At 37.8% G+C, this 72,089-nt stretch overlaps 2 protein-coding genes and 1 pseudogene across 2 annotated transcripts in view; 2 read left to right on the plus strand and 1 right to left on the minus strand.

Moving 5' to 3' along the window:
- The window catches only part of LOC145014403 (uncharacterized), a 2,093-nt gene extending 1,848 nt beyond the window's left edge, over positions 1-245 (plus strand). The window contains exons 4-5 of the mRNA XM_078972772.1: positions 1-23; positions 72-245. The exon at positions 1-23 is cut by the window's left edge and continues 146 nt beyond it. Of these exons, the coding sequence (XP_078828898.1) occupies positions 1-23; positions 72-245 (197 nt within the window). The remainder of the gene's footprint in view (positions 24-71) is intronic.
- An 18,344-nt stretch (positions 246-18,589) lies between these two features.
- Positions 18,590-21,435, plus strand: LOC145046792 (peroxisomal membrane protein PMP22-like). The gene is made up of 7 exons (XM_078995057.1): positions 18,590-18,932; positions 19,193-19,291; positions 19,792-19,893; positions 19,996-20,071; positions 20,304-20,374; positions 20,709-20,794; positions 21,128-21,435. The coding sequence occupies exons 1-7, from the start codon at positions 18,864-18,866 to the stop codon at positions 21,180-21,182; spliced, it is 558 nt and encodes a 185-aa protein (XP_078851183.1). The 5' UTR covers positions 18,590-18,863; the 3' UTR covers positions 21,183-21,435.
- Positions 21,436-27,035: 5,600 nt separating this feature from the next.
- On the minus strand, positions 27,036-28,981 carry LOC145014412 (S-type anion channel SLAH4 pseudogene; annotated as a pseudogene).
- Between the last annotated feature and the right edge of the window lie 43,108 nt (positions 28,982-72,089).

Below are 72,089 nucleotides of genomic sequence, written 5' to 3' on the forward strand. Positions count from 1 at the left end.
TTGATAATGTTAATGTTCAAGAGGTTGATAAGGTTAATCCTAATGCCTAATTTGATAATGTTAATGTTCAGGAGGTTGCTCCTATTATCCAGGTTCAGCAGGTAAGGGTTAGGCCAATTTTAGAGATTTTGAAGAGGATAAGGAGAAGAAAGCCAGAGAGAATATTGAAGCTGAAATTAGGCAAAACAATTGGTGGTGTTGATGATCCAGGAAATTCGAAGGGAAAAGCTCTTGTAATTGATTAGTGTTTATTGTAATTCGGATTTAAAGTTTATGTAATAGGATGATGGTAATTTGGATTTAAAGTTTATGTAATAGGATGATGGTAATTTATATTTAAAGTTTATGTAATAGGATGAAGGTAATTTGAATTATGGTCAGTAATGGATATTTTGGTCATTTAAGTATGTATGAAAGAAAAGGGTATTTTGGTCATTTAAATATGTATGACAGAAAAGGGTATTTTGGTCATTTATTTATGTATGATAGAAAAGGGTATGTTGGTCAGTTATTTATGTATGACAAAAAAGGGTATGTTGGTTATTTAAGTATGTATCAGATAAAAGGGTAATTTGGTCATTTATTTATGTATGACAGAAAAGGGTATTTGGTCATTTATTTATGTATGACAGAAAAGGGTATGTTGGTCATTTATTTATATATGACAGAAAAGGGTACGTTGGTCATTTATTTATGTATGAAATGAAGTATGAAAGTATGTTGCCTTTTAAGTAAAATCATGACATTTAGCTTTGAATATTTATGCATGGAAAAAATTGGAATAATGTGCATGCATGAGAATGTTTTATATGGTCCCAGATATGGTTTTATAATGGCTTCACAGGTCCCATTTTTTCATTATTAAAACACCCACTGACTACTAAATACAAATGGTCCCTATACACATAGTGTACTTTCACATGGACCACTTCCTCATTTGTTCCCAAATTTAAAACATGCACAACAACTAATCTAATTAAATATATTTGTTGGGAATACAGACCATGCATATGTTTGATTAACATCAACATCTGATTATACAAAATGTCATACAATTGGGACTTTGAATATTTTCTTTACATTACTTATCATATGCCCTTTCATTAGGGACTTACCACCTTACAACATCAACACATCAAGGTTGATAACCCCAACTTATAACTTAAAGCAGCTTCAATACATATAAAATGCCCATCATTACTGACTTTCTAGTCTGCCTTTACAAAAAGTTCAAGGGATCCCAAAAAACAAAAGCTTACACTAACCAACCTAACTAACTACAATCATCCCTTAACTTCAAAACACATATGGCCAAGCAAGCAAACAACAGGGCAACTATCATCCTGTACCTGCCTATTGCGTTCCTTGCATCATGAACTTCTTTCTCACTCTTTACCACCTTATACTGCTCCTTTGACAGCAGAAACTCCACTTCAACAATCCTTCTCCTCAAATTGTTCATCTCAGACAGTTCCTCTTTGGCATCCAGTTTCTGCTTCAGAGAATATAGCAAGTTTTTGTAGTACCCGTCTGCATGTTCTTCATCTTTCCATTCAAAGAAGCTACATTTCCTCAACCTAGTCTATAAAAAGCCAATAAATTAGGGTTTGATTCACAATCACAAACCAACTACCTTTAATGTACCAACGAAATGGGTTTTATTCACAGTGATCGTCAAGAAGCAAATACAATTAGGGTTTTTAACATATGAAACAAAATACAAATACACTATTATCGTCTTTACAGAAAGAAACAACACATAAAACCATAAAATACTAACTTATCAAAATCAGGAGAATCGGGACCTACCATACTGTTTTGACAATTCCAGAATCGCCTCCCAAGGTTTGTTATCTTCCAACACGTTCGTTCGTTGGCTGGAACGACATAATCACAAAGCTTTACCCCTACTTGCAACTGAACATGAGTGACTTGTAGCTGATTCCTTGACGTCGATGATCTCGAAGACATTCTTCTTCACGACGGAAATAGTCGGGGAGGGGGAAGTCTTTGAATTTTCAGAGAAGGGTAAGTAAATATTTAAAGGAGGTCCAAATTAGGGTTTAAATTAATAAGCATATATCGACAACTGGACTTCTTCGACACATTGTAACATCCCAAAATTCAAGCCCGAAAATTTCATTTTTCAAAAATTAATTTTTAAAACATTTTACCATAACATTGTCAATAAATCAACACATTACAAAATCATAATATTGTGTTCCAAACCACGACATCAAAATAATGAAAATCAAAGTGCAATCCCAGAAAATCCGATACGGAATCATGTGTGTGTGTGTGATGCGATGCTACGCCGTCGGCTCCTTCCCCTTAGACGAAGAGGTACCTGAAACCAAAACAGAAACCGTAAGCACAAAGCTTAGTGAGTTCCCCCATCATACCACATACCATACAATATCATCGGTATCTTTCAATCGGTAACTTCCATCGGTATCTGTCAACCGATAATCGTCATCGGTATCTTTCAACCGGTAATCATCATCGGTATATTTCAACCTGTAATCATCATTGGTATCTTCCAACCAATAACTGTCATCGGTATCTTTCAACCGGTATCTGGGGACTATTCCACCCCTTACCACTATCATGCAACATTAAGATATAAACATACAGTCAGGCATATCCGGGTACTGACCTACCCTTCAGTCCTAAGGACCATTGTCAGGGAGACTAATCCCTACTATACACATAACATATCATACAGATAAATATCATAGCCAAGGCACATAACCAGACCAAGATAATTATCACAAATACAATCATCTCCTAATTATTCCTCTTTGGTGGGCCGACATTGTGGCCTTAGACCCACCCCTACTGGAAGGTAACTCACCTCGTACGAGTAGCTACTAATAATCTGCGTGGGAAACCTCTGTTTGATGCTACTCCGGAAATCCTCCGGCTATAATCCCCACAAAACACTCAGTCAGAAACTGATATCTACTCTTAGGGTAAAATACCTATTTTACCCCCAACCAAGTCCAAGTCAAAGTCAACTTCTAGTTGACCCGACTCACTGAGTTGGGTCGTCAACTCGTCGAGTCCCTACCCTTTACTCGTTCTTATCCATGACTCGACTCGTCGAGTTTGGCAACTAATCGATGAGTTCCCCTTCTTTACGAACATCAATGAACCTTCATCCGACTCGCCGAATTGTATGAACAACTCGTCGAGTTCATCTTCATATGATAAACAAGTCCTGACCTTGACTCGCTGAGTTGTATGAACAACTCGTCGAGTTTATCTTCATATATAAGAAGATTTCCTTGGACTTGCCGAGTTTGTTCTAGCACTCGTCGAGTCCCATGAACTCCAGGTCCAAAACTAAGTCTAATGCGTTGGGTCACTCCTTCTGTCCTGCTACAACCCTTCTAACACCCAACTGAGTTCTTTTGACCATCAACAGATATGGGACTCAAAGCCTTGGACTCGTCGAGTCCCAAGAACGGAATCTCCGAGTCGATAACGTCCACACTCTAAATCCTCGATTTCTGATGTACAAAACGTGTCAAAATGATAAATCCAAGCCCCTAAGCTCGATCTAGCATGTAAAGTTACGAACTTTACGTGCATGCATGGGACTTTTGAGCTAAAAAGGCTCTAAAATGGCACTTTTGTTGCATGGGGCCTTTCTTGGGTGCAAAAGCAACCCAAATCTATCTTGTGACTCTTCCCAAGTGCTAGATCCGAAGTATTGACCCCCAACCATGTTTGCAAATCATGGTTGGTCACCTCATATGGATTAAAAGCCCTAAATCTTCCCCAAAAAGGGATCTAACAAATAAACAAGCAAGGTATAGACTTTATACCTTTCAAAGACTGCAAATGATGAACCAAACTCGAATCCTTCAGCCTCTTCTTGATCCTTCTATGCACTTCCTTCTTCCTTGAGGTCAAAACCCACAAAAATCACTCAAAAGCTTTAGATCTTGCACCAAAACACTTAGGGCTTGCTATGGAGTGTCTTTGGGAGCATTAGGGATGAGTGGTGGCTGAAAGAGATGATTAAATAGGGTGTAAACCCTCAAATAAGGGTTTTGTACAGTCAGAGCCTACTCGTCGAGTCTGGCCGCGGACTCGACGAGTCCATCACTTAAGTCCCATGTCCAAACCCACTCCTACTCGACGAGTTGGGCCTTCAACTCGCCGAGTCCCAGGCCAAAAATGAAAATACAACAAAATAAATTACATACCAGGAACCGAGTGCTACCCACGTAAGCTTATTGGATACATCATTGTGCCACATAAGCATTGTAACCGGGAAACCTTCTAAAACTTAATAAAATGGTTTAATTAATAGGTCACTTACGAGTTTACTGGCCTAATGTACCAAAAAAAACTTTAAGTACCAAATTATCCAATTGAAGAAACTTCCGTGTGCTACAGTGACATTATCCCAAAGATTAATTAAAACGATACAATACAATTATTGACACAACACAAAATAACCCAACAATCTACCCCTTTGTGTCAATAAGGAAGGCATATTCTTCATTGTTGTTGTCGCTTTTGAACTTTAAACAGCTTCGGCATAATCCCTAGCAAAGTCTTGCGAACCAGGACATACCAATTGATCATTTCAGAAAAACACTTCTTATCCACAACATTGTTCGCTTTATTCTGACACACAAAATCCACAATATATTATAGACAGGAGGAGTATAGATGTTTTTCTGGTAAATAGAAGCAGACTCTGTGAAAGTTCGCATCTAGTTTTTCTCTTATCTGAAAAGCGACACTCCTATCCTTCTTTCGTATCCTCCCCAACTTCATCGTATCAAGATCCTTCTGAGGCTCCATGGGGAGAACTGTATGTTTCTTATTCGGAATAGAGGCAATCTCTACGTCCATCTTTCCAACCTCTTGGATGTAACATACCAACATTTGTTTCAGATTTACAATAATAGGCTCGAACTTATGTTGATCCTTCAATAGTAGAAGTAACAAAGAAATCCAACTGAATGGGTTGAGGTAGGGCAGATCTGTGAGAGTAAATTTGTGTGTTGAACTCACAGCCCCACGAGCAACCTTGAAACGAGCATTAATTAAGCTCTCAGATTCAATTGGTCCGAACACCTTAACAACTGTGATCTTCTTTGAGCTCTACGTTTCATATTGTGGCTTCATGTGCTTTAGATAAAATGAAAAGAGCAATTGATCAGCACCTTTGTCAGTAGGAGAAACGTTCGGAATCTTGTTAAAACTGCGAAGCAGAAAAGCCTTCAATGTAATAGGTAGATCAAGCTGTAAATCCGAGGAGTTCTACAATTCGAATGATCCAACAAGCTCTAGCTAGTAAATGTCCGGATTGTTGACTGCTTCATTCAGAATTCGTTCCAGTGTCCACAGAGGAAAGATAGAAACTTTTTGCTCAAATTCTAAATATCCCCAATGTTGAACCTTTTTACAAGGTTAACAATGCCCAAATTGTTCACATGTTTAATTAGATGGGTCATCAGCATGCTATGACCAAGATTAGTGATTTCAAGAAATATGGTTTACCATGTATTTGGAACTTTATGTTTGGAATATATCTTCGTTGTTTAACCGGAAAAACAGTTGGGTTAGACAAAGGTCGTTTGGAAGTGTATGCTATGGTGGCTGGAATATATCACATACTCCGCATAACATATAAGACCTTTTGGTCACACATAGTTACCACTTTAGGTAAAGTATAGTGAGAAGACTCACCTCGTATGTTGTCTAGTAACTCACATGCTCGATATCCCTGAACCTCATAACAATGACCTAGCCCCGCCTAAATATATAAGCAATCATCTCAAATCAATAACAGCTCTCCAGGCTAGACTAGTTTGTTCCAATGTTATCTCAGAAGGCTAAAAGACCATTTTACCCTTCTAATGGTCCAAAAGTCCAAGTGTTGACCCAACCCTAAAAGTCAACGAAAGTCAACGGTCAAACTTTGACCAGACTCGTTGAGTGCACATAAGTGACTCGGCGAGTCCAAGCGTATACTATGGATCTTTCTAAACCTCACTCGACTCATCGAGTGAGCCTTCCACTCGACGGGCTACAACCAGTCATGTAGCGCCCCGATTCCAGGTATGGATTTAAATAAAGAATAATTGGCCTTATGTCCTACTCGGCGAGTTGGTTGCCCTACTCGTCGAGTGGCAGCTGGAATAGAACGCGTGTTTAGTGACCTACTCGGTGAGTCCACTAAGGGACTTGACGAGTAGGAGGTGGCAGATGAAACCCTAAATTCTGGGGGTTTTGCACCCTATTTAAAGGATCATTGGCCTCCATCAGCCTCTCCTTACTGCTTCTTGTCCCTCTCAAACCCTAAATCGTGTGTGTGTGTGTGTGTTCTTTGGTGTGTTCAAGCTTGGAGGAGTAACCTTGGAGAATGAAGCACTTGAGGTAGCAAGGAAAAGCAAGGCCAGGAACTCATGGGAAGCTAAGGTATTTCCTCAGTTATCACTCTCTGGAAGGTATTAGGCTGTTCCTTAAGCTATTTTCTCTTTTAACCTCTCTTGGATGGGTGTTATGAAGGGCTCTCCATGTTTAAGCTAAGATCTGAAGTTGTAACTTCAGATCTCGACTTCCCTTGACCTCTAGATTCATAAAATTCCCAACTTGTTCAAGGATGAGACTCTCCCAAGGTGTAAAACTCCATTAAGAGCTTAGGTTGATCATTTAGAGCCTTTAGAGCCTTGCATGTGCGTAAAGTTTGCAACTTTACGTGATAAACATGCCTTAGGAGCTTGGATATGCAATCTAGGACCTTGCCATGGCTTAAAAAGCATCTGCATGGATTAAGAACTGCAATGACTCGGCGAGTTGAATGAGAAACTCGGTGAGTCCGTTGAAGATGGCTATGAACTCGGCGAGTTGGATGAACAACTCGACGAGTTCGTTGAAGATTGCCTTGAACTCGGCGAGTTGTTAGAAGACTCGGCGAGTTGGCTAGGGTTTCTTCCAAATCTTGGCCACGTATGAACTCGACGAGTTAAAAAGGGAAACTCGACGAGCCAATCAAGGATTTCACGACTTCTCGAATTCAGGAAGGACTCGGCGAGTCGGTGATCTACACTTGACGAGTCGAGTCAACATAGACTGTTGACTCTGACTGTGGACTTTGACTTGGACCAAGGGTTGACCATTTGAATTCTGTTGGTTTTTGGTAATTGGGAGATTTATGAAAAAGGTTGTATGGTACATATAGGTGGTGGAGTTCGTGTTGGACCCGGGAGTTAAGCTTTCTTATTTCCAACGACAATTGCGAGGTGAGTTATCCTCACTATACTAAGGAGTCTAAGGCACCAAGGCCGACCCATTGGATATGATATCCTAGTAGTTGTATTATGCTGAGTATGAGTTAGTTATGCATGCTAGAGGGTAGGCCTGTAAGACTACCTGTGATACTGATTAATTGCATGTATGTGCATTATCTGTTACATGTTGATATGTTACGTGGGATGGGTTGAGGTTGTACTGCTTCATGCGGTAGCCAACAAACCCTAGAGTATTCCAGATATGAGCTGGGGGCCTGGTAGGCATTCCAGACTCATACTGAGGACTCGGGAGCATTCCAGATACGAGTTGAGGGCCCGATAGGCATTCCAGACTCATACTGAGGGCTCGGTGGCAATCCATATGTGAGCTGAGGGCCCGGTAGGCATTCCAGACTCACACTGTGGGCCCATGGGTATTCTAGTCTGTAAAGTTGTGGACCCGCTATGTGCTGTTCTGCTCAGTTTGTTATGATGTGATATGGTGTGACATGGTTATATGGAATGTATGTGTTGTTGGGTTTTGAGCAATCTAACACTTCCTAAGTGTGCATGCACCCTTAATAAACCTTGGATATATGTTTGTCTAAATACATGCAAAATAATAATTTTCCAAGGTTTATAACCTATCTAACATGGCATGGGGAACTTTTAAACATAAAAGAGTTAGAAGAGATTACATACCTTTCTGATGAGTTTGATTCTTAAGGAGTTTGAGGGCCAAGCACCAATAGTGTGAATGCCTCAAATGGAATCACAAATCACCACAAACTCTTGGAAAACTTTGAGAGAGTGTATACACACTACAATTTTCGGCCACACACAAGCACACACACTAGTGGCTATTTCATGCAACATAAGCATGCTTATATAGTGTACATGATTAGGGTGAAACCCTAATAACCCATGATCTTTCCTTTTCCAAGGATCCATGGGTTAAAAGCTCCATGGATCATCCATGGACTTCCATACAAGCCTAGCCCATTAACAAATAGGTGTTAGCCCGCACCATATAAAATCAATAGCCCACAATCTAATTAGTCTTCCTTTTAATCTCTAAATTAATTCATAATTAATTTAAGACTAAGACTAATTAAATAACATGACTTCATATTAATATATTATAACTTATAATATATTAATAATAATATGTGTATAACTCTCATAAAATTATCCATAAATAGTTTGGATGAAATACAACCCAAATGGACCATGCCGGGTCGGGTCAAGTATATACCAAATAAGTTATGGACTTAGATACCTTATCCAACAGACTCCCACTTGGATAAGTCTAATAACTGTATTTGCCTATTACTTCAGGAACCAATCGACAATCGTAGCTCTCGAAAACTATGTTGAACTATGAAGCGCCATTTTAAGATAAGTGATCATACAATCCTCTATTCTCATGATATCAGCCGGACAAACACATGGAACTATGTCTTGCTTATTGTCTGGCAGTTGTTTCTCGATTTCCGATTTGTTTGACAAAGAACTCAACTGAACACATCAATTTAGTTCTGACCGGGCCCGGTACATGGGTCAACACAAAATCATCGAGGGGCCCAGATATCGCTTCTATTTCTAGAAGGAACAGATAAACTTCGACTCATATACTTGTTCTACTACTTGTTGAATTGTACACAAAGGCACGTTTTATAACATCAAGTTACTGATGCGTTTACGTGCAATCAATACACAACCAACTCATAGGTAACAACTCATATCTCTAGGTTTAAAGATTTATATGATATTACCGTCTCACGATCACTCGAGATAAATTCCATCAAGTGATACAAGTGAGCGTGGGTTTATTCCAATACTCATAACTTATGAGTACTCATGAACGTTGTAGCAAACATTGCTATGTCTAAACACCTTTAGCCATCTACAAACCCAATTCATGACAATCTTGATTCATACCTACTTCCGACGTATGACCGATTGTGGAGGTTTGAATAAATTAATTATTCTGGAAGTCAAAACATGCAAAGCTGAAACAATTGTAAATAATTGACAATGATAGCAACTCCTTACTCATAAATAAATCACAATTTTATTCATCATCAAATGTCGATTACATTTTACAAGTTTTAGAGAATCTATCTAATCTGTAAAATTAATATCGTCCCTCAGCCCGATGCGCCTCGCATGCTGAAAATACTTAGCCCTCGTCAGTCCCTTTGTAAGGGGATCCGCAGGGTTCTCATCTGACGATATCCTCTTTGCCACGAGGAGTCCTTCTTCTATCTTGTGTCTTATGAAGTGATATTTTCTGTCAATGTGTTGGGATCTCCCATGATCTCTCGGTTCTTTAGCTAAAGCAACCGCACTATTGTTGTCACAGAAAATTTCCATAGGCTCCTTAATAGCTGGCACAACTCCAAGGTCTCCGATGAAGTTCTTCAACCATATCTCCTCCTTCGCTGCTTCACTCGCTGCTATATACTCTGATTCACAAGTCGAATCAGCCACCGTCTCCTATTTGGAGCTCCTCCAAGAGATTGCCCCTCTATTTAAGGTAAAGACCCAGCCTGACTGAGAGCGAAAATTATCCCTATCAGTCTGAAAACTAGCATCACTATACCCTAATACTCTCAAGTCATCACTCCCACCAAGGGTAAGGATCCAATCCTTAGTCCTCCGCAGGTACTTGAGAATGTTCTTTACCGCAGTCCAATGAGCTTTACCAGGGTTCCCCTGATACCTGCTGACCATGCTCAAAGCAAAAGCCACATCAGGGCGGGTACAAGTCATAGCATACATGATCGAGCCAACAACGAAAGCATATGGTAATTGGCTCATCTCACCTATCTATGCCTCTATACTCGGACTCTGAGTCTTACTCAGCTTGGTGTTGCTTTGGATCGGTAAATCTCCTTTCTTGGAATTCTGCATGTTGAACCTTTTCAACACTTTATCCAAGTAGGTACTCTGACTAAGTCCAATTAGTCTTTTACTCCTTTCTCTTAATATCCTTATCCCTAGGATATAGGCAGCTTCCCCTAGGTCCTTCATAGCAAAGCACTTCCCAAGCCAGGACTTAACCTCCTGCAAGGTTGGGATGTCATTTCCTATAAGTAGTATGTCATCCACATACAGTACCAAGAAGCTAACTATACTCCCACTAGCTCTGACATACACGCAAGACTCATCTTCACTTCTCGAGAAGCCAAATTCTTTGACCTTCTCATCGAAACAAGGATTCCAGCTACGAGATGCTTGTTTTAATCCATAAATGGATTTCTCAAGCTTGCATACTCTATTAGGGTATTTTGCACTGACAAAACCCTCTGGCTGATTCATGTACACATCCTCAGCCAACTTTCCATTAAGAAAAGCGGTTTTGATATCTATTTGCCATATTTCATAATCATGAAATGCAGCAATGGCTAGCATAGCCCTAATAGACTTAATCTTTGCTACCGGCGAGAAGGTTTCATCATAATCAATGCCCTGAGTCTGAGTAAAACCCTTCGCAACCAGTCGAGCCTTATAAGTATGCACTTTTCCTTCCATGTCGGTCTTCTTCTTGAAGATCCATTTGCACCCAACTGTTTTACGGCCTGATACATGGTCAACCAAGTTCCAAACTTGATTGTCATACATGGACTATATCTCGCTGTCCATAGCCTCCTTCCATTTAGCAGACTCCGGGCCTGCCATGGCTTCCTTAACACTGCTAGGTTCATCCAAATTTACCAGTGTACTATCACTGATAAATGTATCACCTTCCGTAGTAATATGAAAACCATAATAAAACGCAGGTGTGTTCCTAACCCGTGTGGAACGCCTCGGAGGTACAGACTCGTCAGCTGGATCAACAGGAGTTTCCTCCTCAGGTTGATTGCTAGTGTCTGAGGTTCCTTCACCAATTGATTCTTGAATTTCTTCAAGATCAATTTTCCTCCCACTGTCTCCTTAGCTTATAAATTCTCTCTCACGAAAGACCCCTCTTCGTGCTACAAAGACCACATTCTCACTGGGTCTGTAGAAGAGGTAACCGAAGGATTTCTGTGGGTAGCCGATGAAAATACACCTTTCACTTTGGGGTTCAAGCTTATCATGAGTTTCACGCCTCACAAAAGCTTCGCAACCCCAAATTTTGATGTGATCCAAATTGGGAACCTTCCCAGTCCACATCTCATGAGGTGTTTTGGTAACCTTCTTTGTAGGGACTAGATTAAGGATATGGGCGACAGTCTCTAAGGCATACCCCCAAAAAGAGATTGGTAGCGAAACTCGACTCATCATGGAGCGAACCATGTCTAACAAGGTTCGATTACGCCTCTCAGCTACACCATTTAGCTGTGGTGTCCTGGGAGGAGTCAATTGTGAGACAATCCCACACTCCTTAAGATAGTCAAGGAACTCGGTACTAAGATACTCACCACCTCGATCAGATTGAAGCATCTTAATGTTCCTGCCCAATTGATTTTTTACTTCCTGTTTGAATTCCTTAAACCTTTCAAAGGTTTCTAACTTATGTTTGATTAAGTAGATATATCCATATCTACTAAAATCATCAATAAAAGTCACATAATACCGATTAGTATCCCTTGTGGCGGTTTTGAATGGTCCACATACATCAGTATGTATTAGGTCCAACAAACCCTCACCCCTTTCACAAGTTCCAGTGAAGGGTGATTTTGTCATCTTTCCAAGTAGACAAGATTCACAACTATCATCCGATTTAAGGTCGAATGATTCCAAGACTCCACTCTTTTGGAGTTGGCTTATGCGTTTCTTGTTTACATGTCCAAGACGACAATGCCACAATGATGATTTATCTAGGCTAGTAGAAGAATCAATATACAACACATTATTTTCTAAGTTGTCTACAATCGACACAGTTTCATACACACCATCACAAGGTAATGCTTTAAAATAAAACACATTTTTAAAGAAAGCATTAATACCACCACATTCATTATCAAACGAAAAGGTAAAACCTTGTTTGTACAAAGCATGAAAGGAAATAATATTCCTCGCCATTTCAGATGAGTACACACATTTATTCAAATCTAATTTTAACCCATTATTCAGCAACAAAGTATAAACTCCAATCTTGGAAACAAGTGAAGCCTTCCTATTCCCCATGATCAAGTTTATCTTCCCGTGCTCCACATCCTCACTTCTTCTTAGGCACTGCAAATCAGAACATATGTGAATACCACATCTTGTATCAAGCACCCAAGAGTTAGAATATGGTGAGTTATTAGACAATATTGTGTAAATACCTGCGTGGGTGGGTTTCACTTTTCCATCCTTCAGATCCTGCAAGTATTTTGAGCAGTTTCGCTTCCAGTGCCCCTTGTCCTGGCAATAGTAGCAATCAGCATCCTTGGGAATGGCAGAAGGAGTGGCAGAACCGCTCTTGGTCCTTGATGAGGAGCCTTCAAGAGACTTTCCCTTGGTACCCTTCGAAGGGTGCTTCCTCTTTTTCCCTTTGCCTTTCCCGGTAGCCAAAACAGGGGTAGATGTTGGAGTAGGAGTAGTAGAGGTAACAACCGACTTGCCCTTAAGACCGGTTTCAGCGGTCTTCAAGAGTCCTTGAAGCTTGCTAAGGGTAACTTCCTCCTTGTTCATATGATATGTCATACGAAAATGGTCATAACAAGAAGGTAAGGAGTGCAAAATGATGTCAATTGCCAACTCCTCAGGGAAGTTTACATTCAGCTTCAGCAAACGGTCCATATACCTTTGCATCTTTTGCATGTGGCCCGTGACGGATTCACCGTCCTTCATGCGGGTTGTTATCATGGAGGAGATTATTTCATACCGCTCTTGACGAGCACTCTGATGGTACCTTTCCATCAGGTCTTGGTGCATCTCAAAAGGGTAGAAGTCCTCATAGGACTTTTGGAGCTCGGCTGTCATCGTGACCATCATGATACATGCCACCTTAGTAGCATCTCTCTCATGTGTCTTGAATTCAGCGATCTCCTCAGGAGTAGCAGTAGACTCATCAAGTTCTTTAAACTCCTTATCGAGGACATATTCCTTGTCCTTATAACGAGTCACCATCCTGATGTTCCTTATCTAGTCCATGAAGTTGGAACCATCAAAGATGACTCTCCCACAAAGATTCATGAGAGAGAAAGAACCAGTTGGGTTAGAGCCCGAAGCATTAGTGTTGGAAGACATCTGAAAGAAGAAAGTAAGTTTAGATTAGATATATAGAATCCTTAATAAGACACCCAAATGTAATATTAAAGCTAGGATCCAATCACAATATATTATACTTAGAAGAGGGATGCCATAATCTAAGTAATAATATATTTGAAAGGTAGGTGAATGACGATTCACCAATTTCCACCACGAAAACGAAATGATTTATTAGGTTTTAATTGGATTTGAAATTCCTAGATTCTTTTGAGATTCATTGAACTTTTCAATGGCATGTTTCAATCTCGATTGTGCCCTTCAAGTTTTGTGACTGGGATGCTGAGGATCACAAAACAAGGTGTGAATAACCATGACAATTCACTTGGTACCCTTAATATTATCACCTAATCAATGTGCCGGTTAACCACACACACTCCATTGATCTATAACAAACATTAAGTCAGCCTTCGTGATCCTTACTAGTCCAAGTTAGTGTGCCGGTTAACCACACACGCTCCACCAACAACTTGGTAAGGTACAAAGTGTGAATTCCATGGATTAGCACCATGTTCACATTTTTCCTAAAGTAACTAAGATTGGGAATTAAATAAAAGGTTTAGTTACTTTATAATATTCATCATACTTAATGAGAATTTATAAGTCTTTATCTTACCCGTTCGGCTAACGACCCTCCACCAGTCAAGCAAGCGGTAGGTGAGAGTATACACCCATTAAGTCGCCATTTTATATGCAACAACCTTATACCCACCTTATAGACCAACTTCATGAATGAGGCCTACTAACGGTAAAACGACTTGTTCTTATACATATATATATATATATATATATATATATATATAATTAACCATTAATGTTATAAATAGTATAAGTGTTGAATTTTAACTTTTAAAATTCTAAGTGTTGGAATTAAAGTTTATTAAAGTGTGTGAAACTTTTCCAAATTCCAAAACTTGAGGACAAGTTTTGTAACTCTTCAAAACTTTTCATTTCATAACTTATGAATTAAAGGTTCATAAAAATGAAGACTCTTCATTTTATGTAACTTATGTGTTTTTCATGTGTGTTAAAGAAATGTGACATTTGGATATCCATAACTTGAGGACAAATTATGGACTCCATTAAAACACATAAATGATCAAGAATTAATCCTAAACAATTCAGCAAATAATTCATATCATCTTCTAAATTCATAAGAACATGAACATGATTATCAAAGTTTCAAAATTATATGAACACATACAAAGCATGAAATTTTGATATATGCTATTGTAAATGGATTAGAACAACCATTACACCCACTAAAATAAGTTTTAAAACATCAAAACAATTTGGGGTAAAGTTTCTAGTCCATTTCCAGCAGCAAAAGTCGAAAATCTGCATTCTGAACCTTCTACTCGCCGAGTGCACGAACCTACTCGGCGAGTAGGTTGAACTTTGCCTTGGACTCGTCGAGTCCCCCCATGGACTCGGCGAGTCCATCATGCAGACAGCAAAGATTTCGACTTTTTCACTATTTTGCATCAAGTATCAAACAAGCAAGCCTAGGCTCTGATACCACTGTTGGGTTTTGAGCAATCTAACACTTCCTAAGTCTGCATGCAACCCTAATAAACCTTGGATCTATGTTTGTCTAAATACATGCAAAATAATAATTTTCCAAGGTTCATAACCTATCTAACATGGCATGGGGAACTTTTAAACATAAAAGAGTTAGAAGAGATTACATACCTTTTTGATGAGTTTGATTCTTAAGGAGTTTGAGGGCCAAGCACAATAGTGTGAATGCCTCAAATGGAATCACAAATCACCACAAACTCTTGGAAAACTTTGAGAGAGTGTATACATACTACAATTTTCGGCCACACACAAGCACACACACTAGTGGCTATTTCATGCAACATAAGCATGCTTATATAGTGTACATGATTAGGGTGAAACCCTAATAACCCATGACCTTTCCTTTTCCAAGGATCCATGGGTTAAAAGCTCCATGGATCATCCATGGACTTCCATACAAGCCTAGCCCATTAACAAATGGGTGTTAGCCCGCACCATATAAAATCAATAGCCCACAATCTAATTAGTCTTCCTTTTAATCTCTAAATTAATTCATAATTAATTTAAGACTAAGACTAATTAAATAACATGACTTCATATTAATATATTATAACTTATTATATTAATAATAATATGTGTATAACTCTCATAAAATTATCCATAAATAGTTTGGATGAAATGCAACCCAAATGGACCATGTCGGGTCGGGTCAAGTATATACCAAATAAGTTATGGACTTAGACACCTTATCTAACATGTGTATCGGTATTTTGGGGTAACTCACTAAGCTCTCGGGCTTACAGTTTCAGTTTATTGTTTCAGGTATATCAGGGGATCATGGCAAGCCGAAGGCATGATCGTACAGCTCCTCCTGTTATGTTATGTTTCTGGGAAAACTCTGATATAAGTGTATTTTGAAAACAAAGTTGTAATGTTTTGATGAATTCAACATGTTTTGAAAGTGTAAATTTGGCTTGAATTTTTGGGTGTTACAGGTCACGAGTCGCAGGGCAACCCGACTCGACTAGTCGAGTTCCCTTATGGACTCAACGAGTTCCTTCCATTGCAACACTCAAACGACCTTCTGAGGTCAGATCTTCTTCTCTAACTAGTAGATCTAACGTTCTAGCACTCAAAAGTCACGTAAAGGTTTAAACTTTACGTTCATGCAACATACATAAAGCCATAAATGGAGAAATAACCTTCAAAATGGTAACCTAACCCAACCTTAAAAGTCAACGGTCAAACTTTGACTAGACTCGTCGAGTGTACATAAGTGACTCGGCAAGTCCAAGCGAGTACTCTGGATCTTTCTAAACCTCACTCGACTCGTTGAGTGAACCCTCCACTTGACGGGCTACAACCGGTCACGAGTCGCGGGGCAACCCGACTCGACTCGTCGAGTTCCCTTATGGACTCGATGAGTTCCTTCCATAGCAACACTCAAACAACCTTCTGAGGTCAGATCTGCTTCTCTAAATAGTAGATCTAACCTTCTAGCACTCAAAAGTGACGTAAAGGTTCAAACTTTACGTTCATGCAACACACACAAAGCCATAAATGGAGAAATAACCTTCAAAATGGTAACCTACTCTAAAAAATCTCATGAAACAGCATAAAGCTGGAAGGTTGGGACTTTTTGGACCTCTCATGGTCCAGATCTAACATCTACACCACCTAGGGACATCACATGCTTCATAATCCAACTCAAAATAATGCAAAGAAATCCTAGACTCAAGCAATCTATCAAATACACGAAATGGGAAAGGATTTGTACCTCCAAAAGCGAATCTCAGTATGAATAACACAAATCCAAGCTCCACAATCGATCTAGCTTGGACTTTCCCACTCCTTCTTGCAAGAACACACCAAAAGGATGAAGAATTAGCCTTTTCCTTGCTCTCTAAGCTATCGTCACTCTCTAGGGTTTCTCAGAGGAGTAAGTGGCCGCAAATAAAGGCCATAAGGACCTTTAAATAGGTCCTAAACCCGAGAAATTAGGGTTTTCCTTGTCAGCACCGACTCGTCGAGTCAGATACCCGACTCGGCGAGTCCAGTCGCTAAAACACATCAAAAGTCACGATCCTACTCGACGAGTTGAGGCACCAACTCGTCGAGTCCCTCCAATAACTCCAAAAAATTAAATGATTAAATAATCAAAATAGCATACCTGAAATTCCGAATGTTACAATGACAATTTTATACCTCAAAAATGATGCCTTTGAAGAAGAGTTTATGGATTTAAAGCCCCTCCTTCAAGTTAGATGCTTCCCACCTTCAAGCTCCTTTCAAGAATCACCAAAAACCACTCTTTTAAGCTCACCAAACTAAAGATGCAAGATGGAGTACAATTCTAGGGTTTCTCTGGACAGGGAGGCTGGTAAGGAGGTCAACCAAGAGGGTTTAAGTCCTTTATATAGGATGCGGCACCCTAAAATTGGGGTTTCATCATTGGCCGTCAACTTGTCGAGTTGGGGCTCCCTAACTCGTCGAGTTGGATCCTTAAACTCCGCGACCAAATAGATTTCTACACAACGAGTTGGAGCTCCCCAACTCATCGAGTTGCAGCCCAAATCCTTTAAAAATGTTGAGAAATGAATAATACCTGAACCAAGCGTTACAACTAGTTTATAACCTGTGAGAACCGCAGTTATAAAATTAATTAAACTTTCATATTAAAAAATCAAAATTATTAATCAATTATTTTAAATAAATTATTTTTTAAGATATATTTTTTTAATTATATAAAGTTATAATCATTGATTTAAATAAATACGTAAAGTTATATCACTTTATCATCTGTATTAGTTTTATTTTATTTTATTTTTATGTAATTTTATTAATTTAATATAATTTAAAGTGAAAATTTTTAAAATTTGAAATTTAAAATGGAGAATCAATTATTAATTTAATAAAATTAGAATGAGAAATTTTAAATTTTAAATGGATAATTAATAGGTTAACAAGTAGCATGATAGGTGACATATAATATTAATGGAGAGTTTTAATATTATAACATTTGTCAATAGTAGGATAAACCTATTTATTATTAAAATATATGGAGATATTTAATTAATTTATTTTTATTGTTAGATACTATGTATTTTTAAAATATTTTATATGCTTAAAAACAAAAGAAAAAAAAAATCACAAGATGCTATATAAAATATTTCACAAAACAAAAAACATATCTATTAATTAAAGAAGAAAATTTAAAATTAATTAATATTTAATTAATATATATATATATATATATATATATATATATATATATATATATATATATATATATATATATATATATGATGTTATGGATATTTTAAAAATAACGTTTGAAAAAAATAATACAATATCAAATATGAAAAAGTAAAACCGTGAGAAAAAATATTTATGTTAATTAACTTTTTGTTTTGTTTATATTTAGATAATTTTTTTATATATTTAACGATTTAACTTGTTAAATTTGTTTACCGGTTACGATAATAATATATTATTAATGACAATAAAGAAATTTTAGCTAATTATTAAATATAAACGAAATGAATTACCTTTCTAAATCATTTTGCTTTTGAAAAACGGTTGTTACGAAATTCTTTACATGGATTGACGCTGTTGTAGAAACAAGACTAAAGATTCTTGACCGATTCAAGAAAGGTAGCTACGGCAGCCCCCTTCCCCTAGCCCCTGCACTCTTGTGTGAGTGCCTGTAAAGGTTCGGTAAAAGGGACAAAATGGGAAAAGAATATCCGTGGTAGTTACGATCTAACACCATATTAATTTATTCAGAAATTAGTGAAGCAACTACGAAAATTCGATGATTTATAGGTCCAATACACACACCAGACGACTTTAAAATCAAAGAACACAGCGACTGAGAAGAATCTTAACGATAAATCCCCAAAAATGTCGATTGCGAAGAAAGGGCTTCAACAGTACTTGCTTCAGCTGCAACAGCATCCTTTAAGAACAAAGGTACTGTTTCTTCTCGATTTCCTATTATAGTTTTTCGAATTCACGAATTGGGTTTTGTTCTATTGTTGAATCATGAACTGGGGTTTCTTCCATGAATTTATCTTTGAACTGCTTTTAGTTTGATTATGTGGTTTTTAGTAAAATCAATAACTGGGTTTTGTTCTTTCGGAATTGAGATTAGTTTCCGAACCGGGTTATGTGTTTCTTGATTAGCGATGAATTAGGTATTTTTTTGTTACTGAAAATTTGTCATCTTGAAGGCTTTGACAGCTGGAGTCTTGTCGGCGATCAGCGATATCGTGTCTCAAAAGCTCACAGGCATCCAGAAATTGCAAATCCGTCGACTTCTTCTCAAAGTGGTATGATCTGATTAGTTTTCATCTTAAGTTGAATTGACTTTATATTTGGTGTAATCAATTCAAAAATTTTCTGGTGTTTTTTTTTAAATCGAGTTCTTGAAATCATTCCGTTGACTTTAAAACATTCAAGTTTTTAGTTGTTTATTTGTCAGAATTCTTGGGATATCAAAATGAATTACACAAATCTTATCCTTTACCCACATCGAGTCCATTTTTAACATAGATACTTTGATATCGATGCACGAGGCCATAATTATAACGATGTTTACGAAAGATTTGTGAAAATTATTGTGAAATGGAAGGAAAAGGTAAAACGATGTCATATTTGTAAAAATTTGTAAAAAGTCAGGACTTCACATAACTTATTCTTTCTGCAATAAATGAAAAGGCACCAGTCAAATATATATATATATATATATATATATATATATATATATATATATATATATATATATTTATATAAGAATGAGTATATAATATTAATGTGGGAGAGTTTGCAGCTTTTTGGGTGTGCATATCTTGGACCATTTGGGCATTTCTACCACTTATTGTTGGATAAGTTGTTCAAGGGCAAAAAAGACACGACAACAGTTGCCAAGAAGGTATCCTAAGAACCTTTGATGATAAGGATAATAATGGAAATTTACAATCTTACAACCCAATTATATGACACCTAATTGGTGATTTGATCTATATATTTGTAGGTGTTGCTTGAACAAGTGACATCCTCTCCATGGAACAACTTGATTTTTATGCTCTACTATGGGCTTGTTATCGAGGGTAAGTTCTTTTTGGCTCCTTGTTTAAATAAATATGTTGACTAGAATTATTTTAGTAAATTTGAAAGTTATTATTTTTTTTTTTGAAAAATCAAAATCATGATTAATGATAGAAATAGGTTTTTCTATATAATCAGTAAATAAGTTTTTCTTGCATTTAACCTTTTTAAAGTTCGTATCATTTTTCAAATTTGAAGTCATAATAATTTATGGTCATGTATATATATATTCAGGAAGATCATGGATTCAAGTGAAATCTAAAATCAAGAAGGAATACCCCACAGTACAATACGCAGCATGGACGGTAAATCCATAATTTCAGTTTTTACTCATGTTTTTATAAATTTCTATTGTACAAATCTTTTAAAGAAATAGCAATTTGTTTTATAACATCCTATTTTCATTTCTTTCTATAACAACATTATAACTTCTTATTACGACATTGTGCTTTGAAAACTCTACCCAATTACAGCAGTGAAAATTGCTTTGTATATAATTGGGTAGATTTTTTAAATAGTATAATAATGTAATTGAAAAAATAAAAAGTACGTTGCTATCTATTGCATTATTATTATTATTATTATTTCTTTTGAATGTTTTGTAACAAGTGAATAATATTTATTAACCAATGTGTGCAGTTCTGGCCAGTAATCGGGTGGATAAACCACCGCCACGTGCCGCTGCAATTCCGTGTCATTGTCCAAAGCTTTGTTGCAATGTTATGGTAAGTTTATTCATTTTACAAAAAGTATCAAGAATAAGTCTTTATAATTCAAATTATTTTAAAAGTATCTGAAATTCTCATGTTTACTAAATAAAGTTCTACTCAATTATTTTCATTTATTAATGTGGTTGTACTTTCGATTTTTTTTTCTTATTAGGACATTATACTTTGAAAAATCGGCCCAATTTACATGGATGACATGGCTAAAATTTGGGTAGATTTTTCAAAGTAGGATGTTGTGATGAACAAGTGAATGAATATAAATTGCTATTTTCTAACCTTTTTATCTGAATTTGTTGTTAAGAATTTGGTTTTTCTCTTCCGATTTTGTAGGGGTATATTCTTGAATCTAAGAGCAAGATCAGTATTGACAATTAAAAAAGATTAGGCAATTTGTAAGGAACTTCTCAAATGCTGCTGCAAGAATTGGCTCTTATTTAGTTTAAAATATTATTAAAGGTATGTTTTTAGTGTTTTGGATGTTTTTATTCAGATATGCAAAAACAGCAAGATGGGTTTATGTTCCGTTGCCTTTTATCTTGTTTTTAAAGGTTGGGTTGTAATTGTCTATGTATTATTACGACAGCGACTAATTAGAAATTTAGAATCAATGATATGGTTACATGTTATGTGTTGGATAAGCTGTTAATCTTGTTAGGTGCTCTTTATTTATGACTTAATGTAGATAATACTTAATCCGATAAAAAAACAACTTTATCTCAAGTAGCTGATGTTGTGTTTGCGCCCTAGCTTTTCAGCTAGCTTATCAATAAATTATCAAAAATAGTTTTTATAAAAAAATAGTTTATAAGTTAGTTTTGTGGTTTTACCAAATATTAAATTTAATAAGCTCAAAAATAATCTAGGTTATATGAGCCAAACACAGCCTTGGTCCTTATGGCTAACTAATAACTAGATCAAGACATATCTACGTCAAAATGAGTCGTTACATATATTATAAGCGGGACACGTTGTTATTATTATTATTATTATTATTATAAAACCTTTCCTAGCACAATAATAATATATTGTACAAGGAAGTCAATGATAGAATAAATGTTTCTTACGGATGAGAGTTGGTTGTTAATTAGTTTCAGGTACGTATATCGTACAAGGAAGTCCATTAAAAAATAAATGTATATACATACTCAAACCCATCTTTTTTGCGATCAAAAAAAAAAAAAAAAAAAAACAAATCGATCCATCTATTGTTCATAGAACATTTTATATATATATATATATATATATATATATATATATATATATATATATATATATATATATATATATATATATATATATATATATATATATATATATATATATATATATATATATGTTCATGTGAGACGGCCTAATTTTATGAGACCATTTTTTTATTTTTTTATTTTTTTTAAATTTTTTTTAGTTAATTCAAGTTCCGAAAATAATATTTAAAAAAAACAATTTTTTGATTTTTCCATTTATTTTGCATTTTAAAATTATTTTTAGAATATGTACAGTGTAATATTCTATTTATAATATTTCACGTATTTTTTCAAAAAAAAAGGATTTTTAAAATTTTTTTTTTATATTTTTTTAGTTAATTCAAGTTCCGAAAATAATATTTAAAAAAAGAATTTTTAGATTTTTCCATTTATTTTGCATTTTAAAATTATTTTTTAGAATATGTCAGTGTAATATTCTATTTAGAATATTTCACGTATTTTTCAAAAAAAAAAAAAAGGATTTTTTTATTTTTATTTTTTTTAGTTAATTCAAGTTCCGAAAATAATATTTAAAAAAAGAATTTTTGGATTTTTCCATTTATTTGGCATTTTAAAATTATTTTTAGATTTGGTCTCACGGTCTCACAAAATTAGAATGGTCTCAAATGAACCTGAACATATATATATATATATATATATATATATATATATATATATATATATATATATATATATATATATATATATATATATATATAATCGGTTGAGAACTTATATTTCCCGAGAACGCAAGAACTAAAAGTGGACCGTTAGATCAAAACTAATTCATTAGAGCGTGATCATAAACTTATCGATTTCATTTAATGTTTAATTTTTTTGTGTTAATCTACATATTAATAGAAATGTCTAAAAATTACATAATAAATCAAAATTTCGGATTCTTTTAAAAATAATATTTTTTTCAGTTTTTTTTAAAGTGCAAAATTTTTAATTTTTTTAAAGAAAACATGAATATTTGAAATTTTTTTTTTTCTGTTTTTGCAGATTTTAAAAAAAATAGTATTTTTCAGTTTTTTAAAAAAAAATTGTAGATTTTTTAGTTTTTTTTTATAGCAAACATGAACTTTCGAAAAAAAAAATTGATTTTTTTAAAAAAAACTGCATTATTTTAAAAACATTTAAAAATCAATAAAAACTAGAATATTTAAAAAATACTATAATTTTTTAACCAAAAAAATCAACATTTTTGATACTTTTATGCATATTTTTACAAATGCATATATGCATATTTCATATACTATAATATTTGTAAGAAAATAATAAGAAAACTTATTTTATTTATTAATCTATAAACACAATACAATAAGTATTTTATTCGATATAATATAAAATATAAAAAACAAAAAAATGCTACAAAATTTCAAAGCATTTTCACGTCTTCGTATCAATATTTCCATATTTTCTTCAGTTTATCAGTTTTCACCTCTTCAATATTCACCACAATTTCTTCCAAATCTACAAGAAAATTAAAAAGAATCTGATTGATGCAAAAACACTCACAAAAATACATATGTGATTTACATGTGAATCGCATGTAAATTCATATGTGATTTACATGTGAATCATATGTAATTCATATGTGAATTACATGTGATTTACATATGAATCACATGTAATTCATATGTGAATCACATATAATTCATATGTGATTTACATGTGAATCGCATGTAATTCATATGTGAATTACATGTGAATCACATGTAATTCATATGTGATTTACATGTGATTCATATGTGATTTAATTGTATGTGAATCACATGTGATTCACATGTAATTTATATGTGATTTACATGTGAATCACATGTGATTCACATGTAATTCATATGTGAATCACAAGTGAATTACTAAGTTAGTATGTGAAAAAATATGTACATGTATATATACCAAGTTAGTAAACAACCATGTGAAAAAAATATGTACATGTATAGATACCAAGTTGGTACCTATATACCTGCACATTTTGATATCTGGTCACTGAATGGATCAATATCATTATCTGAAGTATCCTTTATGTTTGATTCTTCATACAAGGAGGATTCTTCTGTTTGATTTTCTAGCTCCATAATGTTGTTCAAATGAAAAATGGTTTGATATTAAATTACAATCAGAACATGACAGTTGATGCAATGAAGATGAGAATTCAAATCCCAGATAAAAAGTTTTATGGCAGCCAACAAACTAACCTTATATCTGCATTTTTCTTTTAACATACTTTAACATCTTTCGATGATTTTGGGAAAGACAACTCTTCCAACTATATAAAAAGTAGAAAAAAATTCAATTACAATATAAAAAACTCTAAAACTAACAAATTGTGATAGAAATATGTGTGTAAAACAATTCAAAGATACTTAAATTTATGAAAATAATATAGTATCTTATGTTATTGAACTCAATCATTCTACTAAATCAACAGAATGGTGGTGATTGTAACTGGATTCAACTGATCATGGTATTACATTCCACCGGTAACATGAATTTCTAAACAAGTTGAAACTTGATTCAAAAGATGATACTATTTGAAACATTAATCGAATGTAAAGAGTCAATCAACATGCAAAAAACCTAGATCTACTATGATTTGGATGTGAATTTTCAAGTTGAGCATTGCAAATTGAAGAACCAACATCAGATAGTTCGATAATCAGTTAATTTAGATGAGGTTACGTATCTGAATAATCAGTTTTCATAATCTTCATAACAAACATTCAAATTAAAACAACTATTTCTTAAATTATTCTCCACATATGTTAATCCGACCATAATTGTAAGATATCTTTTAAGCGTGATTTTGAGGATTAATCACATCACGATAACAAAACATAATCCTCTTTCAATTTCACTGTAGATCGGAGTTAGTGAATTGTTTTAGTAATCGAATACCTTTTGTGAAGAACGTGTTCCAGTATACACTCAATATTTGAAATTGATGCACCATCGCTGCCCTGAAACTCATCAACAAGTCGTGTAGTTGATCGGTAGTCATATGGATCCAATCATTGGAGTATTTTCCAAGTGATTCTTTTACATCAGAGGGTGAATCGGTTCAGTCGAGATAAATTGAGGTGAACCTAAAATGTGATCGAAAGGTCGTTTCCATATCTATCAGATCGATAGAGCAACCACGATGAAATTTGATTCAATCACAGGGAGGGCCGACTATTAGAGGGAGGAGGGAGGCGGACGATAGGGAGAGTCAGTGAAGAATACGAGAGAATTCGATTTGACGGAATCGAAGGTGGCAACGACGACATTTGACAGAACGATATCATGGAGGCGGAGGCGACGACGATGCATCTGGCAGAGGTGAAGGTCACATCGTCCGCTCTCTTGGTTCATGGAAGAAGGATCTGATTGGTTTATTCCTGAGTCATTTTCTATTATCCGTAAAATAGCCTCAGTGACATTTTATTAATATACCCCACCCTTTTACCATTTTATTTATTTACAAAAATGCCATAATACATCTTGACAATCATTTTTTATCTAACGCTCCTCTTTTAGTTCTCGGGAAACTATAGGTTCTCAAATGATCTTTCCTCTCTCTCTCTCTCTCTCTCTATATATATATATATATATATATATATATATATATATATATATATATATATATATATATATATATATAGGCTTAGGGAATATGTGGCTGTCATGTACCTAAACTTGTATATAGAACCATCCAAACAATGTAGTTTTGATCCATTTATATCCAAACTAATCATGATATATCTTTTACTATTGTTCCTTACTCATATGACTTACTAAATTCATCAAATTTATGTTCTTTTTCTTAATTGTTTCTAAGAACTTAAAACATTAAAAGTCATGACTATTTAATCAACCCTATTAAATTCTAAATGAAAACTAATAAAATAAAAGATAAAAGATCATGTCATAATTCAATGAAGGTTTTCACAAAATCATTGGATATAGTTTTTCAATTGAAAGACAAAACGCTTTGGTTATATTAAAAAAATATTAGTTTTTTTATTTTCTCTATAAATTTCAATAATTATTTGCAATAAAAATATAGATAATTGATCTTTTTCATTCCATAATTGAACTTAATTCACTGATATTATATTAAAACAAAAGTACTAGAAAATGAAAATGGATTTGTTTTGTTTAAAACTACGTTGTTTAAAAAGTTCTATACCTAAGCATAGATACATAACAGACACATATTCACTTTTCTATATATATATATATATATATATATATATATATATATATATATATATATATATATATATATATATATATATATATATATATATATCTTAAAGGACATGTGAAGTTTTAAGATGAAACTTTCTCCCCCTTTATAATTTTACCACTTTATTTTATTTCTTTATAATTTTGTCACTTTATTTTTATTTTTTTTTATCTTTTTCTACTAAACTTTCACTTTTACTTCTTTACAACCATTTTTCTTTATTCTTTATCATTTTCGTTAACCGTATTCTTTTATCTTTTTTATTTTATTTTATTTTATTTTTTTATCTAAAAAGATTCAATTGTAACTTTTCTCACATGTTATTTACATTTTCTCAAAAATGCTCTGTTTTTTTAATCCATTTACAACTTTGTTTCCTATTTTTCAAAATTATTTTATTTTGATATTTTGATTTCTTCTATTATCAATCCGAACTTTTTAACATTCAGACTCTCATCACATGTTTTCTAAAAAGTTGATGAATTCAATCAATTTTCTTTATTCTTTGGAAATTTTAGTCTAACATATAGCTTGATGGTTAACATATGAGCGTGGTGCCCACGATGAGGCCACTTTACGTTGCCCCACACTGCTGACTGCTGAGATTCCACCTCTTGGCAATTCAATTTTATAAGGATACAACTTTTGAACCAATTGTTTTATATGATTGTGGTGATTAAAAGAAATTAAATACATACCACATTATTCAAGATTTAGTTAGCACACAGATAAGATATATTACAAGGATTATACAACATTAGACATTTGTAGGCCCTAAACCAGTGGAGAAAATAAGGGTTGGTTTGTGAACAAGCAAATGAATCTTGAAAATGGAACAAACAAACAAAGAAATGAACACAAGAACCGAAATACCCGATAAAAGGATCGCCAATCCGACTGCTGCCTTACCCTTTACCTGTTGAGCATATGATATGGAGGTAAGAGCAAGGAAAGTGAGTGGGAATGAGAATGCCCACCATGCCACACTGAACCTTCTCACCGATTTCTTAAAAAGCAATGGTCGACTTGTCTGCAAAACACCAAATTTAATTAGTCTCAAATTATCCATTCATAGTTAGATGTGATAGAATTTACAAGTTGGTTAATTAACAAGTCAAAATATTCCAACATTTTTTTTAATAAAACGATTTAGGAAGGTAACCATTTGAATCTTCTTAAGGCAGTTTTTGATCAATTTGAGTGGTTAGAGGTAAAATAGAGGATAAAATGAGAGAAATAGTAATTACTTTCATTAAGTATAACAACAAACTTTTTATTTCTTCTAATTATTGCATTGCATTTCAAAAAATACCAATATTATGCCAATGTCATATGTATACAAAACAATTTTTGCTGTTATAGTTGGTTAATAAAAATATTAAAACTATAATGCTGTAACTGGATAGATTTTTCAAAATGCAATGTTTTAATAAGAAAAAAAAAATAAAAAATCAAAAGTAGAATATTGTAATTGAAAAAATGAACGTAGGATATTATAAAGCATAAACAAATGAAAACATGTTATGTCTTGCATTTAGCCAAATGAAAGCATGTTATGTCTTGCATTTAGCCAAAGTATAACTCAAATCAACATATTTAGATAAATGGGTCTAAGTTGTAACACAAAATGGGAGGGAAAGGAAGTGAAACAAGCGTTTTGTAGGGCTAATTTCAATGATTAGATGAGATTGATATTTATGTCTTTTGCACAAACAAGAGATTGATGACAAATCCAATGCACACCAAATATAATATAATGCATGTCATGTTTTGTCATGTCTATAATAAATTGGGCCTATATAATTAAGAAGGAAATGAGCATACCAAAGATACAAAAAGAAAGAGTGATAGAAAAAAGAGCATCTTGCAAATGATATCAAAGCTTCCACTAATGGATTCCCAAGCTAAAGTAGCCATGCTCGGGGTGGCTACAAAGAGGAAGAAAACAGGTCTGAGATTAGACGGAATATGATTACTCCCAGATAACCTCTGGTAAAGCGTGATGAACACCACTACATAATGTGTCATCCCAAATGTAAACAGACAAATCCGAATTTCCTTCCATCTTGTCTCATCTGCTACATGGGATGATAACGATGCTACCAAGTTCCCTATTACAGATATTTGGATCGTAGGGTTAGCCATGATAGAGAGAAATCGCTTCTCAGCTGTGAACCACTGCCCATAGACCTTAACATCAAGAGCCAACAATGGAACGATTAGCAACCACCATATGTATCCATATGCGTGCTTATCTGGGAAAATGAACAAAGGGGTGGACTCGAGTAACAGAAGCCATGAAATCGAAGGTGCAAACAAATAATTCATGCCTACATGGTGACGACATTCAGCTTTCACGAGGTTAATGTGGAAAATGCATCTCATTATGTAGAGAAGAGAGAGAGATACGAGGGTGAATAGCGTTAGGCACCAGAAGACGGTGGAGGTGTTGGCGATAATGGTGTGGAGGTTTGAGGTCCGGTGGTGTTGGTTTATACTTTTCCAAAGTAAAGCTTGGGCACCAGCAGATATGCATATCCTGAAGTAGCCAGCATTGATCTTGGTTATTATGGATGAATGCGATCCGTTTGAACCTTCCGTTGAGGGCTGTTCTTTGTTATTCTCCATTATGACTGGCTGTTGATGGTGGCTTACGGTGGTGTGGCAGTCGATTATAGATTCTAGTTTCCTCTGATCTACCATTGTTATATGTTGTATGAGGATGCGATGTGCATTTAATGAGGGGAGATGATTTCTCATTAAGATCATCATCTGGTGGCTTCCATGCATGCAGACATGTGTCTCAAGAATGTGCTCAAAGCACAACGTGATTAGAAGTTTAAAAACTCTTATGGAATTCAGTTTCAGATTGTGATTATAGAATTGGAAGATGTTTCCCATGAATCAAACTTGTTAATGAGAATCGTGTCTTAATCATGTTACCTGGATGTTGGGATGTGTATCCATGCAAAACTAGAATTGAAATTTGATAAAGAAAACCATAGATGTTAGTTAATTATAACAAATCAATTTTTACATATTATTCTGGATATTGTTAGCTAATGTTTGGGTACTAGCATCTACTTTGTGGTTACTTTATATTAATTACGGTAGATTCTATATTTAGTCTTAATTAGTTAGGTTAAATATTTCAGTTAAATTGTAATCAATTTGTAAGCTTTTCTTTTTCAACAATCAATTTGTAAGCTTTTCTTTTTCAACAGATAACAGTCGATGTTCTCTGAATCGAATGCCATACATAATTTCTAATTAAGATGTTATCCGAGTTGTAGGTATATTATATTGGATTTATGCTGAAGATGATGATATACTTTGATTTTTTTCAATTCTCGTAATTAATAGTGTCTCAATGATAATACGATGGATCGATTTTTACAAATATGATATATCATAGTATTTATATGGGGAGATTGAAATATAAAGGGGAAAGAGATCGTTCTATGTCTCATCATCATACGTGTGTTTTATATGTGTTAACTTATGATAAACTAGATAAATGCCCGCGCGTTGTGCAGAAACACTTATATAGTTGATGTCTTTATAAATATATATTTTTTTAAATATAACAATAACGTTGTTGTTAAATTTGATACAATAATTTGTATATACTAAATTGATATAACATATTGATTATATTTGAATTATATGATAATATATACATTTATTGTAACTTCATAATCTTAATCGTATAAATGATTTCTACTTGCGAGTTACACATAAATAAAATTAAATATAATATATGATTTTATCTTATTTATAGTTGTTTTCATTGTTAATTAATTTTTTAAAAATTTATTTGCTTAATGTTTTAATTTCTATCATTATAATTATTTAAAACATCAAATATTGTTTTTTATTTTAAAGGTAACAATATAATCATTTATATAAAGTTGTTTTTAACTGTTGTTATTGTAAGTTATTTTAAGCTACTTATTTGTAAACTTTTAACGATTATAAAAACATATTTAACAAATATTTTAGTTAAATTGAGATTACAATTTAGTTTTTGTTTTTATCACTACAATTTATCACTTTTAACTATTTACAAAATATTCTTTAGTTTTTTAAATTGAACTGAAATTTATATTTGAGTTGATATTATAATGCACTGAAACACCTATATAGTTGAAGTCTTTACAAATTTATATTTTTTTAAGTATAACACTAACGTTGTTGTTAAATTTGATATAATAATTTATATATTAATTTGATATAATATATTGATTATTTTGAATTATATGATAATATATACATCTATTATAACGTCATAATCTTAATCGTTTGAATGACTTCTACTCGCGAGTGACACATCAATAAAATTAAATATTATATATGGTTTAATATTATTTATAGTTGTTGTTATTGTTAACAAATATTTTAAAATTTATTTGCTACTTAATGTTTTAATTTTTATCATTATAATTATTTAAAACATCAAACATTATTTTTTGATTTTAAAGGTAACAAAGTAATCATTTATATAGAGTTATTTTTAACTATTGTTATTATAAGTTATTTTAAACTACTTATTTGAAAATTTTTAACGATTATAAAAATATATTTAGAAAATATTTTAGTTAAACTGATATTACAGTTTAGTTTTTGCATTTATCACTATAATTTATCACTTTTAACTATTTATAAAATATTATTTGGTTTTATTAGTGGAACTGAAATTTATATTTAAGTTGACACTGTAATGTTATATTTAAATTAACAATTTAAGTATTTTGTCCAAATTGTTCAAAAGTTGTAGCTTTAAACTAATAATGATTAAATGCAACAACATTTTAAATCTAATAAATTAAGTATAGTATGTTAAAATTTAAAGACATAACTTTATAAATAGAAGTAAATATATTATTTTAAAATTGAAATTTAGTCTATTGATGATTATACTTTAGGTTTGATATTTATTTAACCTTATCAACCAACTTACAATCATTATTAGAAAGACACTACAATTTATCACTTTTAACTATTTGTAAAATAATTTTTGGGTTGTTTAAGTTAAATAAAATTTATATTTAATTTGAGGCTATAGTGTTATATTTTAATTAATAATTTAAGTATTTTATACAAATTGTTCAAAAATTATACATTTAAAATGATAATAGTTTACATCCAACAATATATTAAACCTAATAAATTAAGTATAATATGTTAAAAGTTAAAAAAACATAATTATATAAGTAGATGTAAAGATATTATTTTAATATTGAAATTTAGTTTATATATGATTACACTTTAGATTTGATATTTATTTAACCTAATTACCAAATTATAATTATTATTATAAAGAAATTGAAAAGTCATGGGAGTTTCAAATGAATGTAGTGAAAGGAAAAAAGAATGAGGGTTTCAAATGCATGAGATTCAAGAAAAAATGCTATCTTTATAAGTATGTATGATTGCACCTTATGAATATTATATTGGATTTATGGGTATAATCCAAAATCAATGTAACGGTTTCTTGGAAGCTAATGTGAAAAAATGGTGATTTTAGAAAAGTTCAAAAAAAAAAATCATAAAATTAAAAATAAAAAAAATAAAAACTTAAATAGCCTATTTTGGAGCTTAAAAGATATGACTTTCCAATGTTTAAACTTTGATTGTAATATGTCCATAAAAAACCCTTGCTACAAAATTTTTAACCCAAACATATTAAGGTTCAACAGAGTTTGTATGATGAAGTTAGAACGACTAGTAGTCGAAAAAAATAAAAACTAGACAACAGATAGCTGATTTACAGCTTTCTACTTGACCAAGCTAAGTCTTTGGCCCATTCGAATAACTAGAGTGTGGCTGCCCAATGATCACTATAGTAGCACGTGGGAGCACATGTGGGATCCGTTTGGCTCCAAATTTTTTACAGCATGTAACTTACTCTTACCTCTATAGTTGGAAATATGGCAACGATATTCTGAGATCATTTGACCACCAAAACAACTCATTTCGATTTAGTTTTAGGCATTTCCACCTCTAACTATTCAAAGCTTAAGTGTGTACGGTGAGATAGATCATGTCATTGATTGCAAGCAAGAACAAAGAGCAAACCAAAGGGATTTTGCTATTCAACTCAAGAAAACAATGTAAGAAGGTAAGTTCTTTCTTTTATATGGATTAAACTTGAAGATTATGGAATGAGCTCATAACCCCTAATTTTAGGATTTGATTATATTGTTAAATCAAGGATAGATAATCATGATACAAGTTCAATAAACATGTTATTCACGAGAAATAACATGTATTAAACAATGTTACTTGGTTAAACAAGATTACTTGGTTGAATATTCATGAATCGAGTTTGGAAGTATAAGAGCTTAAATGAATGCATTGTTTTATGTACCTACAACTCATTAATAAGAGTATTCATGCAAATTAGTCACAACACCCATAAACATTGGAAATTTGTAGAAATTGTGAGATATTATCATTACCATAGAATTGTCAAATTGGTTAGAAGAACCAAGTGACCAAGTTGATTATGAAAAGAATGTTGTTTATACCTAAAAGTATTGATGGCTTATGGAAAAGTTAACAGAACAATTTTTAGGAATTGAAGTAGGAAAGAAACAGAAACAAAGCAAGGATCAAAAAAAGTATTATAGTTAACTGACATTAACTACTAAGGCGAGTACATGATGTTTTTCCTATTGTGGGTACATGTCAACTACTTTGTAACGCCCTGTTCCTGGTACGTATCAGTTCATTTAATATTAATTTTGTGAAGGCTACTTGACGAGTTAGTAGCCCTAACTCGTCGAGTAGATGCCAGATTGGACGTAGGGATTTGAATGGTCTACTCGGCGAGTCGAAGCCTTGACTCAACGAGTAGGTCTGTCAGGAGGAAACCCTATCTTCGGGTTTTGCACCCTATTTAAGCCACTTAACCCCTTTTGGGCCTCCTTTACCAGCCTCGCTATTTCAAAGCCATAATTCATTGTGAGCTTCATCCTTGAGAGATTATTGAGGTTTTAAGTGTGTTTTTGTGATATAGAAGAGATTTGGAAGAGATTTGAGCCATCATGCTTGTGGAGAAGATCAAGATCTAGGATTTCATCCATCTTTGGCAACCTTCTAAGGTAAAAAGCTCTTAACTTGATAACCTATAGCTTAGATCTCTTTTAGTGTTGATTTATGGGTCTTTTTGATCCCTTTGAGAAGGATAAGTTACTCTCAATGGGTTGTATGCCAAGAAATCCCTTTTTCCTGTGATATTTAGCCTCTCGAACCATGAAAGAGGTCTTGAACCCGTTTTTGTCAAAGCAATGTAATGTTCATGGAAGTAGATTGCTATAACTTGAGTTTGGGCCCATTTGAGGTGTGCAAAGCCATAAACTTTCCAAATTTATAGAAATGGACCATGGAAACAATCTGGATCTGTATTTTGGAGCCTTAGAAGTGTGAAATCAGCTATTTAGGTTAGATCTGCAAGGGACTCGACGAGCTCATATGGGAACTCAGCGAGTCCGATCAAGGATCCTCGATGATGCTCATGAACTCAATGACTTGTCAAGGAACTCGATGAGATGGATCATCTTGTCCCTTTTATGACTATACTAGGACTCGACGAGTCTGAGGACGACTCGACGAGTTAGTTCGTCCAGTCATGATGATGGGTAGCCTGGGAACTCGACGAGTCATAGTATGGCAAGATCAAGCAAAGGGAAAGGAACTTAGATAAAGAGTATGTTGAATCTGATCGCGAAGATGGATTTCAATCGCATGGTTCGAAGATCGGATTCTTGAGCTACTACTTAGGAGTTATAATAGATTGCTAGAAAATATGTAATAACATAGTTTTCATTTAAAGTTGCATTGTAAGGAAAAGTTTTTCGCATTTTATAAATAAATAAAATTTTGTTTTACTTTATTCTATGTCTCCTTACAATGGCATTTATGTAAAATTGATGTTTGTATGTTTCTAGCAATATTAGAAATATGAATTTGATTCTTTAATTTGTGGTAATGTCTAAATTTACCAAATAAGGAAAGATTCTCATCACCCAAGTTTTCAATTGGACCGAAACTTGGAATCATGTAAGTTATATACTATGATGAATGAGAATTTTCATATTTGGAAAATTAAGACTAATTCCTTGTTCACATGTATATTTGAGTCAAGTGAAGGGCAAAGGGATCGAGTAAACATTCGTGTGCACTGGTCAAGTCCACCACAAAATATCGATAATACTATTCGTCATGATTTACTAAAGTTTAGTAAATATGGTTATACTTAAAAGTTTAAGTATAATTCTGAAGCATTGAAAAGGTTTCAATATATGGCAGAACGAATGAGAAGAATCAAATTAGGCAGAAAGATAAGAGTTTCTCAAATATGAAAAGATGGGAGAGTACTTTAGTATCATGTTTTGTGATCATTTTAATGATTTAGACACCATATCACAATTAGTCCTCTAAGGACATCTTAGTGCATTCTTATGACTAATAAGAGGAATCATGAATTGTTGAAATGGTTAAATCAAAAAGATGAGTCATACTTCGTTTCAAAACAAGTCTTAGAGTCATACTCCAAGATTGTAATTTGAGTGATAAATCTTGAAGAAGGTTTATTAACACTAGTCAAATGTAAGAGTAAAATGTGTCCTACTCTTGCATATTTGAAATTGGTAAGTTGTGATGTTTTGGATAAAACAGAGACCAACTTAGGCCAATTATGTGAAGTGTTTGTCTTGATAAGAATCTACACTATCTCTTGAATATTTGTTTGTCAAAGAATGGGTCTTGGCAAGAGAGTCTTATATGTCAAGAGGACAGTGGGAGTCTAAAAGATCCTGAAAGAATTTCAAAATCTAATCAAGAATAAAACCTGTAGTTTCTCACTAGCTCACGACTTGAGGTTTATAACCTATCGTGTTAACATATTCCTATTTCTGTGTCCATTCCAATTAAATTTGGCTTTGCATATGAGTTCGAAGAGTTCTCAATTGGTTGCATAACAACTTGGAAGCAATGGTAGGTCCTTGTGTTTCCAGGTGGCAAGAAGTTAAGACTGCACAAGTTCAGTCCATATGAGTTTGGATTTGTAATTAACCATATCTCGTGATTATGGTTTTGACAAATTCACATGGATAGGAACACATACACCATAAAATCTAAGTGTCATAAGGTTTCTCTCCGATTCATGAAAATGATGGTGAGGAAACGCATTCACTAAGTAGATTTTAAGTAGATAGCAATTGTGATATTTGCATTCTCCAGATCGTTAGTGGAGTGCGTGTGGTTAACCGGCACACTAACAAGGACTTGTGAGGAATGGAAAAGGTCTAAACAATTGAGACTATGATTATGACATCCCTTTTCATATTTCTGAAATTGTTTAGACAAACATGTGTGCTATATGAGGAAAGGTGTATGATATTGATAAAGTTTTATCAAAGCATCTCGTATCAGAAATTCGAACTTTGGTAAGAAAGTCAATAAAGTATTGATTTCTAGAAGTCCAACTGATTTCAGTGTACATGTCAAAGCTAGTGGGAGCATAAGTCTTATGCTAATAATCATCATGTTAGTGGGAGCATGATAATTATGATAAGTGGTGCTAGTTAGCAATGTTAATTATAGAAAACAAAAAGTTTCAATTGGGAAAAAGTTGTTTTGCTATAATTAAGGGAGAGGGATATATACTTCATTTCAATTCTAAAAGCTTAGATTGAGATTTTAATCATCTCTAGTCAAGGATATATATATATATATATATATATATATATATATATATATATATATATATATATATATATATATAACCTATCGTGTTAACATATTCCTATTTCTGTGTCCATTCCAATTAAATTTGGCTTTGCATATGAGTTCGAAGAGTTCTCAATTGGTTGCATAACAACTTGGAAGCAATGGCAGGTCCTTGTGTTTCCAGGTGGCAAGAATGTAACAGCTCAAATTTTCAAATAAAATTTTCATTTAAAACAAAACATCATTATTCTACAAGAGAGTTTATTCCAAGTTTATTGCAATAGTATAAATATTAAATCTCCAAGATCTTCAACAATGGCAGTGTGTACGTGTCACGCCGGCGCCTTCCCACGGTCATCACTAGTACCTGAAAAACATAAACACAACTGGTAAGCATAAATGCTTAGTGAGTTCCCCAGTATACGACTTACCCACATACGCCTTCCGGCCCGGACCTTTCGGTCCACATAACATTGCCTTCCGGCCCGTAACATAATCGCCTTCCGGCCCATAACATATCGCCTTCCGGCCCGTATTAAATTGCCTTCTGGCCCATAGTATTTTGCCTTCCGGCCCATAGTATTTTGCCTTCCGGCCCATAATAGTATAAAACATAACACATGTAACATAACGCACATAGCACATAAGTCATACATCATACCGTTCTTTCTATCACATAAAGTCTCGCCTTCTGGCCCGTATAAGCATACATCACATATAAGCATACATCACATATAAAGCATCTACCTCTCTAAACGTAGCATGAATATAACACGTACGACCTTCCGGTCTCACAGTCAAACCCTTCCGGGCGAAGTATAGTGAGAAAACTCACCTTGTAGTGTGCAGGCTATAAACCCTTCGAGCTACTCGCACTCGATCCGCTAATCCGCAGGCTCCCTATAATACCACATACCTTAATTAATGATCTTATCAAACAAGACAACTGACCCTACTAAGTTGCATACAGGTCAACGGTTAATCTTGACCGGACTCATCGAGTGCAAAGGGCAAATCGACGAGTACAGGCACCCCGACTCCACTCGCCGAGTCTAAAGAGAAACTCGACGAGTTCCAGTAGGTCTTCAAGCTACTCGCCGAGTCTGAAGAACAACTCGGCGAGTCCTAGTGAATCTTCAAGCTACTCGCCGAGTCTGAAGAACAACTCGGCGAGTCCTAGCCATGCAGTCAATTCGCTGCCTCCTGTATCTTGCATGATTCTGTAGTATATAGATATGGGACTTCCTGGACTTTCACATATACTATTACAGAGGTTTAAACACTAGTAACAACACTATAATCTATCAATTCCTTAAATGGGTTTCCTAAACCCTAAATTCGCATACAACGTAAAAGCTACAAATATGATCCGAATATTACCTGGAAACGTGTTCCCTGTGTCCCCAACCTTCAGAACTCGACCCCTTGGACCTCCTTTGATCACCACCTTGCCCTTCCTTGTCTACAACCTCTTCAAGCTTCCACTAGCCCTCACCCTTTGCTCCAGATGCCCACAGACTCCTAAGGTATCTTCAATCGGCCAAAAGACGCGACATGACGGCCCTAAAGGCATTATATACGATTCAGAATCAAAACGGCTAGGGTTTCAGCCGCACAGCGTCGACTCGCCGAGTCCCTATTGGACTCGTCGAGTCCAGTCGCGTATCTGCGACCAAGACCATGGCCCTACTCGGCGAGTCATGCACTAACTCGCCGAGTCCCCTCCTAAATGTGCCCCAAAAATAATTTAAAGAAATACCTGAAATTCCGGGCTGTTACAACTCTCCCCCACTAGAACTAGACTTCTCCCTCGAAGTCTCATTCTGCGAATAACTCCGGATGTTGCTCCCGCATTTCTCTTTCCGGCTCCCAAGTCATCTCCGATCCCTTCCGATGTTGCCACTGAACCAACACCAGAGGTATCTCCTTGTTCCGTAGAACCTTGATCTTCCGATCCCTGATAGCTACTGGTCTTTCGGCGTAATTCAGGCTCGCATCCACCTGAATATCTTCTAACGGAACCACTGCTGCCTCATCGGCTATACACTTCCTCAACTGTGATACGTGGAAGGTATTGTGAATCTGACTCAGCTCCCCTGGCAACTCCAACCGATAAGCTACCCGACCTACCCTTGCAATTACCCGGAATGGACCTATGAACCGGGGCCCCAATTTGCCCCTCTTTCTGAACCGAATCACCCATTTCCAAGGAGAAACCTTTAGGAGAACGAAGTCGCCGACCTGAAATTCGAGCTCGGACCGGCGTCTGTCCGCATAACTCTTCTGTCGGCTCTGGGCGGTCAATAACCTCTGCCTCACTCGTTGAATCTGTTCGGTCGTTTGAAGTACGATCTCTGTACTGCCCATCACTCTCTGTCCCACTTCTCCCCAGCAAATGGGAGTCCGACACCTCCTACCATACAACAACTCAAAAGGTGGCATACCAATGCTCGAATGATGGCTGTTGTTGTAGGAAAACTCAGCCAACGGCAGATGCGCATCCCAGCTACCCCCGAAGTCTAACACACACGCTCTAAGCATGTCTTCCAATGTCTGAATCGTCTGCTCGCTCTGACCGTCGGTCTGGGGATGGTATGCGGTACTAAAATGCAGTTTAGTACCCAACTCCTCATGGAATTTCTTCCAGAACCTGGAAGTGAAACGTACATCGCGGTCCGAAACAATCGAAATCGGTACTCCATGCCGAGACACTATCTCTCTCACATATAACTCTGCCAATTTCTCTGCTGATGAACTTTCGCTAATGGCAAGGAAGTGTGCACTCTTTGTTAACCTATCCACAATCACCCAAATCGCATCGACTCCCCTGGCAGTTCTCGGCAATTTAGTGATGAAATCCATCGTGATCTGCTCCCACTTCCACTCAGGAATCTCCAAGGGTTGCAATTTACCGTGCGGTCTCTGATGCTCGGCCTTAACCCTACGGCAGGTCAAGCACCTCTTAACAAACCAGGCGACGTCTCTCTTCATGCAAGGCCACCGGTACTCCTTTCTCAAATCCAAATACATTTTCGTAGCACCGGGATGGATTGAGAATTTCGATCTGTGTGCCTCCTCCATCAAAGTAACACGCGTACCGCCCACGACTGGTACCCAGATCCGACCCTGAAATGTCAGAAGTCCCCGCCCATCCGTAACGAACTCTGAAATCAACCCGACGACCCGCTCCTGCTTCTGCATCCCAGACTTCACGACCTCGGCCTGTGCCCCACGAATAGCATCTAATACAGGAGTCATCACCGTCAATCTCAAACATACGTCCCGCAATGGAGTACTCTCCGCCCTACGACTCAATGCATCAGCTACCACATTAGCCTTGCCTGGGTGGTATAGGATCTCACAGTCATAATCCTTAACCACATCTAACCATCTCCTCTGACGCATGTTTAGGTTGGGTTGATCCATCAAATACTTCAAACTCTTATGGTCCGTGTATATGGTACAACGAACCCCGTACAGGTAGTGACGCCAAATTTTGAGGGCGAACACTACTGCCCCCAACTCTAAGTCATGCGTGGGATATTTCGCTTCGTGAGGCTTCAGCTGCCTCGATGCATAGGCTATCACATGGCCCCTCTGCATCAACACTGCACCCAGTCCTGAGATCGATGCGTCGCAATATACGACAAAGTCTTCCATCCCTTCCGGAAGAGCTAATACTGGTGCTTCGCACAGTCTCTGACGAAGTGTCTCGAAGGAAGTCTGCTGCTCGGGTCCCCATGAAAATGTAACACCCTTTCGGGTCAATTTGGTAAGCGGTACCGAGATCTTGGAGAAGTCCTTAATGAACCTTCGATAGTACCCCGCCAACCCAAGAAAACTCCTGATCTCCGAAGGTGACTTCGGTGCCTCCCAACTCATCACTGCTTCCACCTTGGCCGGATCGACCAATATCCCTGCCTGATTTACAACGTGCCCCGGAAATTGAACCTCCCGTAACTAGAAGTCACATTTGGAGAATTTTGCATATAGCTTCTCCGACCTCAGTACCTCAAGGACCTCCCTCAAATGTCCCTCATGCTGCTCCCTAGACCGCGAATACACCAGAATGTCGTCTATGAACACAATCACAGACCGATCCAGCATCGGCCTGCATACCCTGTTCATGAGATCCATAAACACTGCTGGGGCATTAGTGAGCCCAAAAGGCATCACCACGAACTCGTAATGCCCATACCGCGTCCTAAAGGCTGTCTTCTGGACGTCCTCATCCCGCACTCTTACCTGATGGTACCCTGATCTCAAATCAATCTTGGAAAACCAAGATGCCCCTTGCAACTGATCGAATAGATCATCGATCCTCGGTAACGGATAGCGGTTCTTGACTGTCACCTTGTTCAGCTCCCGGTAATCGATACACATCCGGTGTGAACCATCCTTCTTCTTGACGAACAGAATCGGTGCTCCCCACGGCGAGCTACTCGGCCGAATAAATTCCTTCCCCAACAACTCTTGAAGTTGCGAGGACAGTTCTTGCATCTCTGGAGGTGCAAGACGATAAGGCACCTTCGCAATAGGCGCAGCCCCTGGAACTAGATCGATACCAAACTCCACTTGCCTCGCAGGAGGTATTCCTGGCAACTCCTCGGGAAAAACATCTGGAAACTCGCGCACCACTGGAACCTCCTTCAATGTCTTCGGTCTCTCGGAACTCTCCCGCGTATCCATCACATACGCCACAAAACCGTTACATCCCCGCTGTAGGCATTGCCTCGCCCTAGCGGCCGAACAAAAAGCTGATCTCGAACGGGTACCCTCGCCATATACCGTAAGAACTCCCCCACTAGGGTCTCGTATAGTCACCAGCTGACGCTCGCAGTCGATGACAGCGCTGAATCGGCTCAACCAGTCCATGCCTACGATGACACAGACATCCCCCATCGCAATAGGAATTAGGTCAATCGGAAACGCGACCCCGAAGATCTCTAGTACACATCCCCGAAGAACCTCCGTAGCACAAATCACCCTCTCAGCCGCAATAGAAACGCTCAAAGGCCGACTTAACGGCTCACGACTAATGCCGATGTGCTGACTAAAAGTTAATGATACAAACGATCTACTCGCACCCGAATCAAATAGCACTAGAGCAGGCATAGAGTTCACAAGAAAAGTACCTACACATACATTTACATAAGCATAGCATTTCGACCTTTAAGTAAATACGTGAATGATAACATACCTGCCACAACATCGGGCGCAGCGCGGACCTCCTCCGCAGTCAGCTGAAAGGCTCTCCCGCGAGCCCTCAGGGCCTCGACCTTCGCCGGTCGGGTCTCAGTAGTCCGGGTAGTAGGTGTAGCTCCCTGACGAAGTTGCGGACACTCGGCCTTCCGATGGCCTGTCTGGTTGCAGTGAAAGCAAACCATAAACCCCTTAGGGCAATCCCTGGCAATATGTCCCTCCTTGCCACACTTGTAGCAAGCACCAGCTCGACACGCCCCCTCGTGACTCTTGCCGCACCTCGCGCAAGTGCGACCCTTCGAACCTCCCATCCTCGAATCAGCGAACTTAGTCCGCTTGGCTGCCGGCTGAGACTGAGCCGGCCGTCGATCCACCTGCCGAGACTCAGCCTCCTCCCTCGCTTGAGTCTCCAACTCGATCTCGCGCTTCCTGGCGTTTGCCTGAAGCTCAGTGAAAGTACGATAGGTGGAGTTTGACACAAACTCCCGGATCTCCCTCTTCAAAACACCCAAATAGCGGCTCATCCGCGACTGCTCCGTAGATACCAGCTCGGGGCAGAACATTGCCCTCTCATGAAACTTCCGTGTGACCACTGCCACGGAATCAGTACCCTGCTTAAGGGTCAAGAACTCCTGAATCAATCGCTCCCTCTCCACCGGGGGAACGTACTCATCCCTGAACATCTCCGTAAACCTCTCCCATGTCATCGCCGTAATCTCTGCCTGAGTGAAGTTCGCCGTCACGAACTTCCACCAATCCTTCGCTCCCAGACGGAGCTGGTTCAAGGAGAACCGTACCCTCAAGTGCTCCGGGCATGAGCAAGTATAGAAGCACCCCTCGATGTCGGCGATCCACCTCATAGCTGCAATCGGATCATGCGTCCCATCAAATTCAGGGGGTTTCGTGTTGCTGAACTCCCTGAACAGTAATGAATCACCCCCTTGCGGCCTAGCAGCAGCCACCGCTGCGGTAGCGGCTGCAACTGCAGCTTCAGTAAGTGCGGCGTACCGCTCCTCAAACTCCTCCATCAACGTGGTCTTAATAGACCCAAACATCTCCGGGATCTCAGCCCGGACCGCCGCAGCTACCTCTTCCTGAATAATCTGACGAATCTCCTCGTCACTCGCACCGTTCGAACTCGCCCCATTGCGTGTGATAACCATGATGTCTCTGAAATATAACATAAAATCATCAGAGACTCCACCAAGTACAATTGTACTCGATACGCGCCCTACTCGGTCTCCGATTTCCAGGGATTCTTACTTGGGTCTTCCACCGATCCAGTGTCTTCGGTAGTACGGGCCCAATACTACCGACCACACCGCATCGGCATTAGTCCCCAAATCTTCCTCCCCAAATCCCGAATAACGAGTACTCTACCTCTAGTATGCACTATCTACTTGCACGCTACCGAATATCTCATAAAAACATCTCCCTAGACTAAGGCATCACAAAACAGGCAATTCTAGTCCTATCATGTATACCTAGTCTTCTAGCATGCATAACAATTCATAATTCAGTGCATAACATAACATTGTGAGGTATTCTAGGGATCTTTACCGTTCGGGCGCTGGCTGCTCGTACACACTGCTCCATCCTTGTTTTACCGCATTACCATTTATAAAATGTTGTCCTTATTATTTAAAAAGGTTTTTCCTCAAATCCCCGGTCTGAGTTCAGTTGTACACAAAAGTACACCCGAATCCCTCAAACCAAGGCTCTGATACCAATTGTAACAGCTCAAATTTTCAAATAAAATTTTCATTTAAAACAAAACATCATTATTCTACAAGAGAGTTTATTCCAAGTTTATTGCAATAGTATAAATATTAAATCTCCAAGATCTTCAACAATGGCAGTGTGTACGTGTCACGCCGGCGCCTTCCCACGGTCATCACTAGTACCTGAAAAACATAAACACAACTGGTAAGCATAAATGCTTAGTGAGTTCCCCAGTATACGACTTACCCACATACGCCTTCCGGCCCGGACCTTTCGGTCCACATAACATTGCCTTCCGGCCCATAACATATCGCCTTCCGGCCCGTATTAAATTGCCTTCCGGCCCATAGTATTTTGCCTTCCGGCCCATAGTATTTTGCCTTCCGGCCCATAATAGTATAAAACATAACACATGTAACATAACGCACATAGCACATAAGTCATACATCATACCGTTCTTTCTATCACATAAAGTCTCGCCTTCTGGCCCGTATAAGCATACATCACATATAAGCATACATCACATATAAAGCATCCACCTCTCTAAACGTAGCATGAATATAACACGTACGACCTTCCGGTCTCACAGTCAAACCATTCCGGGCGAAGTATAGTGAGAAAACTCACCTTGTAGTGTGCAGGCTATAAACCCTTCGAGCTACTCGCACTCGATCCGCTAATCCGCAGGCTCCCTATAATACCACATACCTTAATTAATGATCTTATCAAACAAGACAACTGACCCTACTAAGTTGCATACAGGTCAACGGTCAATCTTGACCGGACTCGTCGAGTGCAAAGGGCAACTCGATGAGTACAGGCACCCCGACTCCACTCGCCGAGTCTAAAGAGCAACTCGACGAGTTCCAGTAGGTCTTCAAGCTACTCGCCGAGTCTGAAGAACAACTCGGCGAGTCCTAGTGAATCTTCAAGCTACTCGCCGAGTCTGAAGAACAACTCGGCGAGTCCTAGCCATGCAGTCAATTCGCTGCCTCCTGTATCTTGCATGATTCTGTAGTATATAGATATGGGACTTCCTGGACTTTCACATATACTATTACAGAGGTTTAAACACTAGTAACAACACTATAATCTATCAATTCCTTAAATGGGTTTCCTAAACCCTAAATTCGCATACAACGTAAAAGCTACAAATATGATCCGAATATTACCTGGAAACGTGTTCCCTGTGTCCCCAACCTTCAGAACTCGACCCCTTGGACCTCCTTTGATCACCACCTTGCCCTTCCTTGTCTACAACCTCTTCAAGCTTCCACTAGCCCTCACCCTTTGCTCCAGATGCCCACAGACTCCTAAGGTATCTTCAATCGGCCAAAAGACGCGACATGACGGCCCTAAAGGCATTATATACGATTCAGAATCAAAACGGCTAGGGTTTCAGCCGCACAGCGTCGACTCACCGAGTCCCTATTGGACTCGTCGAGTCCAGTCGCGTATCTGCGACCAAGACCATGGCCCTACTCGGCGAGTCATGCACCAACTCGCCGAGTCCCCTCCTAAATGTGCCCTAAAAATAATTTAAAGAAATACCTGAAATTCCGGGCTGTTACAAAGAAGTTAAGACTGCACAAGTTCAGTCCATATGAGTTTGGATTTGTAATTAACCATATCTCGTGATTATGGTTTTGACAAATTCACATGGATAGGAACACATACACCATAAAATCTAAGTGTCATAAGGTTTCTCTCCGATTCATGAAAATGATGGTGAGGAAACGCATTCACTAAGTAGATTTTAAGTAGATAGCAATTGTGATATTTGCATTCTCCAGATTGTTAGTGGAGTGCGTGTGGTTAACCGGCACACTAACAAGGACTTGTGAGGAATGGAAAAGGTCTAAACAATTGAGACTATGATTACGACATCCCTTTTCATATTTCTGAAATTGTTTAGACAAACATGTGTGCTATATGAGGAAAGGTGTATGATATTGATAAAGTTTTATCAAAGCATCTCGTATCAGAAATTCGAACTTTGGTAAGAAAGTCAATAAAGTATTGATTTCTAGAAGTCCAACTGATTTCAGTGTACATGTCAAAGCTAGTGGGAGCATAAGTCTTATGCTAATAATCATCATGTTAGTGGGAGCATGATAATTATGATAAGTGGTGCTAGTTAGCAATGTTAATTATAGAAAACAAAAAGTTTCAATTGGGAAAAAGTTGTTTTGCTATAATTAAGGGAGAGGGATATATACTTCATTTCAATTCTAAAAGCTTAGATTGAGATTTTAATCATCTCTAGTCAAGGATATATATATATATATATATATATATATATATATATATATATATATATATATATATATATATATATATATATATATATATATATATATATGAATTTTATGTTGGAATGGATCAACTTAAGGAAATTTAATATATATTGTGTTCTCAAAATTTGATTATGATTATGACATCCCTCTTCATAGTATAATTATGAAAACATGGCAAATAAAAATATTGTAGCAAAAGACTGGTCTAGAATCATGTCTTTATGTGAGACATCATGAATCGTGTCCATATGCTTCGGGTGTATGATCGATTGCATGTGCTATAATATTTATCCTTTCTAAATTTTTCCAAATGCCTGGTGACATTAAGAGGGGAAAAAAGTTTAGAATTGGATATGACTTAAATGATTAAGCAATTTACAGGGATAATCTACGGTTTACCAAAGATTGGTTGCTCAGGGACAGTTGGAAGTATAATGTTAATTTTGGAAGGACCATAATTACATACTCTGAAAAAAAAAGGCAATTCTTGGTCAAAAGTAATAGTCAAAATGAGAATATGGAAATAATCCCATAGGTGGAAGTTATTCAGCAAATCTATGTAAGATTAGGAAACTTAATGCAAGAAGGATGTTCAAAGCAATATACTTTGAATTTGAGACTTTGTTCCATGGAGTTGATTTCCATTGGAATACTCTGTAATGTTTGGTGACAAGTCTTTATGACTTTGTGCATAATCATTACAAAGAATTAATGCATATAAGTTTAGAATCTAACAGATTTAGGTAAATGGTAGGATTTTGGAATTCCTGCATTTGCGGTAACGATTTGGGATTGTGAAATAAGAATCATTGGAATTATGTTCAATCGATCTATTTCACAAAGTAAAGATCATAGACAAACTTAGTGTGCATACTTGGTGTATGGAATAACTGATGTTTGAAAAAACATAGTGTACATACTTGGTGTATGGCATGACTAGTGTTTAGAAAATGTAGTGTATATGCTTGGAGCATGGGACAACTATTGTTTTAATTCAAGTATAAAGTTGATACTTTGAAACAGTATGTAATGAATGATGGGTAATCAATATGGTGATAAATAAAATGTATTTTATTTATATTCATAAGTTCTGAGATCATATTAGATTCGATTATTCTTGTGTTTCACTTTGCATGTTTTGACTTCCAGAATAACTAGGTCGTTCTTCCTGAATAACTAAGTTATTCAAACCATCCACAGTCGGTCATATGTTTGAAGTAGATATGAATCAAGACTGTCATGAAGCTGGATTGTAGATGTCCAAGGTATGGGACATAGCAAGAGTTGCTACAACATTCATGAGTGCTCATAAGTCATGAGTATTGGATTTAACCCACGCTCATTTGACTCACTTCATTGATTTTATCACGGGTTATCATGAGATGGTAATATCTTATATTCTTCAAACCTAGAGATATGACTTGTTGCCTATAAGTTGGTTATGCATTGATTGTACGAAAACGCATTGGTAACTCGATGTTATATGTAACGCCCGTAGATCCGGGCTAGTCAATTTTAAGGCAATAAGTGTCGAAAATGACTTTTCGACAAAAGGTTATTTAGAATAAATAATCTTAACCAAGTTGTAGAATATGTTACAAGGTTTCCGTACATATAATGAACGCCGAAATCCAAGTTATAACGAAGAGGTTATGACCCGTTGAAGTTTCGCGACGGAACCGACACGATACCGGGAAACGTAAATAGTGAATTTATGATAAAGAGAGATTTAGCCTTAGCAATCTAAACAAAAGTTGTAGAATGTGTTAAACTAAGAACATCGATAAAAAGAACGCCCAAATTTGACTTCGTATGAAGAAGTTATGATTTTTCGAAGTTTCGGATTAGCAGTGTACAACCCGAAATTCGAATGTTAGATCGAGCGGTTTTTAGCCGACACGACCTAAATGAGAATCGAAGATCTCGATAATAGTAGCGTAGCGAGAAAAATATGGGCGAAAATAGACATCGGATGAAGAAGTTATGAGAATTTAACGGACTAATCCTGTCCCGGTTTGTTAATAATATAAAATTTAAAATCGAGTCAAATTAGTCGACGGATTCTAAACGAAAGTTGTAGAGTACGTTCCCTCCTTCGCGTGGATATAAAGAACGTAAAAACCGGAGCTCGTATGCGAAAGTTACAAATTTTTAAAGTTAAGTGTGCAAATTGCGAAATCTGATGCGAGATGGATGACGTGGCCGCATTTGGGCCGTCGCTTGTTGACCATGGCTTCGCTCCGGATTGTGACGTGTCGCCCTTCGCATTATGCCCCGCGTACGAGGTTCGGTACGCCCCGCGTACCTCCGGTCTTATCCGGGTCTTCTTCTGAGTGCGAGCCAGCTGTGCAAAGCTGGCAACCATATCCGGAGCTACGCCCCGCGTAGAGCTCTGAACGCCCATCGTAGCGAGGCCCTAGCATCTATAAAAGGAGGCCGAGGCTTCCTCCATTTTCACACCAAAAATCACTTCTCTCTCTAATTTCTTTCTCTCTCTAGCTCCCTAAACCCTAGGAAAACTCCTTAGCTCCCGGAGGGAAGCCCCAAGGCTCCCGGAGTCCCGAGAAAAAGAGTCTTTTGGTTTTGAAACGCTGCTCCAAATAAAGTTCCGGTTTTCAATAAAATTCGCTGTAAGTGTGCTACGCTTACGCAACTTTTAATATAACTTTCAAATAATTATAGGGATGTTATTAGGTCCTTAAAATAATTATTTGGGCTATTATTATGAGTTATATTGAGTGTTATTTAACGCTTATTTAATAATAATAATAGTCATACTATTAATTTGTCGCGGTTATCGTTAGACTAAACCCTAGTGGTATTGGTACTAGGTTTTATCAAAGGAAAATCGTTTTGAGAGTATCGAAGCGCTGTCCGAGTGCCGAGTCACCACCTTTCAGGTGAGTGCATGGTCCCTTTCATCTTACACATAGATATGAAGTATTTTATTATAACTTACGTGCTATGTGTGCATATTGTCTGAATACTTGCTGTCTATGCTGGTGAAAGATTTTTATATATGTTTTAAATGATGTAAACTGTATAAAGTATTTTATGTCTACAAAATATGTTGGGTAAAACATGGGTAGATGAATGATGAGGGATAAAAGCTGAAATAGAGGAACATTAGTAGCATGGACCTAGTGCCCTATAGGTATACATTGGCAGCAGTGGACCTAGTACCCTATAGATGAGCACTTGCAGCTGCGCCACGACCCGTAGATATTTCATATCTACGGTAAACGTCCTAGCAGCTGCGCTCTAAGGATAGTATCGGCAGCTGCGCCTAATAGGGAGCCTTATGACCATGATAATAGAATTTAAAGTTCAATACCAGCAGAAGTGCCTCATAGAAAATGTCCCAATTCTGGCAGCTGCGCCTAAGTGACAAGATTAGCAGTTGCGCTTGACCAATGTGTCATTGGCAACAATGGACTTCATGTTATTTCCTTAGGATGATCCTCAGGAATGAATGAATGAGAAATAGCTGATTCTTAGGATAGATCCTTAAGAATAAAGAAGATAATGGGGATGGGTAATTGGGTTGATTGTTTGATTGTTTAAACATAATAATTATATTATTGTGGGTTGAAAACCCTATGTACTCACCAGGTTTCCCAACCTGACCCACTTAGTTTATCTATATCACAGGTGTTGATATGAAGTCACATTACACTGAGAGATTTAAAGAGATGTAGATCACTAGTGTAAATAAATGTAAGTTCTGTTTATGCTTATGTTTATGTATTAACGATGACATCCCAAGCGTTTTGAAATGAATAAAATATGTTTCTTTGAAAATTTTTTAATAACGTATTTGTCATGTTTTTCTGGGAACAAATTCCGCAACATTTTTATTAAAAGAAGAACTCTGATTTTTATAAAGCATAAACAAAATCGGTCTTTTCTGGCCGTGAAAATGGGGATGTCACATTATAAAACGTACCTTTGTGTATGATTCAACAAGTAGTAGAACAAGCATATGAGTCGAAGTTTATCCATTCCTTTTACCCTTAAATGGATAAAAGTGATATTTGTGGTGTGACAACCCGAAGTTCGTTCCGTTGTCGTAACCCGTTCCGTCGTTAAAAATTCTTCGTCTTGAATTGTTTTCGTTCGTTTCAAAAATGAAGTCATTTATTTGGGTTTGTTGAAATGATTTAATAATTGTCCAAATACGTTAGAAAACCATGGAAATGCCCCAATTTATTATTTGGAAAAATAATTATTTTATTCCGTCAAGTTATAAAAATAATTAAATCGGGTACGACCAAAAGCCTCGCTTGACGACAGTATCGGGTAGAATTCCACCATGTCCCAAACTTTCAGCATATGTAAAGTTGAGAGAGCCTCATTTGAAGCCTTTCCACTCTCTCTACTTTCTCTCACCACTCTCTCTCTCTCTAGAACTCTGTAACATCCTGGAATATCAAGAGTAGAGTTGAAGGGCTAAAAGTGAAAATGTATAAGGGAAACTCGGCGAGTCCATGGGTAGACTCGGCGAGTAGAGTCGCGACTCCGGCCGCGTGTTAAGTGACCAACTCGGCGAGTCGGCGTCTGGACTCGGCGAGTTGGTGCTGGGTGAAGAAAACCCTAATCTTCGGGGTTTGCCCCCTATTTATAGGATGTTATGCCTTCTCTTCAGCCTATATGTACCCTGAGAGTTCTAGAGAAAACCCTTATCGTGAGAAATTCCATTATTGAGAGGATTGAAGCTTGGAAGAAGGGATTTGTGAAGAGAAGTTGGAGGAATTAGAGGATAGCATCAAGAGGGCTTGTGGATCTGAAGTATTCATCAGTTTAGGCTCATCTTTGGGGTAAGAATCCTCTGTCTTGAACCCCCTTTTTCCCTTATTGTCATCCATGGTGGTTGTTTTGGGGTTTTTGGAGGATTTCATGAGTCATTTCGGGATTAGAAGATGCATCTGAGGATGCTACCTCAGATCTGGAGTAGTGATGATCCAAAATTGCATAAAGTCCCTGTTGTTAAGTGATTGGTGAAGCTATCTTGTCCCAAACCCTAGCCCTAGAGTGTAAAATGCCTAGATCTCTTTGGATTCACGTAAAGTTTGCCACTTTACGAGATGGATGGGTTGTATAACGGTAGATATATGTTTTGGATCATCTGCATGGCCTGGAAAGCTTCTACATGGGTTAAGATCTAGAGGCACTCGGCGAGTCACAAAGGTGTACTCAGCGAGTTGCTTGAAGATGGACTGGAACTCGACGAGTTGGAAGAACAACTCAGCTAGTAGGTTGAAGATGGCCTTGGACTCGGTGAGTCTGTTCTTGGACTCGGCGAGTCTGGTCATGAGGTCCAAACTTCTTCTGGTGAAGCCATGAATCAGTGAGTCAAGGGAGGACTCGGTGAGTGAGTGCGAGGGGACTCAGAGTTGTGAGACTCGGCAAGTCTCGGGGTGACTCGGCGAGTTGAGTCGCGGATTGGGGAAGTTCTGAGCATGGGGACTCAACGAGTCATTAGGTTGACTCGGCGAGTAGAGTCAGTCAGGAGGATGAGTTTGACTTTGACTTTGACCAAGGGTTGACCAGTTGACTTCGAGGGGCATTTTGGTAATTGTTGGCTTTTGTTTTGAGTTCAGTGTTGGTGTTAGCCAGTGGTGGAGATCGTGTCAGTGGTCGGATCATCTCGGTGTTATCTTTCCAGTCAGTAGTTGCGAGGTGAGTTATCCTCACTATATCAATAGGGTCTAAGGCACCAAGGCCGGCCCTTTATCGGATTGTAATCCGGGTATTGTTGTTATGTTGCTATTTTACTATGTTTGCATCCTGGTAGTTAGGATGGTATTCATTAGAGACCTGGTTAAGGTCGGTATCCTGGTATATAGGGAGATGCTATGCTAGTGACCGGTTAGGTCGGTATCCTGCTTAGAGTATGTTGTGTTACGTGATCTGGTAGATCGGTTTGATTTAATGTGAATTGTTATATGATTGTATGTTTATGTGCACATGGTTGTTTGAGTGGGGTTGGGTTGAGGCGGGACCTTCTTTGTGCTGTAGGCCAACATACCCACGACGGACTGGTTATTCCGAAGGCCCAGCGAGCGGTCCGGATAGGCTGTAGGCCCCACGAGGGCGGACCAGACGTGCCGAGGCTCGGAGAGTGGACTAGGCCAACTGAAGTCCCGATGCGGGCGGACCAGTCATACTGTAGACTCAGAGAGTGGACCAGGTAGGTTGAAGGCCCAGTGCGGGCTGACCAACCACACTGCAGACTCGAGGGACATGACTGGACTCGGAGGGTGGACCACGTGGACTGAAGGCCCGATACGGCAGACCAGTCACACAGTAGACCCGATATGCATGGCTGTTCTGTGATTCGATATGATTTAGCATGTTATGTGTATGGTATATGTGGTTGGTATTTTGGGGGTATCTCACTAAGCTTTCGGGCTTACAGTTGTGGTTTAATGTTTTTCAGGTTCTTCAGGAGAGACCGTGGCAAGGCAAAGGCGTGATCGTATCGCTCCTCGAGTTTGTGTTTTATGATACGGTTTGGGAATACTCTGATAATAAATTTATTGAAAACCTTTTTGTAATAACATTATTAAAATGGGTTGTTTTTGAAAAGTTTAAATTTTGTTGAAATTTTTTGGTCGTTACAAGTTGGTATCAGAGCCTTGGTTTGAGTGAATTGGAGGAACATTCGTGTGAATCCAGTCTCAAATCAAAGAGAGTTTTTAAAAGAGAATTTAAAATGGTTTTCAAATTAAGTAAAAGGAGAACGCGGAGGTACGATCAGCCGGAGCCAATAAGTAACCCAAAAATACGATGCATGATAATTGTTTTCGAGCTTTGATAGAACAACATGCTAGTACTAGGCTAGGGATCTTCAAGATTTCATGATAATGTTGTCTGTTTTATGCTGCCTGCTAGCCTAGGGTTTCCTTCTATATGAGATTTTCAGTGTTCCTCTAGGAGTGAGGATTGAGCGCTTGCTATGTATATTGTCACTAGGGTGTTGTGGTAGTACTTCATACAAATATGGGTAGGTGTGGAAGGTAGTATGGGCCCGTACTACTGAAAGCAAAGAACCTATACGCGTATCAGGGAAACCATGACCTCTAGGGTTGGGTTGAGAGTTGGTTCCCGGGTTAGTGGGAAGTATCTGAGATATTGTGGTGTTTTTCAGTATGGTGGTCACGAGGCATGCTGGGAGTGGATCCGGGTCGGGATCGGGAGCAGGAGAGGGAGGTCAGGGCGGGTATGTACCGCCCGAGGTTGTAGGTCAGTTGAGCACAGGCGAGTTGGATGCTAGGATACGTGAGATCTTGCACGATGAGGTTGCTGCGTTGTTCCGGGCCGAGCTGCCGGAACTGTTTGGGTCGATCAAGACCGCCATGGTGGAGTATTTTGATGAGCGTTATGCAGCTCTCGCATAGACGGATGCCGCGGCGGCTACATCGGCTGTAGCAGCGGCAGGGGAGGAGCTGGTAGAGGTTTCCAGTATCGGGACTTCGATAATACGAAGCCCCTACCTTTGATGGAGTTCAGGACCTGATTGTTGCTATGAGATGGTTGTCAGACGTGGAGGGGTGTTTCTTCATATGTTCATGCCCTGCTGATCAGAGGGTGAGGTGTGCTCTGAACCTGTTGAGGCATGGGGCGAAGGATTGGTGGAGATTGACCACGGGGTCATATTCGGATGCTCAGAGGGCCGCGGTTTCATGGGATCAGTTCCGAGAGATGTTTAGCACTCATTATGTTTTGCGGTTTGAGAGGGAGAGCTTGGCTGAGGAGTTCCTTGAGCTGAAGCAGGATTCGGAGTCGGTGACGGAGATCACCAGGATGTTCACTGAGAGGGAGATGTTTTGCCCTGAGTTTGCTTCGGAGCAGGCTCAGATGTCCCGATATCTGAGTATGCTCAAGAGGGATATCAGACAGTTCGTGTCTATGCAGAGGTGCGAGACCTTGTTAGAGTTTCAGGAGGCCACCAGGCGGCGTGAGTTGGAGATTGAGTTGCAGTTGCGAGAGCAGAGGCAGGCACCGGTGCAGTCGCAGCCGGCGCCGAAACGGTCTAAGACCGTCGATTCTAGATTGGAAGATCAGAGCAGCCACACTTGTGGGAAGTGTGGGAAGGGTCACTCCGGAGTTTGTTGGTCCAGTGGTGCGTGCCGCAAGTGCAGAAAGGTGGGGCACTATGCTAGGGATGTCGGCAGGTAGTCTCGAGTCGGGATTTGAGGATCTGTTATCATTGTCATCAGGTTGGGCACTTGAGAGTCAACTGTCCATAGCTTGCTGCAGGACCGGTGCAGGCTCCAGCACTGGCCCCCTTTGAGGATCACGGGTGGAGGTCAGGGTGGAGCGGAGCCCCCAAGGGCTCAGGCTCGTGCTTTACAGCTTGTCACAGAGGAGGTTAGGGCAGTGCCGAATGCAGCGGCGGGTATGTTTCTTTCTTGATGTCTTGTTATTTTATGATTATTGTGGAGTATTGTTTATCTGCTAGACTCGTTGTGTGATTTTCGGTGTTGTATTCTTTGATTTTGAGGGTTATGGCATGTTTATGGGCTTAGTGTTAGAAATTTCGTTGATTATCATTCATGAGGGTTGTTCGTGGGAATCGGGTGTTGGTCTGGATATTGAGCAACATTTGCAGTCTGAGGAGTGGTTAGCTGAGGATCGAGTTCTTTCGTGCCAGGATCATCAGTATTGTTATGCGATTGGTGAAGGTTGTTCGTGTGAGTGGGAAACAGTTCGCGTGAAAGAGTATGTGTCATGAAGGGTTGTTGAGGGAGGTCGGTGATGGCGACCGGTGGTTGATAGTTAGTGCTCTAAGTGGGGGAGAATTGGAGAATTCTCCGGAGGATCGACGAGTATGAAAGGTTGTTTAGCTACATGAGATTCAGTAGTGTCTCGGTCAGCCAAGGGCATAGGCTGGTATGAGTAAATGGCAGGCGTGCGGGGCGGGATACAGACCATTAACGATTGATTGTGGAACGCCTAGGATTGGGCCGGGACTGAGTATATGGGATGGAGGTAGAGTTCGGAACCCTAGAGGGCTAGAAAAGTATGCATGGGAGGAGTTTCCCGAAGGAGTAACTCGGAATGTTGATTGCTAGTTGAGCGGTCTGGATAGACTGAAGGCCAGTAGGCGTACCAGTCAGGCCGAAGGATCGGAGAACGGTCCAGCTAGACTGAAGACCCTGGAGGGCGGTCCAGGTCTGCTGAAGGTTATGAGAGTGGTCCAGTTGGCTGAAGGCCGTTTAAGGCGGTCCAGTCATGCTGAAGACTCTGCATGTGTTGTTAGATCGGTACGAGGAAATGGATGAGTATGTCGCGATATGTTAGCATTAAAAGGTCTGGCCTCAGATATTGATCACGATTAGTGGAGGTAGTGCATGGACTTGAGAATCTTCGCGAGTGGATTCAGAGTATGTATGGTGCATGGGATGGCGGTTATGCCATAAGGAAATGGTGTAGTATTGGGTGAGCACCATGGCACTTGTGATAGTGTCAAGGCAGCCAAGTGGATCTCCTTGGTAAGGAATAAGGAAAGGAATGTAGCTCCAAGGGGGAGTGTAAGTTAGTAAAAACAGTTGTGCATAGTTATGATTGGAGTGCTTCAATTACGGTTATTGCGCAGTGTGTGCGGCTTTGATATGGAATCACATCCGGTTGGGCTGTCTGCCAAGGTCACGGAACGAAATTCCGAGGGTGTAAAGTCAAGAGGCTCATAAGGGATGCAGAGATGGAGTCTTGGATTCCCAGCTCGATTTTTGGTTAAGAAATTGTGTATGGAGTAGTAATTCATCCTGGGGGATGTTTGGAGGTGTTGTTAGTGTATCGGGTTTTCCAACCCGAGGATGATAGAGTCAGTTCAACATGGGTATGAGATTGCGGAGAGGGACTCATGAGAGTTTCTATGAGATTAAGGGATGTATCATCCTGTCAGCATAGAGTGGGTAAAGTTGAATTCAGAACGGGATTTTGGTGGTTCAGGGATTATCTCTAGCTCGTATGAGTCAAGTGAGTGTTGTGACTTGGATCGAGCGAAGTATCAGGGAGTGGTACTCAGTTGTTAGGTGTGGTTACCAGAGGGTAAAGTCGGTGGCCGGCTTGTGACGGTGGTCAGGACACCGCGAGAAAGGAGAAAGTGAGTTTCTGGTTTCTATGGTTGTGCTTTGAGGAACCTGGTTGGGTTAATGCCAGGGGTTGTAATGCGAGAGAATTTCTAGAGTTGAGTTGCCACAGGCTTCGAGGACGAAGCCTAATTTAAGTGGGGGAGAGTTGTAACATCCTGGAATATCAAGAGTAGAATTGAAGGGCTAAAAGTGAAAATGTATAAGGGAAACTCGGCGAGTCCATGGGTGGACTCGGTGAGTAGAGTCGCGACTCCGGTCGCGTGTTAAGTGACCAACTCGGCGAGTTGGTGCTGGGTGAAGAAAACCGTAATCTTCGGGGTTTTCCCCCTATTTATAGGATGTTATGCCTTCTCTTCAGCCTCTATGTACCCTGAGAGTTCCAGAGAAAACCCTTATCGTGAGAAATTCCATTATTGAGAGGATTGAAGCTTGGAAGAAGGGATTTGTGAAGAGAAGTTGGAGGAATTCGAGGATAGCATCAAGAGGGCTTGTGGATCTGAAGTATTCATCAGTTTAGGCTCATCTTTGGGGTAAGAATCCTCTGTCTTGAACCCCCTTTTCCCTTATTGTCATCCATGGTGGTTGTTTTGGGGTTTTTGGAGGATTTCATGAGTCATTTCGGGATTAGAAGATGGATCTGAGGATGCTACCTCAGATCTGGAGTAGGGATGATCCAAAATTGCATAAAGTCCCTGTTGTTAAGTGATTGGTGAAGCTATCTTGTCCCAAACCCTAGCCCTAGAGTGTAAAATGCCTAGATCTCTTTGGATTCACGTAAAGTTTGCCACTTTACGAGATGGATGGGTTGTATAAGGGTAGATATATGTTTTGGATCACCTGCATGGCCTGGAAAGCTTCTGCATGGGTTAAGATCTAGAGGCACTCGGCGAGTCACAAAGGTGTACTCGGCGAGTTGCTTGAAGATAGACTGGAACTCGACGAGTTGGAAGAACAACTCGACGAGTAGGTTGAAGATGGCCTTGGAATCGGCGAGTCTGTTCTTGGACTCGGCGAGTCTGGTTATGAGGTCCAAACTTCTTCTGGTGAAGCCATGAATCAGTGAGTCAAGGGAGGACTCGGCGAGTGAGTGCGAAGGGACTCAGAGTTGTGAGACTCAGCGAGTCTCGGGGTGACTCGGCGAGTTGAGTCGCAAATTGGGGAAGTTCTGAGCATGGGGACTCGACGAGTCATTAGGTTGACTCGACGAGTAAAGTCAGTCAGGAGGATGAGTTTGACTTTGACTTTGACCAAGGGTTGACCAGTTGACTTCCAGGGGCATTTTGGTAATTGTTGGCTTTTGTTTTGAGTTCAGTGTTGGTGTTAGCCAGTGGTGGAGATCGTGTCAGTGGTCGGAGGATCTCGGTCTTATCTTTTCCAGTCAGTAGTTGCGAGGTGAGTTATCCTCACTATATCAACAGGGTCTAAGGCACCAAGGCCGGCCCTTTATCGGATTGTAATCCGGGTATTGTTATTATGTTGTTGTTTTACTATGTTTCTATCCTGGTAGTTAGGATGGTATTCGTTAGAGACCTGTTTAAGGTCGATATCCTGGTATATAGGGAGATGCTATGCTAGTGACCGGTTAGGTCGGTATCCTGCTTAGAGTATGTTGTGTTACGTGATCTGCTATATCGGTTTGATTTAATGTGAATTGTTATATGATTGTATGTTTATGTTCACATGGTTGTTTGATTGGGGTTGGGTTGAGGCGAGACCTGCTTTGTGCTATAGGCCAACATACCTAGGGCGGACCGGTTATTCTGAAGGCCCAGCAAGCGGTCCGGATAGGCTGTAGGCCCCACAAGGGCGGACCAGACGTGCCGAGGCTCGAAGAGTGGACCAGGCCGACTGAAGGCCCGATGCGGGCGGACCAGTCATACTGTAGACTCAGAGAGTGGACCAGGTGGGTTGTAGTCCCGGTGCGGCCGGACCAACCACACAGCAGACTCGAGGGACATGACCGGACTTGGAGGGTGGACCAGGTGGACTGAAGGCCCGACACGGCGGAGCAGTCACACAGTAGACCCGATATGCATGGCTGTTCTGTGATTTGATATGATTTAGCATGTTATGTGTATAGTATATGTGGTTGGTATTTTCGGGGTATCTCACTAAGCTTTCAGGCTTACAGTTGTGGTTTAATGTTTTTCAGGTTCTTCAGGAGACCGTGGCAAGGCAAAGGCGTGATCGTACCACTCCTCGAGTTTGTGTTTTATGATATGGTTCTGGGAATACTCTGATAATAAATGTATTGAAAATCTTTTTGTAATAACATTATTAAAATGGGTTGTTTTTGAAAAGTTTAAATTTTGTTGAAATTTTTGGTCGTTACAAACTCGAAATTGGTCCAAAAATCCTCATTTCAAGCATCATTTGGTAAGCAATCCATCCTAAACTTGTTGTTTAACTTGAATAGCATGCAAATCCTTGTTGAAATCACCCAAAACACATATGAACATGTGTTTAGGGTTTGGGGACCCTCCCAAAACCGTGAACACCTCTTATGAGGGTTTTTGTGCCATAAAACCCTTCCAAACCTCATTTAGGGCTTAGATTCGACTTAGAAACTTGAATGCATGAACCAAGGACCCCAAAATCTTGACATTTGATGTATGAACATGAGTTTACGACCCAAGAACATTCTTGGACCGTAAACCCCCATGCATGAACCGTAAACTTCTTTTAAGGTGTTAAAAATGCCCTTAAACACCACCATAAGCTTCTAATCATGTCTTGGACGCTCTACTCCATCATTTGAAGCACAAAATCATACGAGAAGGGACCAAACATGTGTTTACGGTCCAAGAACATGCTTAGACTGTAAACCCTCATTCATAGACCATAAACATCTTTTAGGGTGTTAGTTTGCCCCTTAACACGTCCAATGAACCTCCATGAGTGCATAGAACCTTATAACCCTTCAAGAAATGCACCAAAACATTCATAAGTGGTACAAACTAGAGTTTACAGTCCAAGAACATTCTTAGACTGTAAAATCATCTCTTTAGACCTTGAACTCACTTTTATGTGTTAAGATGCCACTTAAACACACCATGAGCCTTAGGAATGAGTCTAGAAGCAACCACAATCAAGTTAAGGACCTTAAGTCATGCCAAAACTACTCCCAAGGATGTTTACGGCAGTAAACCTCCCAAGAGCATCTTCTTAGGCTGTAAAATCCATTACATGGTCCATATGTGGGTTTAATCCATTCCTAAGCCCTAGATCTCATCCTAGTCAATTTTCCCACGTCATATAAGGCCATTTAGCACCATAAAACACCCCACCATGAGTTTACCGCCGTAAACTCATGGGGAATGGGTCATTAGAACCGTAAACCATCTTATGAGTTCACTATTGAGGAGTAAACTCCATATCCAAGCCCTATACGTCCCTAGATGTCACTCGGGTCACTCCAAACACTTGATTTGAAGTGTTTTCGCGTCTTGTAGTGTATAATCATATATAATTACTGATTTAAAGTCTAATTAGATACATTTGTATATCATTTCATATTACATAGGAACCTCACGCATTATCAAGTCCCAAATTGATACTTAGCATCCAATCCGACACGTTTCTCGACCGATGAGTTCATACCCCTACCATTTTTCAATGTTTTTCAATGTTTTCATGTGGGGAATACAAGCAAAAGTACAAGGAAATCTTGTACTCAAACTTATGATTTTACTTGATCTATTTCATATTTCGTATGCTTTTAACACGGAAAACTGTATTAACCAATCGTTCAATATGCAGAGTAAGCCTTCATGTTATTTGTGAAACTCGTTTTAAAATGTTATAATTCACAAATGAATTTCCATATCATTATTGTTAAAAGCATGAATCTTAAAGTATTAAAGTGTTCTTGATATAACTTCCTGTAGATACGAAAAGACAGTTAGAAAAAGATAATAATACGAAAGTACACCTAGGAACAAATATGAATACGAATACGAATAGGAATAGAATAGATATGTGAATATGAATACGAATATGAATACGAATACGAATACGAATACGAATACGAATACGAATACGAATACGAATACGAATACGAATACAAATATGAATACAAATATGAATACGAATACGAATACGAATACGAATACGAATATAATAGATATATGAATCCGAATACGAATATGAATATGAATACGAATACGAGTACGGATACAAATACGAATACAAATAGGAATAGAATAGATATAGTAATACGAATAGGAATAGGAATAGGAATAGGTATACGAATACGAATACGAAAGCACGCCTTTGGATGACGCCAAGACTTCGAATATACAACTAGTGTACTTTTAAGTATAACAGATAATCAACATTCGGACGTAGGATAACTAAGATATCAGAATACTTAACTAATACTCTAAGTGTGGTAGTTTCTAGTACATCGAAATCTAAACTATGAATTAAGTAACGAAAGGCTAATTAAACTATTAGGAAGATATGGTATTTTCCTGGGGTAACATACAACTCATAATTGAATTAGTAACAAATGATAACTAAACTATTTTTACATAAGAAAATATGGGATTTTCTTGGATAACAACTTTTTTCAGAAAAACAAAAAGGGAACTCATTCTTTTCAAAACTAAACCACTTATGAACTCACCAGCTTTATGCTGATTTTCAAAATGCTTGTATTCTCATGTCAACATTAGACAGGTACACCGCCACCTTTTGGAGAAGATGGAGCGTTAGAAGACTCGTCTTTGTTTTTGTTCATATGATATATGTATATAACACTTGTATAAATTTTCTTTCAAACAGATGTAAGCAATTCTATGTAATGTAATGTTTTGTGTTTACTGTGTTACTATGTACATTGGATTTGATACTCAACATGGAGTCCGCCCCGGAAATGTTTCCGCCTTCTGTTTTCGGGGTGTGACAGATTGGTATCAGAGCCGTTGTTTATAGTGAACTAGTATACCAAATCTTACATGGTATAAGACTATAAACACTAAGGGGCCTATGTACTCTGAACTAAAAGTATACCTCAAAATATAAGTATTTTCAAGAGTATACAAGTATACCCAAATATCGAAATCTGTAACTACAAGTAGAACAAAACATAAGTAAATGGGTGTTGTACGCTGCAGTTAAACCTGGGCAGTTATGTAGTCGTGTCTAGGATCAATATAGCCTGGCCAACTATATTCATTCGAGACACGGCCAACATGTGCTTGGGGAGTGACTGTGGTGTGCGGCATGCCTAAAGCTTACCTAATACCAAAACAATGAACCGTCATTGCAGCGAGACATGAAATACTATGGAAATATTTCTCGAGCCAAATCCATTATAGAAATCCTCATCCCAGCATTGCTCCTCAATCATTCCTTTAGTGATAGTTTATCTGTTTTGATAATTCTTTCCTGTTTTTTTGCTTAATAGAATTCTATGTCTGTCATAAAGAGATATCCCTTGTTTCATATCTCTTGATTCAATTCGGAGGACTTAGCATCCTCTCTTTCCTGATCTTTATAGATCAAGATGCCTCCAAGAAAGAGACCCAGCTCAAAGACCAACAACAATCCTCCTCCACCACCACCTTTTCCTCAAATCGATCTGGTAACACTTCAAGCAGTTTTTACTGCCGCATTGACATCAACCATGTCGCAAACGAACCCCGATAGTTCAGGAGGTGGTCCCCAGCCTCAAAACCAGGAAGGTAGCCAGGGACACCGAAAGGAGTGTTCCTATATAGACTTTATGAACACAAAACCCACATTCTTCGATGGCACAGGAGGTGTCATTGATCTAACTCGGTGGCTAGAGAAGATCGAATCTATCTTCGAGATCTGTGCTTGTTCAGAATCCGACAAGGTGAAATTTGCCGCTTGCACTCTCACCAATAAAGCTCTAACTTGGTGGAACGACCGAGTCAAATCCCTAACTCTATCTTTAGCCAATGCTATGGGTTGGGAAGTTATGAAGGAACTTCTGCACGCAGAGTATTGCCCTCGGGGTGAAATTCAGAAGCTAGAGCATGAAGTCTGGAACCTGAAGATGAAAGGTTCTGATATCGCCACTTACACTTCAAGGTTTGACGACTTAGCACTTCTTTGTTCGGGATTGGATACCCCGGAGAGTAAAAAGATTGAGAGGTTCATCTGGGGATTAACCCAACCAACCAAAGGGAACGGTTTAGCTGCGAAGCCGGATACCTATGACAGTGCCAAATGCCTAGCTCAAACCCTGATCAACCACAATGATGAACAAGAAGAAGCAGCCACCACTCTTGAGCCAACAGAGAAGAGTGGCGAGAAAAGAAAGTTTTGGAAGAAGAAGAAGAAGAGTCAGTCTTCCCCGGAGCCCTCGAAGAAACAGCAGATAGTGGCAGTCCACGCTGCCACTACCCCTGTTGCTGTTTCTGTTGTTGATTCCTGAGCCCAAGCACCTATCACCAGATATGCCGGTATCCTTCCATGGTGTAACCGATGCAGTTACCACCATCGTATCCGTGGCCCTTGTCGTGCAAAGTTTTGTAAAAGTTGTGGCCAGGAAGGTCACCTCGCGCGAAGCTGCAGAGCACCAACTCAATCAACTAGTCAAGCTTCTGGTATCGGTCAGACCCGTTACAGTTGTCGAGAAGTTGGACATTACAAACGAAACTGCCCTAAGGCAGTAACATATGGCAATACTGGGAGAGTCTTAACTATAGGACAAGAAAGGACAGCCATCGACCCCACCGTTGCCACAGGTATATTCCTCCTCGATGAATCTTATGCCTGTGATCTTTTTCGATTCTAGTACTGAAAGAAAATTTGTTATCTATCCATTCAAACACATTCTAAACTTAATCCTTCGTTAGTAATAGAAACGTGTACCGTCAGGATGGCTAACCAGTGAGAAAGAGAACGCTAACGTCATACCTATAGGTTGTATCCTTAATCTGGATGATTATTCTTTTTCATTTGATCAAATGGCAAACTTTTCATAAAAGGCTTTGATGCGATCATTGGCATGGAATGACTGAGTCTCATTCATGCTGTTATTCTTGGGTCATCCGTCTGAATCTTCCCTCTGATCCGACTCTCATGATCTTTGGCATCAAACCTGAATCCAACCTTCGCATCCTTTCGTGCATCAAGGCTTAAAAAGTTTCCCATGCATTCCTCGTACGTGTGGTCATCGGGAAAACGGGAAGTCTGCAACTTTTTCCTTAATGTCTTTCCCGAGAATTCCTTCCGCACATCTAGTCAAGTCTCGCATCAACCTAATTCCTGAAACTGCCTCGTAGCCAAACCTCCGTGTGGATGATGTGTTCGAGACAACGATCAGGGCTTGGTAAGGTCACTACGAGTTAGTAGTGGTGCCCTACGGTCAAACCATTTTTCCTGGTCATGTAGTAAACAAAGCAGTCATAACCGTGGTACATCGGAATTTTCGAAATCCCAACCAGAATAGGAACCGTGAACTACAAACTTCGACTATCTCAAAGACTTAGTAGTATCCATCCTGTCTTCCTCGTCTCGAATCTTTAGAAGCGTTTGCCCAACGAAACTTTAGTAATTCCTTTGATGAGACTGAAATCAACGAAAGACTGAACCCCCATGGAAGAACAAATTGAGATCATGGATACAAAGATCAAATGTACGAAACAAAGTTGTATCCCGAGAGTGAGGGTTCGTTGGAATGTCAAGCGGAGACCCGATTTCACTTGGGAGCGTGAAGACCCGAAGTAGTAGATTCATCCATATCTCTTTTCAATTCATGAATTGTATCTTAATCTTTGAATTTCGGGACGAAATTCCCTCTAACGGGGGGATAATGTGACAACCCGAAGTTCGTTCCGTTGTCGTAACCCGTTCCGTCGTTAAAAATTCTTCGCCTTGAATGGTTTCCGTTCGTTTAAAAAATTAAGTCATTTATTTGGGTTTGTTGAAATGATTTAATAATTGTCCAAATACGTTATAAATCCATGGAAATGCCCCAAATTATTATTTGGAAAAATAATTATTTTATTCCGTTAAGTTATAAAAATAATTAAATTGGGTACGACCAAAAGCCTCGCTTGACGACAGTATTGGGTAGAATTTCACCGTGTCCCAAACTTTCAGCATATATAAAGTTGAGAGAGCCTCATTTGAAGCCTTTCCACTATCTCTCTACTTTCTCTCACTACTCTCTCTCTCTCTAGAACTCGAAATTGGTCCAAAAATCCTCATTTCAAGCATCATTTGGTAAGCAATCCATCCTAAACTTGTTGTTTAACTTGAATGGCATGCAAATCCTTGTTGAAATCACCCAAAACACATATGAACATGTGTTTACGGTTTGGGGACCCTCCCAAAACTGTGAACACCTCTTATGAGGGTTTTTGTGGCATAAAACCCTTCCAAACCTCATTTAGGGCTTAGATTCGACTTAGAAACTTTCATGCATGAACCAAGGACCCCAAAATCTTGATATTTGATGTATGAACATGAGTTTACGGCCCAAGAACATTCTTGGACCGTAAACCCCCATGCATGAACCATAAACTTATTTTAAGGTGTTAAAAATGCCCTTAAACACCACCACAAGCTTCCAAACATGTCTAGGACCCTCTACTCCATCATTTGAAGCACCAAATCATACGAGAAGGGACTAAACATGAGTTTATGGTCCAAGAACATGCTTGGACCGTAAACCCTCATTCATAGACCTTAAACACCTTTTAGGGTGTTAGTTTGCCCCTTAACACCTCCAACGAACCTCCATGAGTGCATAGAACCTTATAACCCTTCAAGAAATGCACCAAAACATTCATAAGTGGGACAAACTAGAGTTTACGGTCCAATAACATTTTTAGACTTTAAACTCATCTCTTTAGACCTTGAACTCACTTTTATGTGTTAAGATATCACTTAAACACACCATGAGCCTTAGGAATGAGTCTAGAAGCAACCACAATCAAGTTAAGGACCTTAAATCATGCTAAAACTACTCCCAAGGATGTTTACAGCCGTAAACCTCCCAAGAATGTCTTCTTAGGCTGTAAACTCCATTACATGGTCCATATGTGGGTTTAATCCATTCCTAAGCCCTAGATCTCATCCTAGTCAATTTTCCCAAGTCAATAAGGCCATTTAGCACCATAAAACACCCCACCACGAGTTTACCGCCATAAACGCATGGGGAATGGGTCATTAGAACCGTAAACCATCTTATTGTTGGATTAGTGTCTAAGTCCATAACTATTTTGGTATGTACTTGACCCGATTATGAGCATGGTCCTTTTGGGTTGCCTTCACCATAGCAATATGTAGGATGATTTAAGGAGATAAAGGTTTAAATATGATTTATTAATATATTATGAGAATAATATATTAAAGGAGAAATCATATTGTTTAATTAATATTAGTCAAGAATTAATTAAGAATTAATTTTGTGGCTAAAAGAGATTAATTAAATATAGGGGACTGGACTGCAATTATTGGATAATTGAGTTATTGGGCTAAGGAATGCTATAGGAATAAGGGGTGAACGAAATTATGATGGAAGCCCATCATATTTTCGTCCATAGCCTTGTCCAGAAGGTTCCATGGGCTGCTTAGAGTTTAAGCTGTCCATTAGGGTTTTGACTGAAACCCTAGAAACCCACACTAGTATATAAAGGACCCCTTAGGCCCCAAAAACGTGGACAACACTTCCATTAGGGTTTCCAGCCGTTTTTGGTGCCTCCTTTTCTTCTCCTCTTCATCCAAGTTGCATATGGTGTTTGTGACTCCATTAGAGGTACTACACTTGTGGTACTTGCTTTCAAGAGCTAAGGAAATTCAAGGAACTAGTTGTTATTGCTATATAACAACAAAAGGTATGTATTCTAGCTTTATATATGAATTTCGAAAATTATAGTAGCATGCCAGGTTTCTTTTTGTGTTCATAAAGCTGTATAACTAATAGTGAAAACATAGATCCAATACTAGGGTTGCATGGACACATAGGAGTGTTTGTATTAAACCCAACAGTGGTATCAGAGCCATTGGTTTTTGTTTTCAATTAGCTTTTATTCAAATTTATGAACTTGACATATTAGGGTTTATGGCTAATGAACCCTAAAGGCTAGGTAATTTTCGCAATTAGGGTTGCAAAACCCTAGATGGCGATTTTTGCTAGGGTTTCCCAAATCCTTTCCTTAGCCTCGAAGATTTTGAAATCTAGGGTTATCCAACCCTTGGATTTCGAAATTACCTCCTTCCCTAAGGTTAGATCCTAAATTTTAGGGATTTGGATAATCCCATATCTTGTAATTATCTTTTAATTGTTAAATATGGTAATTAAAGATCTTGAATTATCCCATCCCTTATTTTCGAGATTTAGAGAGGGATTCAAGGGATTAGGATATCTTAGATGTATAATTGGTAATTATCCTCATGATCTAGATAATCCCTTGTGATTTAATAATTTAAATTAATTGTTTAATTTATGGTAATTATTAAATCAAGAGTTTTAATATTTAAAATTTTGATTTAAATGTCTTAAATTCGAAAATTTTAAGTGAGATTAAAACCTAATTGTTTTGAAGAGTTTCAAAACTTGCCCTCAAGTTTTGGAATTTAAATTGTTGATTAAAAGTTAATTTTGAAAGTTTAAATTCCAAAACCCTGATTTTGAAAAAGTTCAAATTAAACCCTTATGGTTTTATTAAATTAATTAAGTGTATAATTAAAAGAGATTTAATAAATCCATAATGATTTTGGTTAGTTAAAAGTATAATTTAAACGACCTAGTATTTTAAAAGTGTAAAATACACCCTTATACTATATATAACATTAAAAGTTTAATATTATATATGTATAACTAAAAAGTCAGTCTTACCGTTAGTAGGCCTCATTCACGAAACTAGTCTATAAGGGGTGTTTAAGGAAATTGCCTATAAAATGGCGATTGAATGGGTATCCACTCTTACCCACCGCACTCTTGACTAGTGGAGGGTCGTTAGCCGAACGGGTAGGATAGGACAGAAACCTTCCATTATAAGTATAATGAAGTACAAAGTAACTAAATGCTTTTTCAAATTCCCAAATCATAGTTACTTTAGGCAAAATGTGAAATTGTATGCTAACCCATGGAATTACACTTCGTACCCTTGTCAAACGTTAGTGGAGCGTGTGTGGTTAACCGGCACACTAATTTGGGGATGACATTGGTAGCGAAAGGTGACTCGATGTTTGTCATAGATCAATGGAGCGTGTGTGGCTAACCGGCACATTGATTAGGTGATAGTAACATTGGGTGCACCATGTAATTCGTATGGTTATTTACACCTTGTTTGTGATCCTCGGCATCCCAGTCACAAATAGTAGGGCATAATCGAGATTAAACATGCCATTGAAAAGTTCAGTGAATCTCAAAAGATCTAGGAGTTTCAATTCATTTAAAACTTAAACTTCTTTTTCGTTTTTCATGGTGGAAATTGGTAAATCGTCATTTACCTACCTTCAGATATTCTGCAACTAGATTACGGCATCCCTCTTCTAGGTTGTAGAGTATTGTGTTGGATCCTAGCTTGATGTTTCATTTGGGTGTTGCATCAAGAATTCTAATCAACTTAACTTGAATTTTCTCCCGTTTTGTAGATGTCTGAATCTTACAATAGTCTTCCCAAATCCTTTGGAACAAGCTTTCCAAATGAAGATGACGTTCCGAGATACGATCAGGGAAATGAGAGTCATGCTTCACTTCCTCCACCTCCTCCAATTATTCTCCCTGACCCACAAGTTCAAAGGCTTGAAAAATTCAAGCTCACTCAAGCCCTTTTGGCAAGTGAACACGAAGATGGGAAACCTATGTGTGCGTACGTCTTAGAGATGAAGTCATACATTGATAGGTTAAACATGTTGGGTGTCGAGATTTCAAGTGAGTTGGCTGTTGACTGGGTTCTTCAGTCACTTCCTGAATCATATAGTGAGTTCGTTAGAGAGTACTATATGATGGACCACGACGTGACCCTAATTGATCTCACCTATTTGCTTATAGCTGCTGAATCAGCAATGATTTGGCGTGCTGGTCAAGCAAATTTGTCTAGTGAATCAAACTCCCAAACTTTAATGGACACTGGCAACATTGGAAGTCCAGAAAGAACTAAGTCTGTGATTGTCCGATGTGTTGTGCCAAAGGAGTCTATTTGCTTTTATTGCCAAGAGAAGGGGCATTGAAGACGAAGCTGCCATAATTACCTGAGAGATCTAAGAGATGGGAGAGTCAAGACGTATGGCTCTGCTTCAGGTAAAATCCATTAACTAACTCTTTTAAGTTCCTATTCTAGATTCTTAATACATGATGTGATAAGATTACATTTTGATGTTTTGTAGGATCGAGGAAAAGAGAGGAAGCTTGAGAAAAGAAGTGAAGCTGAATCTAATAATGAAGAAATGGATTTCGATCGCATTACTTGAAGAATGGATTCTTGAGCTACCACTTGGAATTAGAATAGATTGTTAAGAAATATGTAATAACATAGTTTTTCAATTGAATTACATTGTAAGGAAAAATTTTTCCGCAATAAAATAAATTTTGATTTTATCTTATTTGTTTATCCTTGCGATGGCATGTATGAAAAATTGATGTTTGAATTATTAGAAATAATGGATTTGATTCTTAATTGTATTATTTGTGGAAGTGTCAAGAGTTTACCAAGTAAGGAGAGCTTCTCATCGCCCAAGCTTCAATTGTACAGAAACTTGGAATCATGCAATGTGTATTGTATGATGAATGGAAAACTTTCACATTTGGGAAACTTAGACTAATTCTTTGGCAAAGTGTCAATTAAAGGACAGGGAGGTCAAGTACACAAGGTTGTGTGTTGATCAAGTCCACCACAAGAGTGACAAAGATATTCGTCATGATTTACTAAAGTTTAGTAAATGTGATTATACTTATAAGATTAAGTGTAATTCTGAGATTGATTGAAAGAGTTTCAATGAATAGTAGAACGAATAAAGAAGAATCGAGTAGGCAGAAAGATAAAAGTTTCTCTTTTCTAGGAAGAAGGGAGAGTACCTTTTATTGTGTTTTATGATAAGTCTTAAAGATTAAGAACCATGTCTCAATAGATCCTCTAAGTGAGTCTTAGTGCAATTGCATGTCTAAGAAGAGGAATCAAGTATTGTAGAAATGGTTAAATCAAGAAGTCAATCATACTTCGTTCCAATATCAAGTCTTAAAGTCAAGATTGTGACATTGAGTGAAAAGTCTTAAGTAGGTTTATAACACTCATCAAATGTGGAATTTGGAAAAGTTTTCTTATTCTTGCACATTTGAAATTGGTAAGTTGTGCTGTCTTGGATAAGACAAAGACCAACTAGGACCAATTGTGTGAAGTGTTTTGTCTTGATAAATGCTTCACTAACTCTTGAATATTTGTTTGTCAAGAAATGTTTCTTGACAAGAGAATCTTATATGTCAAGAAGTCAGTGGGAGTCTTAATGGTCTTGAAAAGTTTCAAGAACAAATCAAGAATAAACCTTATCGATCATCACTAGCACACGACTTGAGGTTTACAACCTATCGTGCTGATATTGTTTTGTTTCTTTGCCATTCCAATTGAGTTAATTGTGTATATGAGTTCTATGAGTTCTCATTTGAATACACACTAAAGCCTTAGTCGATGGAAAGTAAATTGATATGTAAGGACAAGTTACTAAACTACTTGGAAGGCATGGTGGGCACTCGTGTTACCATAGGGCAAGAAATCAAGATTAAGAAAGTTCAGTCCATATGAGTTTGGATTTGTCGCAAACCTTGTTTTTGGCAAATTCACATGGATAGGAACTCATACACCATAAAATCTAAGTGTCATAAGATTCCCTCCTTCATGAAAATGACTGTGAGGAAATGCTTCCACTAAGAGAGATTTTAATAAGATAGCAATTGTGAAAATTGTATTCTCAAATTCGATTATGGTTACGGCATCCCTTTCCATAGTTCGAATTGTGAGATTTGGCAATTAGTTTCAACATTTGGAACTTAGTAACATAAGTTATGAATTGTTTAAACACACATATGAGCTATCTAAGGCAAAGGTGTATAAGGTTAAGAAGCTTAGATAAAGGCTTATCGAAGCATCTGGTATTAGAAATATGAATTTCAGAGATTCAATAGGCATTGTTTTCTGGAAGTTCATGTCAAAGCTAGTGGGAGCATAAATGTTATGCTTATATGATAATCATCATGATAGTGGGAGCATAAGTGTTATGCTTGTATGATTGTTATGGCGAGTATTGCAAGTTAGCAATATTAATTATAGAAAAACAAAGATTCCATTTGCAAAGTTGCATGGGTTGAAAAGTTGTTTTGCTATAATTAAGGGAGAGAATATTATACTCCGTTTCAATATCTAAAGCTTAGATTAAGAAATTTTAATATTTTCAGTCAAAGGATACATTGTGTGTTCTTAAAATTCGAGTATGATTACGGCATCCCTCTTCATAGTTCGAATTGTGAGAACATGACACATAAAATATTATGGCAAAAGATTGGTAAAGTATCATATCTTTATGTAAGACATTATGCATCGTGTCCCATACGCTTCGGGTATAGGATCGATTGTAAATGCTATAGTATTTTACCATTCTAAAATTTTCCAAATGTCTAGCGCATTAAGAGGGAAAAAGGAATAGAATTGGTTTTGACTGAAAGAATTTAACAACTATCAAAGGACGATCCAAAGTTCGCTGAGGGTTGATCGCTTGTAAGTAGTTGGAAGTATGGTATTGGATGGACCATATCGACATTATTATGAATAGATAAGATTCTATTAAGAATGAGTTGTCATATGGCAAATGTGGAAATGTTTCCATATTGGGAGTTGGATATTGAGAGTCTATGCCTAGATTAGAAACTTTTATGCAAGAAGGATGTTCAAAGGAATGTACTTTGAATGTGAGACTTCACATCTATGGAATTGTCTTGTAACAATTTCTAAGAAAGTACTTTGTAATTTCATTAGCTACGTCTTGGTGACTTTTGTGCTATGATTTTGCAAAGGGATCGTTGCATAAAATGTTAGAATCTAGCATATTCTAGTAGTGGCAAGAACCTTGTGTTCTTACACTAATAATTAGGATTAAGGAATTGTGAAATGAGCATCATTGGAAAAATTTTCAGGTGATCTATATCGCAAAGCATGGACCATAGGAAACAAAGTGTGCATGTTTAGAGCATGGGACAATTGTTGGTATAATTCAAGTAATGAGTTGATTATCCGAAACATTAAATGATAAATAATGAGTAATCAATATGGTGGATAAATAGAAGGGTTTTATTTACTCTCACAAGTTTGAGGCCATATAGGATTAAGTATTGTTGTCATGTTTCAATTTGCATGTTTTGACTTCCAGAATAACTAGGTTATTCAAACATCCACAGTTGGTCATACGTTGGGAGTAGGTATGAATAAAGACTGTCATGAATCTGTCTGTAGATTGTCTGAAGTGTTTAGACATGGCACAAGTTTGCTGCAGAGTTCGTGAGTGCTTTGATAAGATTAAAGTATTGGATTAAACCCACGCTCACTTGGATCACTTCATGGATTTATCACGAGTGATTAGTGAGACGATAATATTGTGTATTCTTGAAACCGAGACGTGTAGTTGTTATTTGTTAATCGGTTACACATTGATAATAAGTAAATGCACCAGTAACTTGGTGTTATAAAACTTATTGTTGTGTGTGATTCGATCAGTAAATACAAGCGAGCATTTGAGTCGAAGTTTATCCATTCCTTTTACCCAAAGTGGGATAAAAGCGATATCTATGGGCCTCTCGATGATTTAGCGATGACACCGAAGCGCTTGGCCAAGCTAGGACTAAGTTGATGTGTTCAATTGTAGTCTGTTATCAGTCGTCATGAATCGGAAGTCGGGAAACAGTATAGAGAGAATGATTGAAATTCATGTCTTATGTCTATACGATATCTTGAGAATGGAGGACTATATAATCCCTTATCTAAAGGACACGTTATCTGATAAGATCAGAGTTGACAGCGGCTTTTGAAAGCTACGATTGCTGATCAGGTTCTGAAGTCATACGGAAAATAGTTATTAGACTTATCCAAGTGGGAGACTGTTGGATTAGTGTCTAAGTCCATAACTATTTTGGTATGTACTTGACCCGATTATGAGCATGGTCCTTTTGGGTTGCCTTCACCATAGCAATATGTAGGATGATTTAAGGAGATAAAGGTTTAAATATGATTTATTAATATATTATGAGAATAATATATTAAAGGAGAAATCATATTGTTTAATTAATATTAGTCAAGAATTAATTAAGAATTAATTTTGTGGCTAAAAGAGATTAATTAAATATAGGGGACTGGACTGCAATTATTGGATAATTGAGTTATTGGGCTAAGGAATGCTATAGGAATAAGGGGTGAACGAAATTATGATGGAAGCCCATCATATTTTCGTCCATAGCCTTGTCCAGAAGTTTCCATGGGCTGCTTAGAGTTTAAGCTGTCCATTAGGGTTTTGACTGAAACCCTAGAAACCCACACTAGTATATAAAGGACCCCTTAGGCCCCAAAAACGTGGACAACACTTCCATTAGGGTTTCCAGCCGTTTTTGGTGCCTCCTTTTCTTCTCCTCTTCATCCAAGTTGCATATGGTGTTTGTGACTCCATTAGAGGTACTACACTTGTGGTACTTGCTTTCAAGAGCTAAGGAAATTCAAGGAACTAGTTGTTATTGCTATATAACAACAAAAGGTATGTATTCTAGCTTTATATATGAATTTCGAAAATTAT

Source organism: Lactuca saligna, chromosome 1 (genome assembly GCF_052625555.1).
Source record: "Lactuca saligna cultivar CGN05327 chromosome 1, ASM5262555v1, whole genome shotgun sequence".
Classification (NCBI taxonomy): domain Eukaryota; kingdom Viridiplantae; phylum Streptophyta; class Magnoliopsida; order Asterales; family Asteraceae; genus Lactuca; species Lactuca saligna.

Bases quoted from the DNA above. Each gene is read 5' to 3' on its own strand.
- LOC145046792 (XM_078995057.1), top strand. From the start codon at position 18,864: ATGTCGATTGCGAAGAAAGGGCTTCAACAGTACTTGCTTCAGCTGCAA. The intron at 19,894-19,995 runs GTATCCTAAGAA...ATATATTTGTAG, and splicing joins CGACAACAGTTGCCAAGAAG to GTGTTGCTTGAACAAGTGAC. The intron at 20,375-20,708 runs GTAAATCCATAA...CAATGTGTGCAG, and splicing joins TACAATACGCAGCATGGACG to TTCTGGCCAGTAATCGGGTG.